At 41.7% G+C, this 72,089-nt stretch overlaps 1 protein-coding gene across 1 annotated transcript; it reads right to left on the reverse strand.

Moving 5' to 3' along the window:
* Positions 1 to 1,319: 1,319 nt before the first annotated feature.
* hpca (hippocalcin) lies at positions 1,320 to 35,749 on the reverse strand. The gene is made up of 5 exons (XM_044052797.1): positions 35,357 to 35,749; positions 8,939 to 9,122; positions 5,535 to 5,816; positions 3,507 to 3,612; positions 1,320 to 2,450 (listed from the first exon to the last, which is right to left on the reverse strand). The coding sequence occupies exons 2-5, from the start codon at positions 9,032 to 9,034 to the stop codon at positions 2,353 to 2,355; spliced, it is 582 nt and encodes a 193-aa protein (XP_043908732.1). The 5' UTR covers positions 9,035 to 9,122; positions 35,357 to 35,749; the 3' UTR covers positions 1,320 to 2,352.
* Positions 35,750 to 72,089: the final 36,340 nt, after the last annotated feature.

The raw sequence follows: 72,089 nt of genomic DNA on the forward strand, positions 1-72,089 counted from the left end.
TGAGGCAGGAAAGTGACTAATGATGTATGTCAGCTTGTTCTGGGACTTAAATGACGTGTTTTTGCATCAAGTCTGGGACGACGAACACTTCATTCTTCTCCTCCTGTTGCTGTTTATTCCACAGTGTGTGAAGTGAACTCTTCTTTATGGAAATAACCTGGATTGAATTCGTCTTGGTTTTCCCATTTTATTTTATTTTAATATATAAAGGAGGACAATCAGTGTTAGTTTTTCTAAGGAGTGGTGGACGTGTAACTCAGCTATGGCCTAAATTAAATGTGCTAATTGCTGTAAGTATTCAGAAACACTAACAGGGTTCCTGCAGATCCTTAAAAAGTCTTAAAAGGCATTGAATTCATAAATCTAGGTCCTAAATCCCTCCTTCAAAAGACTTAAACAGGAAGTAGCAGAACCAATCAAATGGTTTTCAGCCAGATACCAACAGCAGGAATTAGATATTCTAACTTTTGTGTTGGATCAAAAAGTCGTGTTTTATGTTGAAATTACCATTTGGGCGAAGTTGTACCGAACTAATTTAAAAAGTCTTAAATTGAACTTCAAGCTTGAAGCTGTAGGATCCCTGACTAATACAATCTAGCCGCGTATAAACAAGAGTGATTCCTTATGCAGAAGGATAATATCCAGTGCTATTACATCATTATTATTATTATTATTGTTAATATACTAACTCTTAAGCAGTTCTTTCAGGTTTGAGCTCATTTTAACGACTTATTCATAAACTTATCCTTGAGTATAATTAAAGTCTTAATCTATAACATAGCTATAGCAATGCCGAATACAAGTTAAGCAAAGCAAAGTATGAGATATACTTGAGAGGAGAATACACACAGTACTTGTATGAGCCTAAAGTGATTTTACTTTAACTGTGTTATTGAGTCACAGACTGAATTGTGTGTTTAATCTCCTGAAACAGAAGATGGCGACAGTGATCTCCTCCTCTGCTGCAGCAGCAGCAGCAGCAGCAGCAGCAGCAGCAGCAGTGTGACAGTGTTGCTGGCGCGGCTGCAGCCAGTGACTCTGCTTACATGTGCACGGCAGTTAAGCTTAGTTTGTCCTCTCTTTGAAACTGTCCAGTTACCACAATGATCCAAATCAAGGCGAGAATCTGGGTTCTTGAGTGTTGAGTGGAACGTGGGGGAGTGAATGGTTCTCTGTGAGCAGACTGATCCGCGAGGTTATAAAAGCATTCAGCTAGAGAGAGAGTGATGAACAAGCCCTTAGTGAATCTTCCTGTCTTTCAGAGGACAAGAGAGAGAGAGAGAGAGAGAGAGGGAGACGGGTGAGGGTTTGTTGGGGAGCGGGGCTGTGCGTTTTAACTGGTTTTGTGGATGTCGTCGTCGTCTGGTTCGTAGGAACATGCAGTATAGTGACGGGTGAGGACTCTTTAAGATTACTGCTCGTCTTTTGTTTTTCAAATACTTAGAAATGAGGAAACAGCACAACATGGTAATACTGTCAAAGTTCAGCCTCCAGCGTCCACATTCATGAGCCTAATGCACGGCCACACTTTTTAGAAACAAACCATAATGTGCTACTGGTGCCACGGATCGACAAGAACCTCATATTTATTCCTTCCTTTCTTCTGCTTCTCAAAAAGAGATCAACATGATCTCCTGCTCCTCCTCCTCCTCCTCCTCCTCCTCTCTGTGACTGTAAACTGTGACGTGGTCATCTCGGCAAACACTTGCATGTGTAAAAATCAACAAGGAAATCAATAAAATGGAGGAACATATTATGTACAAATGAAAAAAAAAAAAAAATACACAAATCTATAAAATGTGAGTAGATACTAAAGAAATAAATAAATAAATAAAATGTCGGGCCTTTCATGTCACACCAGGAAGCTACGCTACATAATACTGCCTGTGGAATGCCAGCGTGTGGTGCACCATCATACATCGTGGTATGATCCATTATACAGACACATATATTATGTACATGATATACAACGTGAATCAGACACGGAAAACAAAAAATAACAAATCACGAGCTCCCTGAAAACATGATGCTCCAGAGAGAGAGAGAGAGAGAGAGAGAGAGACACGGGATGGAGCGCTGGTCCATCCGTGAGCGTAGACTCATCCCTTCATCTTTCCCAAATATAAAAATCAAAGCAACAAACACAAAATGACGAGCGATGACTCTTCTTAAGCCCCTCCTCCATCCTCGCACACAACCACAACAACAACAACCGTAAAAAAAAGAAAGATGATAAGAGAGATGAGAACCATCATGCATCGACTTCAGTGACCGGTTTAAGAGCAACGGAGGAGGAGAGGAGGATGATGATGATGATGATGATGATGATGATGATGGGGAGGGGCGGGGAGTTCAGAATTGCGAGGCAGAGCTGGGGTCGCACTGGAGTAGCCGCACGATGGACGGGTCACTTTTGGCACCTTTGATAAACTCCTCCAGGGACAGTTTGCCTTCAGAGGAACAGACAGAGAGTAAGAACATGGTTTCAGTGGATGAACGACAAAAACTGACCAATGACCTGCTTTATTTAACTTACTTATGTCATGTCTCATCTGGACTTTTATTGTGAAAGTCACATCTTTAGCTGCAACTAACCATTATTTTCCCGTCATCGCTTGGTCCATAAAACCAAAAAGAAAATGTTATAAAAATGTCGATCAGTGTTCGTCAAACCTGGAAATGATGACGTCAAATGTCACTTTTGAATGTTTTGAATGATTTCTTTGTCTTCTGGAGCAAAGAAACGAAGAAAATATTCATGTTTAAGAAGCTGAAACTATCAGAAATCTTGTTTTAATCATGAGAAGAGCTTCCAACGATGAATCGATGATCAAAACAGTTGACGATTCATTTAGTAATCGACGAATAATCGAGTTGTGGGAATTCTCTGAATGCAAAGGAGAGGAATGACCTGTAACTTTTATTTAGTAGATAATTCTGCCATCTTTGTTAGTGAGGGAGCGGGTTTTTTACTGTAGTTTCCTATCAGCAGACCGTCTGCTGTCCCATAATAACTAAAGTCTACATCCTAAATGACTTCTCCTTGACCTCTTTCCTCGTGAACACAGTTGTTTGGACTCTTCAGAGTCGTCTGTCGTCTGATCTTCACTACGCCTGGATGTCGCTGTCTGAAGTGAGACGCTCATGCTCCCCAGAGGACGAACCTCTTACTTACTTCAGTGATCCCAGCTTTTCGTCTTCGTCTTAACGTCTTTTAAGTGGTTTCCACTGAGACTTTGATAGGGATATTTCTTGAGTTTGAGCGTGGCTCGGAGTCTCGTAAATAATGAAAAATGAAAGAAATCAATATTCACGGCCGCTCATTTAGTAAATATGGACGACGCGGAAAAGACTCAGAAGTCAGTTGTTTATATGTGAAAGATCTAAAATAAAAGATGAGAGAGAATTATTATTATATATATTAAGAATTATTTATATCTAAATTCTCCTCCTCGAACTCTCTGCTGCACATTCACTCGCCCACGTTGTCCAGTTCCTCCACTCACCGTCATTATTGAGGTCCATTTGCCTGAAGATCTTATCCGTCCTCTTCTCTGGCGTGGATTCGTCCTCTGGCATCTTCATCACAGACGACACCATCTTATAGATGGCCTGAGAGACGGAATCAGCGAGAGAGAGAGGGAGGGAGGGAGGGAGGGAGGGAGAGAGAAGAGGGAGATAAGTGAATTAAAGCCAGCAGGGACCCATTAAGGAGAATCAGTGGGAGAGGACTCAAACTGGGCCTGGACACACAGCTACAGTCAGCTGTGGCTGTAGCTTCCACGACGCTGATGTGCACGTGATTTAGTGACACTTGTCTCACACACACACACACACAGAGTCCGTCCCCTCTGCTCGTGAGACGGAGCTTACATCCTCCTGGAAATCTCTTACATTATAGAGCGCTGTCACATAGTGTGGAGGAGGGAAGATGCAGCCGACAGTCAGCCTCGACTTCCTCCGCTTTCAAGTAAAAACACATCAGCTTTATCGTTCTTGTCTTTCGGACAAGAACATTTCTATTACCTCACAAAAAAAAAAAAAAGGACGTGCACCTGGTCGGATCCATTACATGGAAATGAAAGTTACTTGTTTTTTTGGTCATGAAAATGCATTTTTATGAATGTCTTTCAACATTTCTCCATTCCTTTCTAACTCGTGAGGAAAAGCTAAAAGGGATAGTCCAGGTTTAACTTTTCTTACTCACATATTAACGACCATAACTCACGATGAAGCGCTAACAAAGACTCCCTCCGTAGATACCGAGGCGCCAGGCGTCTGGACCGGATCCACTATCAGACACAATCAGCGCTGATGGCTCATGTTCAGATGTCGTCTTATGATAAAATCTTTTAGCCATTAAACTAATAAAATCTGTGTTTCTCTCTCCATTAGACAGCATTTACCCACTAGAAACTGCCCACAGCTGCCTCCATCACTCATTTAATTTATAATGTGTTATTTTGAGACTTCAGTATTTGAATTATTTGGTTCTCAAAGACACAAACAATAGACCTTCAGCTTAAGACCCACACGTGTGCTCTGTGGACTCTGGTGCAGGAGCGTGAATGGTTCCAGACAGAAGAGGTTCATTTGGTGAGCACGTTCTTCAGATCTCGTTCTCAGGTGTCTAAAATATAGTTTCCACACTTTGAAATGACTAAAGAGACGAGATGTTCTTGATTACTTTGACGTTGGAGTAGGACGGCGTGTCTGGTCATTGTGCTGTAAAACAAACCCGTCCTCTGTCATCCAACGGTGCATAGCCTTAATGAGCTTGAGGATAATCCCAGTGTTCTGCACACCCAGGGATAAATTCTCGTTAAATTTAACTCACTAATCCACGAGAACCCTGAAGCGTGAACACATGCACCTAAACTCCGTTCCATCGCTACGTAATTAAACAAATGTATTCTAGGTTAATTAAGTTACCGAGTAGTTATCATGTGCACTCTTGTCGTTGTCCATTTAAAGTGTATAATATTAGCTCTTTCAGAATAAAAGCATAGCAGTGGATTTAAAGGTCCTCTGCCTCTCGCTAAACGACACCATGTGTGTTTGTAAAAGATTGAGGAATTTCCTGTTATTCTTAAAAAACAGGTGTGTTTAATATTCCCGATCCTCTTGTTTGTGAATTGAGTTTGAAGGAATTTAAATGTTATGGTTCACACAGTTGTGTCACTGGGTGACAGGAAGTGTTTGTTGTGTTTACGGCCGCGTGTGGAATCTTGTGGGTTTTTGGCTCCGGGAGTAGAAGCAGTGTAAAGTCAGGTTTTTCTGTCCTTCCTGTTTTACTCTGAAGTGTATGTGTCTATTCCCCCACTTCCTGTCAAGTTTCCCGCCCTTGTGATTACGTCTCCGCCCACATGGATGACACCTGTCTCCCTCTCCTCATGTGCTCCTCTGCCCTTCTGTTCCCTGTGTTAGATTTTCTGCTTGAATTCCTGGTTTCTGACCGCGTCTCTGACCGCGTCTCTGACCGCGCCTCTGACCGCGCCTCTGACCGCGTCTCTGTCCACGTCGCCCTTGCTCACCTGCACGATCTCCAGCATCTCGTCTCGGCTGATGTACCCGTTTCCGTCCAGGTCGTACATGCTGAACGCCCACTTCAGCTTCTGCTCCAGCTTCCCCCGCGATGTCACGCTCAGGGCGATGATGAACTCCCTGAAGTCTATCGTGCCGTCGCCGTTGGTGTCAAAGGTCCGGAAGACGTGCTCCGCGAACTTGGAGGCGTCGCCGTAGGGGAAGAAATTGGCGTAGATCTTCTTGAACTCCTCCACGTTCAGCGTTCCACTGGGACAATCCTTTAAGAAACCCTGAAGGAAAGGAGAAGAGATGACATGAAGCCAGGGCAAGTGTGAAAACATGTCCTTCATTGTTCCCGCTCTCTGGGACACGTGACATTCCTGTTATAAAGCAGCAGATAAAAACCCTTTCAAGCACAGTTTCACATTTCTGGAACACAACTTTCACCATCAAATGTTTCATTAATGTTCTCAAAAGATTTAAGAAGTGATTTGGACAGAGAAAAGCAGCTCTACGTTTTCAAGCTGTCACGTTTGACAAAGAAGAAAAAGGAGGTAAAAGTCCTGTTTGGCAGAAAGGTCGAGGACCTTTCTTATTTTTATAAAGGCCGTTAAGATAAAGGCAGCGAGGTCTGAAGCCTGGAGTCTCTCTCTCTCTCTCTCTCTCTCTGCTCATCACACGTTTTATTCATTACCAGATATTCAACTCCTGACTCAAAGCTCAGATCTTTACTTTGCCAATGAATGCAGTGAAATATCAAACTGGATGGTTTCCACAGATGTTTGTGGAATATACTGTGCAGTTTTTACGAGCTGTTAATCTGCCGAGCGCTCGGGTTCTCGGCTACGAGAGACTAAAAAGAAAAGATATCCATGATGTAGAAAAAAACAGTGGATTAAATGAGTGTCGTCGTTAGTGTGATGAGTGACATTCCTGCTCTTTATCTTATTTTTGTCATATTTGACTTCTTTGTTTCACATTCTTTTACTCACTTTTATTTGTTTCTCATTTTAGAAACCACCTGACTTTCTGTCCCTGCTCTGGCTTCAGTGAGTACATGGTGAGTACACGCCCCACATTTTTATTGCCCTTTAACCGGTGTCCAGTTAGCGTCCGATGTAGCCATTAGCCGCCTGTTAGTATAGCAAGTTTAAAGTTTGAGTTTTTTTTTATTGCGTTCAGAGCGAAACAAACAAACAGAAACATACATTTGGAGCGATGTTGAAAGTTGTCTGACCTCCTCGAACGTTTATTTCTGTGACTTGGCTTCATGTTTGCAATTTAAAGAGGAACAAAAACACTTTGAGACACAAATAATCGCGTCATCGTGAGTCCAAATGCTACAGACGCTAAGTACGCAAAGTGACGTCGTAGGTACGTCGACAATAAAAATAAAAACAGCCGGATCACATTTTGAATCTGGCGTCTAAATAGACACAGGCTACACGCTGAGGTTCCAGTATATATGCTGCCCTCTAGTGTTCAAAATAAATTGATTGACACCTGTGGGTGTGTGAGTTGTGGAAGAACAGTTTCAAGTGGATTCATAACGAAATATGTTTGTGTTTTCAGACGAGAGCTGGTGTTGCTCACTGAAAATGTCGGTAAATGAATCTGTTTTGTGAGAGATAATTCTGCTAAATGTGGGAGCGACGGCGGGTTTACACACACGTTCCTTCTTCTTCTAGCTGCTGTAAGTGCGTGAGAGTAGGAGGTCGAATGTGTGAAAGGTTTGTGAACCACTGCAGTACAATATCAGTGGCACTATTTCAGTCTTTTTACTATAGTTATAATCAATCAATCAACCACAACCTTTAAACCAGTGACTGGATTTGATTTTGTGGCTGAAATATCCATAATGTAACGTCATATTTAAAGAATAACAGTGACAGGCTTTAAAGTGCAGTAAATCTGCAGCACACTACGCCTCATACTAAATAAAGAGCTGCAATAAAAGGAGGAAAAAAAAAGAAGATTCCTTCACATTTACGGCCGCTGTCAGTGTGATGAGCGAGGCTTAAATCAGGGGTCAGCGAGGCGACGCTTGAACATGTACAGCTGATTCAGAACGGCTCACCCCAGCTGTTCCATAGGTCTAATCCATGCATTAAACCATAAAGCCATTACTGCGACACACATCTGTGCACACAAGAGGGTCAGCTGAACGCGGCACCTTTTTATCGTGCCGAGATCTAATTCAGTCTCCGGCAGTGGATTAATAATCTGTGGTAGCGGTGTGGTGCGATGCCGAGGACGGACGTGAGCGACTATTTACTGAGGAAACTCAAATTCAGTTTGTGTTATAAGATTTTTCTTATTTCTGTATTATAATTTCAGTCGTTGCGTTAATCTGTGTTGACTGGTGTGAATGTGTAACAAACACCAGGTGAACTGTCGGTGATTTTTATCATTTCCAGTATATAACGCTGGTTACGGTGCTACTGTCGCTAATTTGAATTACCCTGAGAACACAGAGCATTTCGGCTGCTTTTCTCCACGACGATGTTAAAACGTACAGGATTTACAGAGGCTACGAGAATAAATGCAATCTGGAGTTTAATCTTAAACACACCTGAGCAAAAACCACTCAAAATGTTTCAAATTTTCAAAATGCGTCACAGTTCAAAGTTCACTCTTCGGTCTGATTTTGTGACAATTATTGCTACTTTATATCACGACTAAAAATGTGATATTAAATGAATCATAACTTTGACTCAACAACACATAAGAAGAAGAAAAAAACCCAATTTTTTTAAAGCCTGAATATGTGACCTATAAACACACACACACACACAGGATGTAAAGAATCCTCTCGACAAATGAAATGAAAGGGTCTAGAAAATGATTACAATCCAGTCACAGTGTCGTCATACTTTCACACAGACACGTGGTTGAAACTTTATTAACATTATTTAACGTTGATTCCACAAAAAATGCTCCTTTCTTGCTCTTTCTAGTTTTCTACGATCAAATAAAGGATAAAAGTATTCGACTAAACCTAAACTAACCAACAATTACCTCCTAAAATGTGGAACTGTGCGCTGCAAACATGAACCAGACAGAAAAGAAAAATACTGTAAATCATATTGGAAACTAGCGATTACTACAATTAAACACATGAATTTAATTTAATTTCAGGCGCTTGGGGTCTGTCAAACAAAATAATAAGAGCAGTCAGATTTATTAATGACTAATACACGTGATAAAATGCAAAAAAAGACCAAAACACTGGCTATAATCTGTACTAATAGTACAGATTATTTCCTTCCTCACTCTGATTAATGGGGGATTTCTTAAGAGGTTATTGCAGAGTCAGTCAAGTGGAAAATGTCATTAACACGTGACTTTAGTGATTATAGTATATATCGTTTACCATAAAATGTTTAGAGTCTTCCATTGCATGTCCACGTACCTTGTACCACTCCTGCAGCTCGTGGTCGGAGAACTCCGTGTTTTCCCGGAGATCCTGCAGCATCTCTGGCCGCAGCTTGCTGTTCTGTTTCCCCATGATAACGGGACAGAGTTTCCACTCCTCGGTTTCCTTGACGACGACAGCGACAGCAACCGTAGCTCAGGCCGGTCCACTTTTTTCACACCTGTTGGTCAGAGGTAAAGAAACGGGAGAATCAGCCGCACGCAAGCAGAAGAGAAGCAGCAAACACGTAACACGATATACGAGAAAGTAGGGATTATCGCGCGACACTGAGGAAACATCAGCTGCAGAGGAACAGAGAAGAACTCACTGTCACAGTGTTACGTACAATAATTATGCAAATCTTTAAACTGCTGCATTTTTCTTTTGCAAAACATTAAAAGTGCACCCATGTGACATCTTCATCTTGGCATCAGTGATTCAACCATGCTAGAACCAAAACTAGAACATTTTCACATTTAAGAAGCGGAAAAATGACAGAAACTAGAAAATATTCACATTTGACAAGCTGAAAAATGACAGAAACTAGAAAATATTCACATTTGAGAAGCTGAAAAATGACAGAAACTAGAAAATATTCACATTTAAGAAGCAGAAAAATTACAAAACTAGAAAATATTCACATTTAAGAAGCTGAAAAATGACGAAACTAGAAAATATTCACATTTGAGAAGCTGAAAATGACAGAAACTAGAAAATATTCACATTTAAGAAGCTGAAAATGACAGAAACTAGAAAATATTCACATTTAAGAAGCTGAAAAATGACAGAAACTAGAAAATATTCACATTTAAGAAGCTGAAAAATGACAAAACTAGAAAATATTCACATTTTAAGCTGAAAATGACAAAACTAGAAAATATTCACATTTAGAAGCTGAAAATGAGAAACTAGAAAATATTCACATTTAAGAAGCTGAAAATGACAGAAACTAGAAAATATTCACATTTAAGAAGCTGAAAATGAGAAACTAGAAAATATTCACATTTAAGCTGAAAATGACAGAAACTAGAAAATATTCACATTTAAGCTGAAAAAATTGAAAAAAATATTCACATTTAATGAAAATGACAAAACTAGAAAATATTCACATTTAAGAAGCTGAAATAACTAAAACTAGAAAATATTCACATTTAAGAAGCTGAAAATGACGAAAGAAATATTCACATTTTTAAAATGAAAATGAGAAAATGACAAAACTAGAAAATATTCACATTTAAGCTGAAAAATGACAGAAACTAGAAAATATTCACATTTGAGAAGCTGAAAATGACAGAAACTAGAAAATATTCACATTTTGAAAATAGAAAATATTCACTAAGTGAAAAAAAATGAAACTAGAAAATATTCACATTTAAGCTGAAAAATGACAGAAACTAGAAAATATTACAAATTTCACATTTAAGAAGCTGACTAGAAAAATATTCACATTTAAGAAGCTGAAAAATGACGAAACTAGAAAATATTCACATTTAAGAAGCTGAAAAATGACAAAACTAGAAAATATTCACATTTAAGAAGCTGAAAAAATGACAAAACTAGAAAAATATTCACATTTAAGAAGCTGAAAATGACAAAACTAGAAAATATTTTAAGCTGAAAATGACAAAGCTGAAAAAAAAAATATTCACATTTAAGAAGCTGAAAAATGAAACAGAAAATATTCACATTTAAGAAGCTGAAAATGACAAAACTAGAAAAATATTCACATTTAAGCTGAAAAATGACAAAACTAGAAAATATTCACATTTAAGAAGCTGAAAATGACTAGAAAATATTCACATTTAAGCTGAAAATGACAAACTAGAAAATATTCACATTTAAGCTGAAAAATAAAAACTAGAAAATATTCACATTTAAGCTGAAAATTGACAACTAGAAAAATATTCACATTTAAAAGTTGAAAAATGAAACTAGAAAATATTCACATTTTTGAAACTAGAAAATATTCACATTTAAGCTGAAAATACAAAACTAGAAAATATTCACATTTAGCTGAAAAATGACTAGAAAATATTCACATTTAAGAAGCTGAAAAATGATGAAACTAGAAAATATTCACATTTAAGAAGCTGAAAAATGATGAAACTAGAAAATATTCACAGCACCTGCTCGTCTCATCTCATGATAAAGAAACAAAGGGAAATATTTAGCCGCTCTAATCACAGCCAGAAAACAAACATAAACACAAATCATATATATTCTCCTGCTTTTTGCAAAATCAAATGAAGTAAAACAAATAGTTGTTGGTTAGTTATTAACATCTTTAAAGTGATAATGAGATAATGAGTTCATTATCAGGGTAAATGTATATGATTTATTATTATTATTATTATTATTATTGTTATTATTATTGGTAATGTCCTAAAATAGAAGATTAACCTATTGGAAGCTTGTTGATATGCACAAACTAACATTTAACCACATCATTTCACTCCAAATGCCAAAGATCACAGAATTTGACAGATCTAAAAATCATTAATCCCATCATGTCTGGTAATTAATTATGATTCTACGGCTGATTAATGTTGACGCATCACTGTGAACATGTACGACCGAAAAACAAACTGTGCACTTTAGTGTTCCATCTTAAACTGCAGCACATGTCTAATTAGCCTCCGTGTGTGTGTGTGTGTGTGTATTTGAAATTACAGTATCACTGCAGCTCCAACACTTGTCTGACCTCTGACCTCAAAGCTCTCCTCACACATGCAGAGCAGTTACACTAACGTGTGTGTGTGTGTGTGTGTGTGTGTGGGTATTACTAATGTTGTGGGGACCTAAAACTGTTTACACAGTCACATCATGCGGACTTGTCTTCTTGACTTGTCGTCCCCACAACGTAAATGACTACATTTTAAGGTGAAGATATGTTTTAAGGTTAGGTTGAGGTTAGGGTCAGGGTCAGGGTCAGGGTTAGGATTAGGCCAGTAGTAATTGTGGTTAAGGTTAGAGTAAGTCTCCAGGAAATGAATGTAAGTCAATGCAATGTCCCCTCAAGTCATGAATGTCCAACGTGTGTGTGTGTGTGTGTGTGTGCTGCAGGTGTTTATTGCTTCACAGACACGAGCCCGTTCTCGTCTTAACTGCACTAATGAAATTAGACTCACATTAAATCTCCTCAGATTCTTGTTCACTGACAGTAACGAGAGAAGACACATTATCTGTTATCTGTGATTTTCTTCTTAGGGACTGATGAATGCCCCCACACACACACACACACACACACACACACCCAGACACACTGTGGACTAGGAAACTAAGTATAAACTATTATGACCAAAGTCTCATCTTTGCCCCAAATATAAAAGAAATTGTAATTTTCCTTCTGTTTCTTGGGCGTCTTATTGTGAAAATGTGACTTTATTTCTCAAAAACTCACCATAATTATGGACAAGTGATGGAGCGATACGTGATATTATCGCTCATCGTGATAAAAAAATAAATAAAAAATGAATCTTTCATGTTTCCCGACCCAAAGCAGAACCGCGATTATTCTGGTATATGTTTCACTGTTCGTCCTCAAATGTCCCCAAGTGTCCCAACACCCGCTGAATAAGTCCGTGTTTATCCACGTGTGCAACCTGCGAGCAGAGACGCCGCTTTAGCTGAGCAGCATGAAAAAGGAGCCACTGTCATATTTATGCATTAATGCACACCGCTCTCTTTTTCTACCGTTTTTAATTAATAACAGCTGCCAAAAACTGCCCAATTATCAGGTGGAAAACAAACCAAGTGTGTGTGTGTGTGTGTGTGTGTGTGTGTGTGTGAGTGAGTGAGTGAGTGAAAGAGAGGATGAGATTTAACCCGAGCGATAAACACACTTTTATACAGTAACTGATCTCTCACACACACACACACACACACACACACACACTTTAACGTCTCGTAAAAAGTGAATAAAAAGAAACGAGTCACAGAAACACTGAGCCGTTTATAAATGCTGAGCGACCGAGGCTTAATCCCATTGTTGGGGGATGAGAGCAGATTAGAGCAATTTGAGTTTGGTACATTTCTAAAAGGTTGGCGTGAACTGACCCCGCGACTGAAACGCTTCAGTGTTATTAAATAAATACACATGGAATTAGAGGAACACGGAAAACTAAAGGCGTGAAAATCAACATGGAACGTGTGTTTCAACCAGAGCAGAGACACATTTCTGGTTCATTCATCTCTATCAGTTCATTCTCTGCGTTCAAAATATTCCTTTCAACTTAAAAGACTTGAAGTTTGTCTATAACTGTAATATGCACCATTTGTAAAAACATAAAAACAATAATAATGTGCAGAGGAGGCTTCTTTGGCTTATTATAACAAGGTGGTTATCTTAACTGAAAAGCTGCTGTATCATCCTAACGACGCCAATTAAAGTGTGTTCTGTGTCGAACACCAAACACGTCTTTTATCTTTCCCATCACAGCTGATTTTCTTGTATTATATATATTATAACATATATATATAACATGGGTGACACATTATTGTGAATGACTGTATGCATTTACACCCTTTACTTTCCCTCCATGACTAAGTTTAAACGTACAGTAAATACAGAGACATATAAGAATGTGTCTGATCAAACTCTCTTTCATTTTCACCAACTCCACAAACACACCTGAGCAAAAAGCACGTCACAGGTCAAAGTTCACTCGGCTCCTTTTTTATGGACAAAAAAAAGACGAGGAAAAAAAAAACCGCTCTAATTCTGCGACTACTTTACATCACTGCGGAAAATGGGACATAAAATCAATCATAACTTTGACTCAAACACGTAAGCACACCCCCAGGACGTCCTTATAAGGACGTGTGTATTATTCCCACGACATTTAATGAAAAGCAACTTATTTTCTACGGTCACATGGTTCATTCATGGTTGTACATTCTGAAGTAAAAAAAAAAGATAGTTTCTCTCGTCTTTATTTGCTTTTATATTGAGGTCAATCAAAAGTTTCTATCATCGGTGCCCAAAACAAAGATGGGCGTTGTGTGTGTGTGTGTGTGTGTGTGTCACGTTACTTTAGATTAGGTTCCATTTTCAAAGTAACCCTCACACGTGTTTCCTGACACTTTTGACTAATGACTGATTTGTCACGGACCAAAGTTTTCCACATTCATTAAAAAAGGTGAAAGTAAGAAGGGGCACATAAGTGTGTGAGACGACGGAGACTCCAGGCCTCACTCTCTCACTCTCTCACTCTCTCACTCTCTCACCCTCTCACCTCGACACCATCTTTCATCACAAACACCTCTCGTCCTTGGCTTATTTTCACCTCTCTCTCTTTTTCATCGTCTCCGTGTCGTTACATCATTTGTCTCCGTGTCTCCGTCCTCACACACACACACACACACACGTGTGCGCGCGTGAGCGGCTTAGTCGCTGTGGAACAGATGTTCAGAGCTGTAATTGAGTGTTTGACTGGAGCTGGACAAAAACTCACCACTGGCACTGACCACTGGACAGAGACAAGATTATTGTCTTCTGCCTCAGAACGAAAGGATTAACTTTAAAGGGATATTTCAAAGGTTTTGAATATTTGAAATACTTATTCCAGGAAGTGAAAGACTTTTACTTCACAGGTCAGAGCTGGGACGAGAGAGAGGAGTGCGAGGGTCAGGGTGTGAGAACAGGGCTTGTGTTGTCTGTCTGTCTGTCTGTCTGTCACTTTACTCTCCCTGAGCTGTTTGTGGAACCTGTCGATGCTTTAACACCTTCTCCACACTGCTCGTAATTGTTTTTCCACTCCACACTGGTGTGTTGTGGGAGCGGTGGCTGCTCGCTCAAACTCGGGCGCTGAAGTCAAAGTGCGCGCAGCACGACTTTAACACCATGCCACGCGTTACAAAGACAAGAGAAAAAGTTTGAAATGTTTAAAGACGGAAACGTACTGTATATGGTTACGTATTTTAATTGTAATCCTACTAATAATCCCAATCCATTATCTCATTACGTCTTTGTCTTTCCTGTTTTGTATCCTAATTACGTAACGCCGTGACTGACCAGGCCTGAACATAACTGTGCTCGTGTGTGTGTGTGTGTGTGTGTGTGTGTGATATGAGACATAAATGCAACTAAATCAAGCTGATTTAAAATATGAGTGCGAGGCCGCGCGCGTTAATAACTGTAATAATAATTATTGTGAGTCGTCTGCTAAGTAGAGACTTGTACCATTGTTGCTTCAGCTGCTCGCAAACACGGACACATTAGAATGAATTTAGTTTATTTTAATCTGGGATTGAGTTAGAGTGACACACTGAAGTCCCTATGGAGTCGAGTGGCAGCTAAATGTGAAAATGCGGCGATCTTCTCTCCTTTAGGTCAGTTTTTATTTTTAAAATACCTTTTATAAAAAAGGTTCAATTATATGTCGAATAAAACATCCTTCATGGACGCGACATGAGTAGTAACTCCTTAGTAACGTTTTCACCCATGTCATCAGAGGCTTGGATTTGATTTCAGAAACTTTATTTAAACTTCAATAAGAGAACATTTCAAAATAAAAGCGTAATACTAACAAACCCAAATGAGTAAAACTGAACAAAAATGTTAAATAATGTAATGTTAAATATTAAGAACTCTTTATGGATAATTCTGAATGTATGTGTAACATTTGAGTTTGTCTTATGCAGACGCTGCCTGCAAACACGTTTCTTCAGAAGTAGAAAGAGAGTTTTTTTACATCCTTTCTGGGATGTCAGGGCCACCGTACTTCTTATAAAAAGGGAGGAGGGAGGAGGAGGAGGTCTGCACAGCGACAGCGACCATTAGATGTCAGTAATTCTTCCACAGTAGATCTTTACGCTGCCAGCAGTATTCGGTGCCAGCCTGTATAATTGGATTTTTTTTACGAGGCCATTTTATTACCCAGAATCCCCCTCTGAAGCTCTGCTACAGCACATCAGTGGACACGAGAAGTCATTTCCTTCTCTGAGTTGTTTTAGCGTCTCCTGAAGCAGATGTCAGTCCCACACCAGGCTTCACATGTGGAAAAGAGAAGAGCAGCCGTCTTTAACCCTTTAACGTTTGGGGCGAGCGCTCTTTGCGTTGCTGTAATCACGCGGCGGTTTGTGCTATCGCAAAAATGCCAACACTTTCTGAAAGCTGTGAACGTGCACTTCAGATTACATCGATTCCGGCAAATCAGCGTCAGACAGCAGCAAATGTGACAAATGCTTGAATATTCTATTGCAAATATGTTTTATACTGTTCACAATGGCTCGTTCATGAACTACAGTGCAGTTTTCTTGACTATAAACTGTTAATACACTTTTCTAACTTGCAGTAAATTGTAATGTATTGAAAGTTCTAAGTGTTCTTGGGCAAAATGGACAAAAGCAAAAAGGTAAATTGGATTTTAGAGAAACTGAGCCCTCGTCATTAGGGAAAGAAGAGAGAAAGTGGAGAGGAGAGCAAGAAGAGTGAGGTGCCAGAATAACTGACATCCTCCCTCCATTGATTTTTTTTTATTTCTATTTTCTTCACTTGAGTGTTTTCAGTCTCCCGTTGTGTTTTCTGAAAGCACAACAATCTCCGAGGCAGAAATACTTTACCTTCCTCCTCTCAGTCAATGTGTCTTTATCTCTCTCGCAATTTCCCATAATTTCCGCCAAACGTTCTGCGTTTTTCTTGCACGAGAACGTCCGTCGTGACAGACACTTATCTGTGTGACACACACGCGGGTAATAGCTCTGCATTGTTCCACAGCTCTCTCTCTCTGAGACTGCATGTGCTCTTTGGAAAATTCAATTTTTCTCACTCTTTCTTTGTTTTTCGGAGTTTTTCTTAAAAAAAGAACCCACAGATTTTGTTTAGTTTTCATTGATTCCCGGCCGCGTCACCTGTGGTCAGAGATTATGTTCATATCCACTCATCCATCGCCGATAATAATACAATAATAAATAAATAAATAAATCTGACAATAACAAATAGTCACATCGGCAACAATGAATCAGTTATTAACTGAATAAACAACCACTGAATCAATTCCCAAACAAACACAACATTCTCTCCTCAGCTGCTGCTGCTCTTATCTATTTATTTTATCTGTCTTTTTATATCATTTTCTTTATTTTTATCATTTATTGCTGTCATTTTATACAGTTTGTGTTTTGTATGTTTTCAGTATGTAAGCACTTAATATTTTGATCGTATCGTGTTGTAATGCTCCATTTTGTGAGAAACTTGAAGTCAGATATTTTAATATATATAAACAGACCTGTGATCACATGTGTTTTAGCCAATCATGTCCTGTACTTAATCATTTTCACTAGATGTATGAAGCTGAAAGAGAGGGACTGAGCCCCCTTATAACCCCCCCTCTGGTTCCGGCTCTGTGTTTTCAAAGTCCACGTTTAATTTGAGGTCACCTGATAAGTTTGGTACTGATCAGTAAATCAGTGGAATAAAAGAAGCAGGAAAGACATTAAACATATTATCTCGTTGGCCAAATACACTTGCATGGCGGGCCAGATGTGGCCCGCGGGCCATGAGTTTGACACCTGTGGTCTAAGGTAAAGACGTGTGGGTCCTAAAGGAACCGCAAATACGTGACTCTTCCTCTTCATGTGAGACTGGTGGGGCGGCGCCCTCTATAGACGGGGCCGCCACTGGTACCAGGTTCATTAGTCGTTTCTTTATTGTGGCCACGCCCTCTCTGGGAACATTAAATAACCGACGCAAGATAACTGAGTTAGTCAATGAAAAATATCAGTCACAAGGTCGTAAACCCGACAGTGATTCTTTAGTTCTCGTTGTATTCACTCAAATCTTCACAGTAGAAACTTTCAAGCATCAAACTGAGATGCTCAGTGACACTGTGACCCTTAAAGATCCTTCACCTGCTCCATTCTGTGCCCTTAACTGCCAGCAACGCTGCTGATCAATGCAAAACGAGTCCGAGTCTCAAACTCGCGTGTTTCCGGCTCAGCGATATCAAGGTTCAGAGGAGGAAGAGGAAGAGGAAGAGGAGAGACGAGCGTTCGTGAAGGACTTGAGACACTGAGGGGAAAACTACATTAATGGATCAGTTAAAAATAAAAACCAGGGCTGGTCCTCCGTGTGGAGCAGTCTCTCTTCTGTCTCTCCTGCTGCTGCTGCTGCTGCTGCTGCTGCTGCTGCTGCCGCTGCTGCTGCTGCTGCTGCTGCTGCACTCTCAGTTTCCAGAGCACGTCCACATTCTTAATAATAACTCTTTGTTAAAAAAAGAGCGCGCATGAGAGCGCTGTGTGATGCAGTGCAGTGCGCTGATGACTACGTGTGACGTGCAGCCACTGACGATAGAGAGCACGTGTTCAACATTAAAGGTCACAGAAAAGTGACGAATAAAAGAGAGACGTCCTCCAATCTTCAGACTTCAGTGATTGTTATTATAATTATTATTATTATTGTTATTATGTATTACACGGTGTGAATAATATGCATCTTCCTTCTGACAAACATTGCTACTATGATTTGAATAGATAAATGCAAGGAAAGTCTGTTAATCACATAAATGTCCAGTGTCAGGGCACGTGTCAGTGTTGACTTTAAATTTTAAAAAAGTGATCAGGTGTTTGGTTTATGGTCTGTTGGAAAGTCAGAAATCTTAAGCACTGAAAATAAGGACGACGTCACGCTTACAGTATCGCCTCAGCACGAGTGGAATGAAAAAAAAGTACCTGGTAGCAGGTACTATGCTAGTGGAAACGCCACTTTGCTGTGCCGTGCCGTGCCGTGCCGTGTCACGCCGAGGCGAGTTGAATCTAGCCGGTGGAAACATGTCCATAGAACTTTAACACACAACAGCAGCAGAACAGAACAGAACTCTCTTGAAGAACTTGACCTCCTTTTTTAACCTCATGTCCATGAAAGGGCAACACTGTTTCCATCTGGGTCAGACAAGGAATCTTCTTCCATTAACAAGTAGAAATAGCAATTACTGTATGTGACTGAAACTTAAAGGTCAGTGTCCTTTGCTCGGATCCCAATCTGATAAATAATAAGTAATAAAAAACTAAATTTGGGATTATTTCAGGACCCTTATGTAAAATCTGTTAATATAAATTGCGATAATCACCTTTTTTGGCACAAAAGTAAAGAGACTTGTTGATGCAATATTATACATACATATATATATGTATATGTATATATATGTATATATACATATACATATATATATGTATGTATGTATGTATATCCTATCATCTGAAACACACACTCCTCTCCCATTAATGATGTTTTCCACCAAAAACTCAGCTTTGGTCTTTAATTTTTAATCAGACAGAAAAAAAATAGACAAATATGTCGACATAAAGGGCAAAAATATAAATCAGTCAATTTCTATAATATATAGATGATATTTTTCCAGCCTCCTCACAGCATTTACTCATGAAATAAACTGGGAAACTTAACAGAATTGACTGTGCACTGTGGCAAACACAGAATAAGCAGCTCAGTCGTGTCCTACACTGTTTGTACGAGGTGTTATGTATATGTCGTTACAATAGACGCACTTCCTCGCGTTTACGCGTGAATTAATCACGGCGCAATAAAGCAAGGTGAGCGTTTGCACAAGAGAGCACGACGACGCAGCATTTCTGTGTAAACACGTTCAGCGTGGGCAGAAAAATCAAGCAGTTGGTTCAGAGCTGAAACTCTGAGCCCGCGAGACATACGGCTCGGGTCAGAGCTGCATCTGTCCGTACATGCACGGCAGGAGAGAAGAGAGAGAAGAGCGAGAGCGCCTCGAGACTGTAGCACGCCATGTGTCTGTGTGGGAAGGCTCAGGTTCAAGGAGGCGACGAGCGGAGCGTCTGCACAGTTGGTGCATCAAAGAGACTCAAGCTGTAACATTTGCTGTTCTCACCATATGTGAGGCTCCGAAAGAATATGGGTTCAAACGCCTTTCTTTGCTTGAGTTGAGTGAATTAAAGAGACAAGGAGGAACAAGGACGGATAAATAATAACCACACTTTCTTCAGTATCTGCTGCGCACGGCACCGCGACCTTTAGCGAGTGTGTAATTCTAGCACACTGCCTGAGCCGAGCATTATAATATATGAAAATCCATAGCGTCTGCCGCGCACTGACTCAACTGCAGACAGCAGTCTCAGCTGCTGACCGGTCGAATCGTGGCCTTGCACCCAGACGACCTATTATATCAGCAGCATCCTCACTCCCGCAGGAGGGATTCATCCTGCTCGCCCGAGAAATCCTCATTCGCCGGTTATAGGCTCGTCACGAATCTCCAACAAGGTGCACAGTATCTTAACAACACGCTGGTATGTTTAAAAAGCATCAGATCCATGAACTGTTTCAACCATTACAGAAACCCTTGCATTTTATATAGGATAATAAATCCAAAACTGATTAGAAACACAAGGCCACGAAAGTAAGAATCACTGCTGTTTTACGTAGTTCACTCACTTCAGTTCATATTTGTCCAAACCAATCTTCAGTTCTTCAGAAACTCTAAATATATCAAACCAATACATCGGCAATCAAATAGTTTTGTAGTTGATCAGGACTATAAACACGTCATGACTGATTCAGAACTGTCTTCTGTCTAAATTTTTCCCTTTCCTCTCTGTCGCCCATTTTTCCTTTCACCACAACCTGTCTAGGCAGATGGCTGCAAGTCTTTGAGTCTAAGTTCTGTCTGAGATTTCTTCATCTGAAAGGTTTTTTTTCTCTCTCCAGTGAGACCTGGTGTTTGCTCATTGTGTGAACTGCTCTCTATAATATTGTAAAGGTTTCCGCCTTACTGTGTGTGTATGACAGGACTTGCTGCAGCCCTGTTACACTACAAATCTTGGCCTCTTTCGACAAAGACATCCAAACTTTGGTGAAAGTTTGGTACGACGCTGTCTATGTCAGCTACAGTGCACTCATAGTTGTGCACCAGCAATTGGATTAGGGAAGAGAATCCGTATCAGTCCGATACCTTCTCAGAATCACTGGATCGTGAAATGTAAAACACGATCCAAAAATCCCTTATATTGCTGAGTCATGTTTGGGCTGTTTATTTCTTCTTTTAGGGGGGAAAACACATATTTGTTACACAGTTAGAGAATTGTGTCTTTGAAATGACTCGGCACAAATGTGTTGTGAACAGCTTCATACGTTCATAAATGGTCTAACTAATGATCAGTATCTAGTAACTAGTATCTAGTATCTAGTATCAGACGCAAAAAGTGGCATCTTCTCGTCCCTAAATTGGAGCTACTATGCTAAAAGCTACTGATTTTATCATAGTATTAGCTGATGATTAGCTGACTTGGACTCCTTGTTTAGCAAAAATCAAGTTATGCTGCATAGACACTGAGCGTGTTTCCGGGTGCTTTGTCAACGTGCTGAGTCAATATTTCAAGGCCAAAATAATGTTCCTGAGCTTCACACTGAAGTTCATGTCATTGTGACGTTGTAAAACAAATCTATAGCGCACACATGGATCCTCTTGGGGCTCACAAGTGCAGCTATTCCTGCCGCTGAGGTGAAGGAGAATCCTGATATACTTCTATCCTCAGCTGCAATCGATCTGCTGACACGCAACACCCGTCTTCCCTGTTCCCTCATTCAGCCTCTCCGTTTTCCTTTTTCCTCCATCCATCTGCCGCTTCATCTCACCCCCACCACGAACCATCTCCAATGTCACTTTGTCGTTTTTCTGCAGCCCTTGATGTTTCCTGATTGCCGCTGGCCTGCCTCGGCTCCCCTGGTATCATTGCTCTGGATCTTTTCCTTCCTGGCGGCTCTGTGGCGGCAGGACTGCAACAACCGGGCCCTCTGGCCTTTCTCCGTGTCACTAAACTCGCCAAAAGTGGGCTCACATGCATCACGCTGTGCTGGGATTCATGAGCGCTATCACAGTGTCCTGGTTTTGCTGCCAGGACAACAGCGGAGCAGACGGAACGGAGAGTCACCGGACATATTAGCCATAAGCTAGCTTCATATACAACCTTGTTGGAAGTAATGACATGAAACACAGAAATCTTCCTTTTGGCTCAATTCCATTTCATACAAACAAGAGCTACCACAAAACTGGACAAGACCATGTATCATGATGTCATTATGTCAGTCAGTCATCATCTACCGCTTTATCCTCCACCAGAGGGTCGCGGGGGGTGCTGTGCCAATCTCAGCTACATCGGGCGATAGGCGGGCTACACCCTGGACAGTTTGTAAGCAGATGTAAAATGGAAAAACAATGCTGTTGTAAACGACTCTTACACCTCTATTGTGTACTTTAGGCATTATCAACCCATTAATGGTGCGTACAAGAGACCGCAAAAACCTTTGATGTGGTAGGCTAATAATGATCTGGCACTTTTCCACTCTACAAATCTAGCATGGCACGGCTCACGTCTGCACTCTGTTAAATGTTAGAGATTGACGCACGTTTTCAGGATTGTTTTCGTCTTTTTCCCACTCTTATGGAGCCTGGATTTATTTAGATGTTATGGCTGTAGAATTGTCAAAGAAGGCTCAATGAGTGAGTTCTTTCTGCCCCTTTTTTTCAGAGATAACTTTCACTTTGCATATCTGGCATTATTATTCAACCGTTTAGGAATTACGTTACTGACGCAGCCGACGTCGCAAACGTGTGACGCGCTGGTGAATCTCGTCTGTGATTGGACGGTCGTTCTGCAGAAGTCCTGAGGTTCTACCGTAATGACACGTATATGAGCACAATGCTCTATTTCTCTGCTCTCTGGTATCCATCCATCTTTTATCGCTTTATCCTTCACTTGGCGGCTGCGCGACATAGGGTAAAAGCCGGGGTCACAGCCTAGACAGATTGCCATATATTGTTTTTATATATATGCATATATGTACATATAAAATATATATATGTATATATATGTACATATATATATTGTTTTTCTAGATATCACAAAACAGTCTCGGAGTTACGGTAATGAGAACAACGCTTGCCAAATGGTAACAGAAAGGATCTACAGTTCTGCATTGTTCACTTTGATTCTTGTGTCGGATGTCACGTGACTCGTCCAAGTGACGACACCCTCTGACCATCAGTGGCCGACAGTCTGTCGACGTCATATACTGTAGCTCATTTGGAACCTCGGCTTGTTTGGAAGAGACGAGCCGCACACGCCGCCAGTGTGAAGAGCCTGATTAACATTAACGTGTGTTCCAAAGTAAAAAAAAGGCACACACATACACTTCACCCTACCACTTTATCTCAACAAGCACAGGGCCACACTACACCCACGTGTGAACGCGCAAAAACAGAAGGGAAGGGCTAAGTGGTGGGAGCCAAGTGTGATGGGACTGAGCCACTGAACGAGAACAGCTCGGTTTGTTTGTTTGCTCTTGTGTGCACGGCAGGACGCCAAATTAAGCCTCTCTTCTTTCAACCTATTGACGGTATCACGTTGCCCACGACTAGAAGTGAGTTTGTCCCACATTCACAGAGCGCTTAAAGGGTTACACTGGTGCTTGTGTAAGCTGCACAAACAGGGACAGCCCCTGCTGGGAGAGGCCTCCAGGGTGAAGGGCTTTCGAGGCACCACAGTGTATTTTAGCTCGTGTCCCAGAGCAGCAGCACAAGACACAACGGACACACACCACACACACACACCCAATAATATATAGACACGCACGTCGTCAGAAGCAAGAGGGCAATTATTCTCACAGCATCAACTTTTTCTATTGCTGCAGGTAATTATTTACTTATTCAGGTCAAGGATAATAAGTCATAGCGATAAGAAAGTTAGCTGCAACATGAGCTTAATTAGGGCCCGAGCCACCAATGGCAGGGGCCGAAACGGCTCCTGGCATGAATTTGTGCAAGGAACCTATTGTTAATCCTTCAGATTATTATTCTTTGCGGTCATTTTTGAGCATTATTGAAAATGCAATATTGGCATATTCCCGGACCCATGCGTTGCTCAAGGGCTCTACATCGCCCTCTAAGGTGAAAATTAGAGGCAAAATTGAGTTCCACCGAATTTCCCGAAAGTTGGTGGGAAGATGTTATCGACCAAGACGAACAAAAAAGACGACTGTAACCATAGCCTCAACTCAACAGGAAGTTGGCCATTTTGAATTTTGGCGTCCATTTTGGCAATTTGCACAACCACGCCCACCACAACCCCAACCACTGCCGCCACCAACACCTCCTCCTCCTCCTCCCTCCTTGGCTGACGTTCCATCTCACATCCAACGCGCAGTGATCACACATCCTTGGAAATGTGACTCATATATCATAAAAATGACAAAATGAATGAATGTATAAAAATATTTACATTTAGGCAGCATGTGTTTACGAATGGCAGATTTGTCAGTGTGTGTGTGTGTGTGTGTGCGTGTTTGCCATATGGCTGCACTTTGGTGCTGCTGCTCTTTTGCACACTCACATTAAATCCTTTTATATTTACATAATCCAAAAAGTTGTCCTTGGAAAATCTACAAATCCCCCGATGCGTGTTCCTCCAGCAGAAGTGATGTGAAGTGAGTGGAATAACGAGGCAGTGGGAGGAGGCGGAGGAGGAGGCGGAGCTACTGTAGGAGCTCTTGCCTTAAAGTCATCACATTAATGTAAGGGGAAGGACATTGCTCTCTAATATACTTACATAAAGGAGATTTACTCTCAATCTCTCTCACCCTGCCGAGCGTATTCCGTGCAACTTCCCTCCGTCCTTGGAAGATTTGATCTTACATAGTTGATGACTCTTCAAAGTGAGGCTTTAATCAGGGCTCAATCCAGTCTGTTTATGATGAGAAATGCCAGGCACTGTAGAGGCATTTTAACAGTTCCACTGTTGAGCCATAATGACTGAATGTGTCTGGAATATAAGGGGCCATAAAGTCTCAAATAAGGGAGAGGCCTGCTGTGTATGCAGGGAGGTGAAGGAAAAAGCTAAATCTCATGAAAATGATGTAAAGTGATGAAAAATATGGTCAAAGATGTCCACTGTATATCTTTGGCCACTGACAAAGGAGTTCACGTATCTAAATTATCTATGTTTACATCTCAAGTTTCAGAAGGGCTACTCGATCATGGGAAAAAATTATAATCCTGATTATTTGGGTCAGAATTTAAATCACGATAATCTCAAACAGTCACTCATTGACTTGAATTTGACACAATTGGACATTTGTTGCATGTAAATCTGCATGAACCCTTTGAATTTACCTTAAAATAACATTAATACATTATTGTACATTGTACAATACTGCATGTTTTGTAATAATCAGAATTATAACATCATTTAAACATGTTAGTCCGACTAAAATCGAGAGCTAGTCTTAGCTGGAATATTTGTGATTCATAGTCTGATTACTCCTGCATATACGCACCAAAATGTCCTCCCTGGTCTTTGACCCGGAAGTGGGAGGAGACAACAGTAATGCAGTACTGTTGGTGGAAATAATACGACTTTTGCATCTTTCTTGAGACAACACGACAACCACGAGAGCCATGCATATTTTATTTCAGCGCATATTTGAATCTGGAAATTACAAAATGGAAATTGCATTATTTCAGTATGTTAGTATTTTTGTTGTTTTGAATGAAAAGGACATTTTGTAGAAGTATTATGACATATGACTTGACTGACTATAGTAAATGCACCTCACTGAGTTTATACGATATACTGATGAATTATTGCCCATATCATTGCTGCCTCACATTCACACTTAAATCACCCAAAAAAAGCAAACATGGTACGGCCCAACTCATCAGGAACTTCCCCTTCACGAGTGCTGCACGGTGGAGATATCCCACAGTGCCGTGCGGTGACTCATACAGTGTCACTCGCTCTGGGCTCAGATGGAAAAGATCGTACATGGAGACGACTCGTTGGTTGTCTTGTTTACAGACTCTCTCGAGCTCCTGTTCCCCTCCCCACACCCCCACCGTCCACAGCAGGCTCAGCTGTGAAGTTCACACATCAGTCTGCTGATACCTAGCAACCAATCACATTCTTGCTGTGTGTTTTTTTTTTTACTGTGGAGCTGTGGGTTGCTACTGCAGGAGGTGTGATTCTTTACTACATATAGGTGATAAGAAATTCTGTCACAGCATAATGAAATCGGCCGCTTTCTTTATTTAGCCGTGTTCTATATGGAGAAATAATTGTATGACATTAGTCGGGCTGCAGCGAATATTCACTTCGTTGATCGTTAATCGATGATTAAATTAACCTGGATAAATAAAGTTTTCAGATTTTTCAGCATCTTAAATATTTCCTCGTTTCTTTGCTCCACATTAACAAAGAAATCGTTAAAACTGAATCATTTTGGGTTTGTGGTCAAAAACAAGACATTTGACAACGTCATCATCAATGTTTTTCAACCTTTTTGTGACATTTTATGGACTAAAAATAAGAGACGGATCAATCGACAGGCGGAAACGTTCGTTTTCTAAAGAGGGAGTGGAAAAAAAACAACGCACAATAATAATGATCTTGCATTCGGAACTGTAGACCTTCAACTATATGTAGATCATATTCTATATTTTTTCTGGTTCTGGGGGCAAAAAATCCTGCAGAACAGCAGCTAATTATCTCTGGGGTTCCTCAGGAGTCCGTCGTGGTGCCTTTTGTTTTCTTTATACATGTTATCCTTGGGCCTATAATGTGACAAATTTAAGAGATGAATTCAAAATACAAAATGTCCAGTAATCATTGAAAATGTAGCCTGTAAGTGTTTGTCAGAGTCGTCACACAGGAGAGCAGAACTCATAAAGAACCCTTGTCCATCTCTCCATCCTCTCTGCACCAACATTATTAATCATTTAGTTCAGTATGATTTAGAGTTTTGTTTTTGTTGTTTCTTGTGATTCGTCTCCAGATGGAAAACCTATTTTCACGACTTTATTTCTGTTAGATTTTGGTTTTCTTCGGGGTGGAGAGAAGACAGAAGATCCTACACATCCTACTTTAAGAGCTCGTCTCTGCCTCGAGTACTGATTATGAGTTATGACTTTCAGGCAAATAATAACGACACTTGTTATTTATGTCATGGCCTGTTTATAACAAAAGCTCTGTTAAAAGCCCAGCAGAAACAGTAGAATCATGATAAACTATGCTTACAAAGCCACATCTCTGCATTTAAGATCAACACATCTGATTTGACTCTTTATTTTCTCCTTCTATATTTGCTTCCACGTCTCCGGGTTGTCCACTTTCCTCCCACAGTCCAAAAACATGCAGATTCGGAGATTAGGTGAATTGGAAACTCTGAATTGACCGTAGGCGTGAGAGTGTGAGAGCGGATGGTGGTTTGTCTCGATGTTGGCCGTGTGCTGTGTGGCCGCCTGTCGCCCCACTCAGCTGAGATTGGTGCAGCAACCCCCTGTGACCCTCATGTGGAGGATAAAGCGGTAGAAAATGGATGAATGGATGAATGGATGAATATACGGCATGTGGATTTCTCAATTGTTGGTCAAATGAAACAGGCCCACACAAACGAGTGACTTGTAAAGCAGTTGTTTTCAGTGTAACTGAATCATTAGAATCATTGCATTAAAAATATTTGTTCAGTACTTCCTGCACAGGTGCAGGGTTTGTCAGTGCTGTCGCTAAATACACCAGACTCCTCTGGTAAATATTGAGATTTTAGACATTTCCCTGGTTATTGTTGGAGATTAACTCACGTTTTTTAGGATTGTTAAGTCTTTTTGACTCATCTACAGTTCGGCATTGTTTGGCTTGATTCTTGTGTCGGACGTCTCTTCCTGTGACGGCGCTCTGACCAATCAGTGGCCGGCAGTCTGACGGCACCATGCATAGTATCACCATCGCTCGCTTGGAACTACTAAAAAGGTACTATCAGGTACTATGCGAGTGGAAACACAAATTAGCCGCGCCGAGTCGAGCTGGTGGAAACTACGGCTGACGCAATAATCGCTAATTCATTTGGTCCGAGCCCGAAAAGCAGCAAATGTAGGTGTACGTGATGACACTATCAGCAGGCAGCATTCATAAACCCTGTGAATGTGAAGGCGATGAGGCCCGATGACGAGAAAACACAGACATTATTACTGCCGTTAAAAATATCCATAAAAAAAAAAGCAGCAGCCTTAAAAGTTTTATGAGGAAGGAAATGAATGATGTTTGCGAGTCCAAGAGCCTCAGTCAGATACGACGCCCAGCAGCTCTAACAATAATTCATGAGCACGACGGCTCATTAGAGCGACGGCCATCGAATCAGTCCGTCAGTCACTATACTGACGCAGCCGTGCATTAAACTGAACAGGGAGTCACAACACGGGTGAAAATCTCTCCATCACTGTGTGTCAAACGGAAAAAAGAGGAAAATATAAGAGCAGGTCACATGTATGACGTGAGTATGACACGGCCAAAGAAATGAGTTTGCAGTCATTACAGCTGCTTGTAAATGCATCCGAGACAGCCGGGGCCAGATCAATGTTTCTATCTCTGATTGGCCCTCTGTTATTGCCCTCGGAGGCTTGATGTGAGATGTGGGTCGGGGGGGGGGGCAAACGCTGAGCTTAATTGATGCTGTCACCGTACGAAACAGGTTCTAATTTTTCACCATGAAACATTTTACGCCACTCGGCTCGCTGTGACAGCACGGCTCCACTCGCGTATGAAATGATAATGGTAATAATAATAATAATAATACAGACACAATATCCAGCCACACTGTTCATGTTTATGCTGCTGAGGCTGAGTCACATCTGGTGGTTATTCTTCCATTAAATTATTCACACTCTGCCCAGGAGCAGAAAGAGGTTTCCCCAATCGCCAGATAAACCCCCCGACAGAACCACGAGAACACAGAGTACTTTATTAAGCTTTACTCCGCAGCTTCTTTAGAGAGAAAAAGGGGAACTAATTAAACTGCTGTTTTATTTCTCATGTTGCTTTTTAAAAGTGTCTCCGAGGGAAAAAAAGATAAAAGATAAAGGCCACTTCAGGAGAAACATCTGATGATTGAGTGTAAAGACACGGACGGACAGAAGGAGTCTCTCGTGAGGTCAGAGGGGAGAGGAATGATAAATGGCGGCAGCGCGTGCTCGGACTGCAACAAGCAACTTGCGTCACACTTTGCTGCTTTTTCGCAAAAACCTTACTGCAGATAATTGCACAGAGATAAATCACGAACGAAGCATTCGCTACCACGATCGCCGCGAGACTGATCATCGCGCATAACACATAGATAACTGACGCTACGCATCAAAGCAGCTACATGGATGTTTTATTTATGCCACTGAATGTTACAGTGCCCACATCTCCACATTTCTTACTCTTACTATTCACTAAATCACATGACGCAAGCGGACGGCGGGCGACTTTATCGACACCCACTGCCCTGCACTGCACTGTGTTGACGTGACAACGTGTCAAGACTCATGTGACTTCAGGACTGGAGCGTGTGACACAATAATAATGAGCCACGACGTTCGGAACAGGAACATTTCTGCAGACCTAACTGGAAAAAGGTCACTAACATAGGGAACAGGAAGAGTAGAGTGGAAAATGTCACCTTTTCTTGCCTGAAGCAGATGGTGCTGCAGGTGACGGTCAGCTTTGTTGGAAAGTGTGTGTCACAGTTAAAAACTAGAGCGGTCACAACGTGCGGGACTCGCTATTTCGAGGCAGATTAAACACGACAAGTGTTAAAGTAACGACAATTATCATAATCATTATCATTCAAATATGTAAAAAAAGACCCCAAAAAGACTAATATTCTATATTTTGTTCATTAGTTTCATTTTGGTATCCATTTAATGAACATTCACTTCACAATCTCTGCTACAACTTCCAGAGTATGCCTTCCTCCTCGAGACTTTCATCTGCAACAGTGGTGATGACGACAATCCCATAATCCCTAACAGCCAAATAAGGAATGAGGTTTGATGCTGAAGTCACAACATTTCTACAAAATCCACCAGAAAAGAAAAGCAAAATAACAAAAATAGCTTGCAAACAACTCTTTACCCCACAATGGTGACGCACTAATGTTGTAAAAATGCTGCTTCCTGCTTCCTGTTGCCCAAATGTCACCAGCACACGTCCCTGATGTTCAACAACAGCCGTCTGCCAAAGGTTGCAGGTAAATTGTGAGACGGATGTGAATCGAGCGCTCAGTACGGTTTGAAAGACCAACAGAAGAGTCCAAAGAAAGGGTCCAGGTGTGGATCGCACGTGTTTGTACCAAACTGAAGCGAACTGTAACAGCGTTTGGTATCATCTGAATTAGTGTGTGCTTGTCTTGGGTTGGCAGAAGAGGAAGAGGAGGAGGAAGAGGAGGAGGGGGATAGCTGCAGAGAGGAAGAGGCTGCTTTGAGATATGATCTCAACAGAGGTATCGCAAAGTGTGCAGCGAGTGTGTGTCTCCTCCACCACACCTTATCAGCTGAGAGCTGTTGGCTCCTTTATGCTTACACACACACACACACACACACACACACACACACACACACACACACACACACACACACACACACACACACCGACTTCATTAGTAAAACCACATGCCAAGCTCTAGGAGTAATTGGCTGCCCTTTCAGCTTCCTAATGGCTAGAGGAGAGGAAAGGAAAGAAGAGGACGGGAGCAGCATCATTTAAGAAAAACGGTTACTTTGATGCTTGTTTTGTGTGCTTTCTATTCTCCCTCGCTCTCTCTTTTTTTCTTCTTTAATTATTTATCAAAAGACAACACAGCAGAGCAGCTCAGTCCAACGTGCACCAATAGTCCCCGTGTAAATTTACTCCGTGATGAGAATCAAAGTGATCACCAGTGACCAAGCATCCGCTCAAAAAACAAACCCGCTTGTTTCTAAGGTCACACTGTGCTTGGCTTGAAGCAATCCGCCTCCAGCAGAGCAGCTGCTCTGGCAGCCTTATCACCGGCATTATAAGACTGCACGTCTGACGGGCTGGACACGCCCCTCCCCAGTAGGATCAGGGCAGATTATAGGGCCAACGGCGCACATGGGAAATACAGACCTCGCGTCAAACCCATGCAGACCACGTCCCTCCCATTCCAACCCCCCTGTATATGAAAATACAGCCACACACATAGAGAGAACCACCATGAAGTTACTGCAGCTCTGTTTTGATCTTTATTGGTTTTTATGATAAACACATTATGCGAGCTATTTGCTCATGGCCACATGTGTCACTGTCTTCATTGCCTCCAAGATGAAATAGTGTAGATGAACGGCTGCTGTACTTCACTAAAGGAGGAACTCTTAAGCTGATTTGACTTCTGAAGGATGGATTTTGTGCCATGCTTTAAACGTAATGATGAAATGATAAGATGAAAGACAGACATTTGAATAAATCCGATAAAAGACGTTATGATAATCGTGCTCCACGCTGATCAACAGTGCTTCACACTTTCATCTATATAAGCGGGTATTTCAGTGGAATGAGATCCGTGCAAACAAACAGGCTGCGTTTGTATTTGAAAAATCGGAGGCGGAGTTTTGCAAAAACTGAATGCGTTTGAAACAGGTTCCCACGTTTGCCTAGTGATTCGTTTTATAATTTACTCTACTGACTGACAGATGTCGTCATAAGAAATCCCTACTGTTCATTTTCCCCACTGTCGTTGGGGCTGCAACGATTAATCGATTAATCGAGGAATCATTTTTCAGCTTCTTAAACGTGAATATTTTCTGGTTTCTTTGCTTCATTTGACAAAAAAAATCATGATTTCCAGATTTGGTAAACGCAGCATCGGCATTTTATTACATTTTATGGACAAAAGAATACTCTGCTTCCTGTGCTATGTGCATACCTGTGTTCATTAATGTGAAGGCAGATTACTTCTGAAATGCTATTTTAACACACAAAAAAAAATCCATTCCTTTAGATGTAATCCCATGAGTCTCTGACTGTGTGAACAGCGACGGTCTAACACAATCCAACTCCCTTTGCTGTGCAACTAAAAAAAGAAGCAGTGGACATTTTCTAAGCATTTGAACATCCAACTAAACTCTGTTGTGAACATCCACGCTTTATAGGAATCACTACCGTGACAGTCGTGGTGATCGTTCTGAATTTGCCATTAACAAAGAGAGTGCTCAAGACAAAACATAACACACCTCTTAGAAATGATAAACGGAACCATTTCCTCCCCATTACTGCATTATACCACCAGACCACAGAGACATTTTACACTAAGCATCTCTGTCTCTCGCTCCCTCAAAGCTCCTTTCTCCATAAAGCCATTTGAGTTGTCTGCTGAGAAAATACCACTCGCCTCCCACATCCATCATGGTGCCGCAAGACATGAAAACATTGGGCTCCAGCATTGGGGTGGGGTGGGGGGGGTGGGGGTTAGTGTTCTGCACCGAGGCATCGAGGATCGTGAAAATATCTCACTTGTGTCTCAGCGAGACAGAAAAAGAAGAAGCTCCTATGTGCTGAGCAGCTGTGTTTGTATCCCATGATCCACTACTGACCTACATTCCCGTGGCAAGACACAAGCCATAATTCAAAGAGACTTTCGGTCTGTGCACTCTTATGTATTCCATACATACTGTGCTAAAGGATCTCCAGTGGCGTCACGCGAGAGCAAGGTCACATATATGAGCAGCGGCAGATTGTTCCCTCGAGAGTGTGGAACAGAGCGAGAGCGACGCCGCTACACCAAAGGCAGACACGTGAAATGGCCATTGAAGTGAGTAAGAGATCATAATGAAACTGCAAATCACCTGCCACTTTGACACACACACACACACACACACACCTTGACTATGATAGTGTTTAATGCCTCAGGGTTAAAAGCTCCCACTGATGTGGAGACAAGTTACGACTGTGTGTGTGTGTGTGTGTGTAGAAGCCTGAATGAAAGAAAGTAGTGCTCCACCTCTCATTTATCTGCCTTATGTAACCACTAGACTAGCGTTAGCACATGAAGGCTGTAAAAGGAACATCAGCATGTCAAGTTAGGTCAAGTTAGCAACTGTGTTTAGCGATCGTTGACGTGACAGTTTGCTATTTCCGGTTTAACAGGAAGTTTATTTTGAAAGTCTGTATCTGTGCAACTTCAGAGCGGAAAAGTACGAAGAAGAATAAACGGGATAAACGGTGACATATTTCAGAGGAGGGTAAACATTGCAAGATCAAGAGATAACACATTTAACAGATAACAGTTAAAGGAATATTAGCATCAAGAGTGGCAACAAGGTAAATATTGTTTTGTGTCTTTTAATTAATGGCTAGCTCTGTTTGCCACAGAAATGCTAATGTTGTGTTTTTTCTGTCTAACTTTTGTCTAGCTCTTACGTTGTTGGTCTTTCAAGATCAATTCAACTTTTTGACCATCAGTAACGGCTCCCCCCTGTCTTTGACCAGATGCTAAAAGGCTAAACACTGCCTCCACCGACCAAAACATCACCACAAACGTTTTACGGACATCGTTCCCAAAAGGTCCCAATAACAGCCACCGCATCATCTCTGAGCAAAACTGAGCAGGGACCAATATCACCAATCTATACTGTCCCAGTCTGCGGTCCGTTGATTTGTCAACAGAAAACCAAGCGCGGTTCAGGTTGGTTTTCATATTACCTACTCAACTGTCTGTTTGAGGATTGTTAAGTCTTTTTAACTGATCTACAGTTCTACAGTGTTCGGCTTGATTCTTGTGTCGGACGTCTCTTCCTGTGACGGCACTCTGACCAATCAGTGGCCGGCAGTCTGGCGACGTCACGCATGGAATCACCTCAGCTCGCTTGGAACCTCGGTACTAAAAAAGCCTGGTAACAGTTACTATGCTGGTGGAAACCGTGCCGTTCTGAGTCGAGTCGAGTCGGTGGCAGCAGAAAAGCAGCTTTGCCACAAGGCAGAATATAAAATACTGGATGTCCTCCATTGTTTACTGTGCCAAGTTTGTCTACTTTGTGGGATTAGTTGGTGAGTAACAATATGTCGTGCTATGACAACCCTAATATCAACCCTCGTAACGCTCTCCAGAGGACGACAGGTGACTTTCTCTACAGATTTCAGTTCTTGGTGCCAAATGCCAATGCCTGACAGAAACCAGTTAAATCTGAGAGGATTATACTGGATTATACCAAGGAGCACAACAGCTGGGTGGCATTTTGGAAAGAAAGCGCACAGAGGCAAATGTGTCGTGTCAGTGGCACAAGGGAACGTCAGGACCTGAATGAGGCACGAGCGTGCGTGTCGCTTGTTATTTCAGGGGAAAAGAGGAGCAGAGGTCTCGAGCACATACAGTGACAGAAGATAATTAAAGATGGCACGGTGTACACCCCCCGAGGGCAGCTGAGCCCCTTGCCTCTTATTTTATTTATGTCGCCACGTCACTGCTGTCAATGGGCAGAGGGAAGCCTCGGCTCGGCGCATGCACCGTGTCTGTGTGATGAAATGATAATTCACTTGTTTTACATGATACAGGAGGTGCAGCTGGAGGAGCCCGTGGGCTCACGGAGCACAGACCGCTTTGCAAAGCATGTTGGTGCAGGGACGGCTTATCAACCTATTAGGAGGCAGAGAGATTGTCTAATGTGCAACACAAGACTCACCGAGAGCTTAACACGTTTGGGTCACTCAACTGATATTATAATCCTCTACTTCAATCCAATTTTATTTACACAGCCCAAATGTATTAGTGGGCCCTCACAATATAGCATCCTGTGTCCTTAGACCCTCAGTTTGGGTAAGGAAACCCCTCAAAAAACACCTTTGTATAGGGACAATTAGAGCTATAGAGGAAGAATCTGTGTGATATGATCACAAGAAAACCTGTTTTGACCACTTATATCACAATAATGAAGATTCCGTGGGCAAAAGTATCAGATTATTTAAAGTTAGATACATTAGAGCTATATGGCAGATATTGTGACTCATGATTGGTATCAGTGTCTTTCAACTTGGATACAGACCTCTTATAATGTGATAATTCTATAATAATTGTACAGTAGACTGATTTAATGTAAATGCAGCTCTACATGATGTAACTGATCTTTGTAAATGTGTTTCCGTTGTTATTCTATGACGTTGCTACATCACAAAAGTATTCCACAATATTAACATGTGAGATGGTGAATAACAGAGCGTGGATGTTCTTCAGTCCATCAGGTGAGAGCTGAGTTCACCTCACTATGAGCACGCACTAAACCTGCACTCACTCAGGTGCCATGCGCATCTCTGTCCCGCGTTGAGCTCATTCACAAACACTGTCAGGCCCGTGTTAGAGTGCTGTCACTCGGCTGACTCTTTTCTGTCCAACAACAGACATACAACCATCCGCATCTGCCTCAGTGCAGTCAAAGTGCTGGAAGTGCAGCACGGGAATGTTTCAGCTCGCTTTATTATCGCCACACCGCGGGGAGACGCACAGGTTCTGCGGGTAAACAAAAGCCGCTGACTGAGACGCTGGATGATATAACGTTACAGAGCGCATCAATAGTTTAGCTGCAAACATCTGCGGTATCTGTGAGTCGGTCTCTTCCTTACCCGATACAGCCGAGGCAGAGTCGGTGCAGCTGGGGATGGGGATGGAGAGAGAGCGGCAGAGAGGGGGGTGGAGGGACGTCCCTGCTCCGGTTCAGCGGGGCTGGTGCGCACGACAGCCGGGATGAAAGGCAGGTGATGCTGGTCTCGCTGTGGAGGCTCCTGTTTCCTGCTCCTTAACTGCTCACTCACTCATCTACACACACTCACTCTCTCACTCACTCACTCACTCACACACAGCGACTGAATGAAGTGGCTCGAGGCTACAGAAGCCGAGTCCCGCAAACCATGTCACTGCGCAGGCGACAGGCAGCAGTCAGTGATGTTGCTGCGGCGCAAATGAACCTGGTCCTGCTGCTGCTGCTGTTTCTGCTACTGCTGCTGCTGTTGTTCCTGCTGCTGCTGCTGTTTCTGCTGCTGCTGCTGCTGTTTCTGCTGCTGCTGTTCCTTTTCCTCCAGAGAGCGAGACCGGACAGCAGCAGAATACAGTGTGTGTTTCAGGAATGTGAGCTCGTGGAGTGGATTTAAATGGGGGGATGGTGTCGCTGGGATTACGTGGTAGGGGTTTAATTAGATAGCGCTGCGCCCATTGGCACCGACATTGCGCACAGCCCTCCTCCTATTTTCGTCCCCGCTCTGTTTCTCCCTGCCCCCTTTCTCCCTCTCCCTCTCTCTCTCCCTCTCTCTCTCTCTCTGTGTGTGTGCGTGTGTGTGGACGCTCATTCTGTTATAGCTCTTTAGGACTTTTTCTGTTTTTTCAGGACCAGAAGTCCTCATTGTACCCAAAAGAAAACCTAGTTCCAGTGACGCACAATCACAGGTAAAAGTTGGGATTAAGATGTGGATTGCGGTTAAATTAAAGATAGAATTAGCCTGGTTGCACTGGTAAGGCTTCAGATGAACTGTCCAAGTCACTGCAGTGTTGTAACAATAACAATAGCTGTAACACAAAGAGCCCACACTATACAGTAACAGTGTAGCCATCCACTGTGCTGAGACAGCAGCATATTGATTTGATTATGTTGTGTTAGAGTCGGAGAACTGGTTATTATGGAGAAAAAGAGTTTAAAGCAGTTTCATCATTCATCTGAAACTGGCACAGAAGTGTATGATGGTTAAATATGTACTTGGGTGAGATTTTGAATGTTTTTCTAATGTAAGAAATGTGAATAACCAGCGAACAATTTTATGTTCCCAACCTTCATACAAGAACATGCGTTCGAGAACATTCTCCAAAGGTTCCCAGAATGTTCCGCTAACGTCACTTTGTCACAACCTTCACACATTAACATGACATCATTCATTACATATTACTATTGTTTTAAACTGTGCACATTGCATACACTCAGGTGTGTGTGTGTGTGTGTGTGTTTGTGTAAAGGACAATGCACTGATAGACTTTTAAACTGTTCTTAACTTTCAACCTCACTATTTTTGATATGGAGCGACTCACGGACACATTTCACTGGATGGACTCAGCTCTGATTGGACAGACTGATTACCTCTCTCACACACACACACACACACGCACACACACACACCTGAGGTTTGCCATCAGAGCCAGACATCAGCCACACTTCATCACACCTCACAGAACTTCAGGAAGCTCAGGGAAAGTTTTCTTAAAGTAAAGGTTGGAGGATGACTCACTGTGAAGTCTCTCTCTGGACTCAGTGAGGAGACAGTTGGCCTCCATCCCCAGCACTTCTCAAACACTCAAGTCAAAAACAACACCCAACACCCAAAGGAGGCTTTGTCAGGGATTAGAGCAGTGAGTAATGTTGGAGACAATCATGTAGATTTCAGAGTGTTATTATCATCACGTCTCTTTGGGAGAACAACTTTGTCTGTGATCTCCATTTAGGCTGCGTACTGTCGTGTTACACGTGACTTCCTGTGCCGGAACATTCACATAACGTGATTACGCTGCATGACACTTGGGAAGTTGAACATGTCTTCACTCCAGAATACAGTTCAGCGACGACGCTTGGCGTGAAGGAAGCTTGCGGTTGACGCCTCCTCCGCGTATTTTTTTGAATCCAGCTGTTTTCTTTTCAAAATGTGTGTGCGTTGACATTCGCTTCCAAAAATGTGATCAAAACGTCATTGTTGGGTCTCACCGTTGGTGGAGTGGTGAGCACTTTGTGACCCGGTCGGAACAAGGGCCTTGTGTTTGTGGGTTTCCTCCCACAGTCCAAAAACATGCACATTTGATTAGATGGGTTGTGACCCTGTGATGGACTGGTGACCTGTCCATCGCCTTTCACCCTATGTCGGCTGGGATTGGCACCAGCGCCAACCTGTGACCCCATGTTGAGGATAAAGTGGTAGAAGATGAATGAACTGTCAACAGTTTGTGGTTTAATGTTGCACGAGGACAAAACAGGAGGCTGCTGAAAATAAGAAGTTAAAAGCAATGTGTCCAATTAAAAGGAATCATTAATCCATGTGTTCTTGCCAAGATCTGATGCATCGGCATATAAATAAAGAAGAGGAGAAAAGAGTCAAGTCCAAGTGGGCTTGAATAAATCAAGTGCAGTGTGACGTGGAATTCCATTTACTATGCAGAGCGTGGTTTTGAATGTCATGTACAAAGAGGAGGACTTATGGATGCAGGGCGGCAAACACAACCATGAAGCTACGTCATATCACTTTGGTAAAGTCTCCAAAAGGAACGATGGAGACTCAAAGTCAAATCAGAATTAAACTTACAGTGTGTAAAAGTCTGCAACATTCATTAGTTAAGTTGCAGGTTGCAGCTGAATATCTCTCACCTTGTGAATTTCACCCGACATTTTACACACTGGACTTTTGATTAACTCAGCAAACCGATGTTTTAGCATTAACACAGCTCATCAATAGTCATTCTAACACAGAGTGCTGCAGCTGTGGGTCAGTAATGCTTGTTGTTACCAAACCTAAAAAGCCTCACTACACCTCCCAAAATTGCCTCAACTAGAGGAGAAGAAACATGAGGATCTGCCTTGTTACACAGGAGAAGTGGAATTTATTGAAGTTGTTGAAGTCTCTTTCTCCCCAGCTCGACCTCTCTGACATGCTATTGGTGGAGATAATGTTGTTATAGTCTGTTATTGTCACTTCTTCAATCATGTGATCATTCTCTGCTGCTGCTCAGAGCAGACACACCTCCCTGTTTCTATGTTTCTATGTTTTTTGTGGCTGCTAATCATGCACTCGCTCTCTAATATTTTGATTATTAATGATGCATGATCATTAATAGTTATTCATTATTAAAATGTGTGTTAACTGGATTGCTGGAACAAACATCTCTTGTCATACCCTGAACATGACCACAGCCTCTGCAGTAGATGATGATCATCACATGTGCAGTATGTTGACGTGAAGTTTCACTGGTTTGGTTCTGTGGCCGTCAGAGTTTGTGTGTCTGCAGGAGGAGCAAGAAAACCCACAAACCTCAGGGGTGCACTGGCTGTGGAAGACTGGATTTATCCAGAAATGTTGTGGAGGGTTCCAACAGTGTGCTTACATGTGTGTGAGATCACGCATGCATGCACTCCTCAGCTGAGCTCAGAGGGATTAGGACGGATGATGGGAAGGAGTGTGGGAGACTGTCTGACCTGCAGGAATGAGGAGGAGTTAGTGTAGTATAGTTGTGTTACTGTGCGTCCAGAATAACTGGTGTTTCCTGTCCCCCACACCTTCACACCCTTCCTCTCCTCACCTCTCTGTTGTTTCCATCAGGGTGAGACAGGGTCAAGTATCTGACTCAGCTTTTACTTATTTCATTAGTTGTTCATAACTCACTCATGTGATTGAATTACACCCCCCTCCCTCCTCTCATCCCTTCCATTTTGTTAAGGATTCAATGATGTCGCTGCACTCTCTCTGGGTCTTGTGTAACCACGCAGCGGTCATGCTGCGCTGCCGTTCGCAGCGTCCTCCTCCTCCCCAGGCGGCGTGGTCACTGTGGGAACAGTGGCCCAGAAAACCGACCTTCATTTTCTAGTTCTCTAGAAAGACTTTCCTCGCCGCGTGTGCGGAGCTCGACTCCCTGAAGGAGAGTATCATTAGACCTGTTTGACCTTTGCTCAAGTAGAGTGGAATAAAGCATCAGGAGCTGCTTCTGAAAAGGTTCTACATTCATATTACATTCCTTCACTGCTCGCTGTCATCGCAGTGTCACTGCTAAAAGTCACACACGTGTTGAAATACAGAAAATCACACCACTAATAAAAGATAAAAAAAGATTAAATTTATAGATACATTTCTAACTTATAACATAACAAACTACATTTGGGCTGACACTCAAGCTTCTACTATACAGTAAATCATGTCGGACTTGGTCTGGCCCAATGGACTATACCATCTGTATTTAAACAGACTCCACCCTCGTGACACTGTTTGGCCAAACCAGGAAAGAGGAAGCAGCAGCAGCAGCAGCAGCAGCAGCTGCCACATGGGCAGACATGATGGTAACTGAAAGACTAAACTGTTAACCTGGTGACTGTGAAGCCGTTCATCTGTGTATTGATGTTTTTGTGGGAAAAAAGCACTTTCAGTGTTAGTGATCACGTCCATGATGACTCAGCTAAGTTAATCAGGACAGTGAGGGTGAACAAGCATGTTTACTCAAGGCCTTTGCACAAGAGATTCATTCCCAAACAGTGAAGTGGTTAAAAAAGAAGCTCTATTTAGCACCAGCTGACTGACTTTTTATTGGTGTGAAGAGTGAGACTTCGCTTCGCAGTCGAAATGCCAAGGCTTTGAAAGCGAGGAAGCTAAATGGTACTCGTCCATCATTAATTCCCTGAGTTACACCTGCACTTTCTCTTCTGTGACCTGTCAAAATGGCTGCCGTGCACTGATAAAGGGCCCACTGACAAAGGTGGCGCTACGCCGTCCTGAACCTGTCACGTGCTGTCGAGAATAACTTTTAAAACACTCGCCGTTCACGCGCTGAGACTTTGACTTGTGATTAACCCTCGCCAATGATTTATTTAAAGAACATAAATGAACGCTAGCTCCATATTTAATGAAGTGACTCTTGTTTTGAAACAGACTGATGATTGTGTCACTAATATTTTATTAGTCTTCATTTCATATCATGGGCAGTTCCTTTCAGGCGATGGATGATTCTGTCTGGAGGTGACCTTTCAGAGTTTGACTCTTTGGCCAAAGCACAAACACTAATTTATGAAAATCATTCACAGGTTATCCCGTGAGGTTGTGTGGGTGGAAGGAACTGTAAAAATGGATTCCTCTGTCACAGCAGCAGCAGCAGCAGCAGCAGCAGTCAGTGCCAGGTAAGCCAGTCATCCTCATAATGACCCTAGGAGAACTTGGAGGTCACATTTTTAGTTCACAAATCTCTTTAAAACTTCCAGCTTTCAGTAAACACTGACTAACTTATGTAGGAATAATCTTTTCATTGGTTTTCATCTGAAATGCCTTTGAAATGACTTTCCGCTCCTATTCCTGCTTCTTCTTTGATATTGTTTGATGAAAACTTGTGACAGAATCGGTTTCTCGGATATCTTGTAAGGCTATTTATTGCCTTCTCTCTGTAAAAGGTCTGTTTAATGGTTTTATTTTTCATTCTGCCCGGACTTTTATTGATTATCCTTTTGGGTATTTGTTGTTTTTGTGTACTACTGTATAGGGAAGCACGATACTGGACTTTTTGCCGATATCCCATATGGTGATATATCGGGAGTGCTTGGGCCGATAACTTATACAATACTGATATATTTTCACTTTAGATAAACAGCCTATTTATCCTACTGTTGTTGTCATTATAGTCATATTTACAGATCCGTGTGTGTTTGCCGATATTTGATAATACATTTTAAAGACAATATCTGCCGATATTGTGCCGATAACATCGTGCTACTGTACCTACAGTGTGTCCTAGTTATAGGGTTGTTGTGTTTTTTGTTATGTACTTTTATTTTTACTGTAGAATCACTGGTGAGTGTTTACTGTGAGTGCAGTATCATAACTCATTTCTGTGTTTGGCACAGATTCTGACTCTGAGCTCAGAACTGAACAGAAAAGTCTGCTTTTCCAGTCACTTCATTATTTTTTATTATGTTTTTTGTTTTTTTTTTGTCAAATAATAAAATGACATTTCCAAGAGAAAACATAAATTAATGATGAGCCCAAAGGCTTAATGAGTGGGTAGTTGAGAGCCATGGGAGGATTGTTATTGGCATCACTGAAGGAAGGATGTCTCAGACCTCATCACGGCCAAAAGCAAAAACAAAGAAAACTACCATGAACGTGAAAGTTTCTTTTTCTCTTACTGTGCCAAACACTGCTGAAGTCTGTTATTTTACTTTTTTTACTCCAGCAGGCACCACTTCCACTTTAAACCTTTGTTACCAAGCTGTCGTGCTCACAGTATAAGACAGGGTCCAGTTCATATAGACTGCTGTAATCGTTTTACTAGGAAATGGGTTCATGATTATATACCTGCCAGTTATTTACTACAAGACCTTGCACCCTTTCCCCTCTCTCTCTCTCAATGATCTGAATCATTTTCATACATTTCTTGGCACCAGCGCCGCTTGTTTAATGAAGGGTGCAAGTAAAACACAAAGGATTAATGGCACCAGCCCGTCAGCGTCAGAGCAGTTTCCACTGCTTCATTTGACCCCCAAGCTTCATGACATGTGAGGAAAATCAATCAATAGCACGTGATGTGTAACAGGATATTTGTCATTTAGCGGGGACACAGTGGCAGCAGCGAGGTCACGCTGGACCTCGCCTGTGTCCGCACGGAGTCTTGGTGGGACCAGGTCTGTGGTGGCTGTTGTCCTGCATAACTGTGCACAGCGTGAGAGAGTCCAGAAAGAGAGAGGTGAGGACTCAGCAAATAGCTGCATGAGTAGAAGAAGAGAACACACTGGCCTGAGCACCAGTGTGCGAGGAACCTATTGTTATTATTACTAGCACATAATCCGTTCAATATCGTGCCTGTTTTTACTGTATTTTTGTGCATCGCATGCATGTGAGATGTATGAATATGCACTGTCACAGTGTTGTGTGAGTGAGAGGGGGAGTGGCTACAGTAGAGCGGCGAAAGCCAATGTTTGCTTCTTTTACCGGCATATTTAACGATATCTTTTACATTACTGATCCAAACTTGGCACTGCACTTACTCGTGCGCAAGACACCTGTCAAATTTGAAATCAATCAGACCATCGGTATAACAGACACAGACGGACAGACAGACGTTCCTGCAATTTATAGATAGAGGGGTTAACGTGCATAAAAACTCTTGACATTTGCATTGGCAAATTGACATTGGCATAGGGCACAAATCTGTTCGTAGCCCCACGGCTCTATAGATTTTAACCAAACTTGGTAAACTGGTTGCTCTCATGATTCCAAACAAATTTCTAATGTGCATCTATTAGCTCCGCCCACCCAGAAGTCAGCTATATTGGAAAAACTAAAAAATGGCTAGTTTAGAGAGTTTAAAGTTGGGGCACTGCAAACACAAAGAGCCCATGGTAGTCAAATGGCTCTTGTTCATGCCCTTAGATTTATTTACTTTTTATTATTGAACCTTTATTTAACTAGGAAAATCCATCTTGAGATCAAGAAGCGCTTCTTTTTTTTTTAAGGGAGTCCTGGCAACGATGGGGAGCAGCAGATACACATTTATGGAGTTAAAACACGAGGAAAAAGACAAACAGATTTAAAATTTACAAGCAGATTATGAAAAGAAAGTGCATGTTGTGCCGCTCAAAGACCTTGCTGTATTATTAAATTGCATAACATCATTGTTCCTCATGTTGTATTAAAACACTGATTTGCATCAGTTGGTGACCATGCTTAAACTTTGGTGTTTGAAGCGTCTCGATTTTTAAAACTGCTACAGCTGATATGTGAGTTGTTTTATAACATTTATAGAGTTTATACAGTCAGTGGTATATATGTATTTATATACATATGTATGTATATATTGGTGAGCTCCGTGGCCTTGGATCAGTGATGTGACAATGGAGCAAAATCCTTGAAGATCGGCCTCAATGTTAGATTAACTTTGTAATGGAATATTTCTTTTCTTATCCACCCCTGCAATTAATGAAACGTCATTAGAGTGCAATCAAAAATGAAGGTAGTGTTTTGCAGCAGCAATTATTTACCACACATGTAATTCACTGAAAATGTAAAAGTATAGTATCTGTTACACGTAAAAGCTCATTTTCAAAGGATCATCCTGTAATGAGAAACTGGTGATTTTTTCAGGATGAAAGTGCTGGAGTTAATCCTGCAGAAGCTCGTATCACCTCTGTTCAGACTGGAGCGTTCCATATATCACAGAGAACGAGGGAACTCTCTCCTCTGTAATCCCGTGACAAACCGTCCCAGGAAGCTCTTCGCTCCACTTGTTTTCAATATGCAATCACTTCCTGCAGCAAGTCGTGACTGAGTGAAACACACAGAGAACAGTTGCTGTGAAATAAAACAAACAGAATAAACCCAAATCCCAGATGAAATGTTAGCGTGAGCGGGAGTGGTGGTGCATAACTCTTCTGGCTTCACTCTCACAGTCTTAAACACTGAAGTCCAGTTTTAATGCAGCTCTCACTAATGCTCCTCCTGCACACAGTAATGCTTCCACTTAATCTCCTTTGGCTGCGAGGAGAGGATGTTCCCACCTGTACGAGGACTCACTGACTGTGTCCAGGGCAGAGTGTTGTCACTGAACTGAGGACGATGGACTAGACTTCAGTTCCTTCTTTTTGCAATATTTATGCTCCTTTAAAAATATGAGATACAGAGGAAATGCTGATGCACTAAAATATAATAGCATGATTAAAGCACTGGAAATATATTCTTTATTATGTGAATCACCTCTTAAATGTCGTTGAATGTCAGAACAAGCACCTTGATTTTGAAATGATGTGAAATATTGATTTCCATCCCTACTTACTGTAGGAGCTGAGCTGGAAATAACAGGATCAAATAAGACAAAATGTATGCATGAATATGCATGGACACATTTAATTATCAGAAAACAACGCATGAAAACTGTGGTGTCAATACTAGAGGCTTTTATTGTGGGGGAAAAAACGAAGCTTAATGTGGTATCGGTGTTTGACTTCCTGTCCTGCTCATGCCAGCGGAAGCTGAGACATTGACAAAGTGGAGGTGTATCACTTCCTGTATCTTGACTTTCTCTTCTTCCGCTCCGGTCTCAAACTCGTGGCACACGGGCCACATGTGGCCCTTTGATCGTTTTTTATGTGTGTTTTGTTGATATATTCAGATTCTTTATGTCGTGGTATCAAAACAAACACCTTTATTTTGAAAAAATGTGAAATATTGTCACCCCACACACAGTTGGACTTTCCTTCACTTGACCGCCCCCTCCTGACCAAACTTTAAGCACATGTGGAAATTGTATATTTTTATACATATAATATATTGCGAGAGGCTTTACGAGACTAGAATATTTTTTGGATAAAAAGAAAACACTTGCTTGTTTATAGTATTCCAGTTTATATGTATATTGTATTGCTAGATTTTTAGCAATACACCGCCATAATACCAAAACCCTGGTCTTTGAAAAATGACATTACCACAAACTTGCACTCTTATTTTCTCCCAGATTACATTTATTTGTAATATATAATAATCTGATGTGTTTTATTTCCTTTTTACCCTTAAAGCTGCGATCAGTGTGATTTTTACTGAGAGATTGTAACGAAACCATGAGGAAAATCTCTTTTTTCCCCTCAAACCCTAATCCAGTTGCTTTTGTGCCTAAAACTAAGATGATTAGCACAGGTTACTAATAACCATGTAATCTAGACATGCACCATTAGGGTGTTTACCACTTTCAGCCCTGAGCTGCTTTAACATACCAAGTTACTGATTGTTGCTGCAAACTTTCCAGTGGACACAATTACCCATAGGACCCTGTGATGATATGACACTGTAGATGAGATGACTTGAGGTTATTTGACCTGAAGAAACTCAAAATATCTGTGGCGCTTTGTGCTGTTTTACAGATTATTATCCCTGGTGCTGGAAGAAGAAAAATGTTGTATTTTTCTTGTATTCCTCTGGCCAAGGAAACTTCTTTTCTAATAAGCAGCTGAACAGGAGAGTGCATTCTGCCCCCACAGCAGTGTGTGTGTGTGTGTGTGTGTGTGTGTGTGTGTGTGTGTGTGTGTGTGTGTGTGTGTGTGTGTGTGTGTGTGTGTGTGTGTGTGTGTGTGTGTGTGTGCGTGTGCACGCATCATAACCTAATCAAGAAATTGGCAGTCCAAGGTCTTGTTGACCAAGGTGAAAAGCTCGCGCTTCCCTTTGCTTTCCACTAATGGAGCAGCGGAGTATTGTCTTTGATGGCGAGATGAAGAATGTCCTCCTTTAGATGAAAGCGAGTGAGTGCAGATAGAGACTGCTGCAGGGTTTGTTTGTGTCGCCTATCGCTCCAATCAGGATGGCTTTTTTTTAATGATTTACTGTTGGTTTTGTTAGCGTCTTGACTTTAAAAGCTCTCTCGTACTTAAGATGAATCGCAGTGGTTTTCTTTCTTTCTTAGTTTTTAAATAAAGCACACCAATATTACTTCAGCATCCTAAAACGTCCAGTGCTTTTGAATTTAAAGCCGTTGCATCAAAAAGATTGACAGTAATTTGGTGCAAACCATTTTGTACTCTTCCTTTTTAATAACTGTGCTTTGTGTTGCTTTATATTCCAATCTTTCAATGTCACATGGTAACACATTCATGTAGACTGTACGTACTCACCTATAAAAACTTATTGTTAAGTTAAGTGTATAGTATAGAGCTGAAACAGTTACTCGATTCATCGGTTTGAAGCTTTTTCCATGATTGTTTCAGCTTCTTAAATGTGAATATTTTCTTCGTTTCTTTGCTCCATAAAACAAAGAAATCATCAAAGTGAGGCATTTTGGTTTGTGGACAAAAAGAAGACATTCGAGAACATCATCGTTTCCAGGTCTGACAAACACTGATCAAGACAAACGATTACTTGATGAATCGATGGAGGAATCGATTATGAAAATAATGATTATTTGCAGCTCTGCTGTCGTACCCGTGCTTAAAACGGCTGTTTTTCACTCTCAAGCTTATGCCAGCACCAGGCTCTGCTCGTCGGCTCTGCTCGTCAACATGCTGCTGTGACCTTAACCCAAGTTCCACGTCATTGAGTCTGAGAGAGGTGTGCACATACAAGCGCTGTATAAACGAGTGAGTGAATGTCAAAACTGTAGTCAAGCAGCTTTGAGTGTGACTCACACTCCTGTCACCTGTGATGCAGTACATTCACTGTAATGCATCACTCTTCTCAATCCGAGTTTTAAAGTCACACCCCCCCCGCGCACGTGCGCTAATCGATACAATCTTTCCACAGCGATCAGTGTTAATACTTGATCACCGCAGTCGCAGCCTTGGAGTGAATTGTTGACTCAGTTCAAGGATGCAAAATGCATCGATGTCCAATAACAGAGTGGCAAACACCTGAAGACCAGTGAGATGAGGCTGAGTTGACCTTTGTGGTCATTAGACAGATGAAGCCCACGGCACTGGGGAAGCTGGATACTCGTTAGCACAACAGCTCAAGGACAGAATTTCTCCTGCTAATTCAGCCATTTATGCATTTAAATATCTCAGTGTTTTGTGAAACGGAACAGTTCCGTCAGTCTTTAAATCCATAAATGTCCACATTTGCGTTCATATTAATGGACATTTTCATTTTGTTCACTTTCATTTTAAACAAGGGTCTTTCTGCATGGAGTTCACATGTTCTCCCCGTGTGTGAGTGGGTTTTGCAATATGGGCATTAGGTAAATTTGACACTCTAAATTGACCGTAGGTGTGACCCCGTCTGAGACTAAAGCAGTAGAAAGTAGATATATTGATGGATCAGTGCCCTTTCTGCTGCAGCTCCTCCCATAAAGCACAAACACACAGGGGAACGAAATGACACAATTATTCCCATAATCCCACACTGCTTCCCTGTGTTATCTGTCTCATGGTATTGTTTTGAATGAGAGACCACAGCCATCTTACATTGAGTTGGTCTTTTTTATTATTCTCTTTCTAACCTTCTTGACTCATCACAGTAGGCACAGGTGATGCAGGCAGAGAAAACAGAAAAATAAAAGTTAAATTAGTGATGTGGCCAGGGCCCCCTGGCATGTGGGGGGAGGGGGAGGGGGTTGTAATATTGATGAGTTGAGTGCAGTAGGAATGACTCATCTCGAGGTTGGAAAAGGCGAACACAGAGCATACAGTGAAAGTCATGGTTTTATTACTAAAATTCTCAAAATCATACGGTACAGCACCCAATGTTTTCCTTTCTTTCTAGCATGTCATTTGTGTCATTGTGTCACCACATGCAAATGGTCTCTTCCTCCCACAATGCTCTTTTACACGGTGTTAAAACACTTCATTCAACAACTCTCGCTTCATGGAAATGAAAAAGCGTTCGTAAGGACACGACCGCTGGGAGAATATTGACGCTTTTCCATCAGACAGTTCTAGCACGACTCGACTGACTCGGTCAGAGAGTGTCGTCACTGGAAGAGTCATGAGCTTGACGTCCGACACAAGAATCAAACCGGCCATTTTTAAGTGTTACAGCGAGCGTACATGGACACTGTCCACCTTGTGAGTGACGCAAAGCCACAGAGCGAGCAGCATTGTGAGCGATTTGATTGCCTCGCAGTTAGGGAACTGTATCCGTGTGTGTATATATACTATATATACACATATATCCTTAGCATTTATCTACCTGTCTAAGTGTGAGAGATAATTCATCTATATTAAATTATAGGTAGTTCAGATAATCGTGTGAGGACTTCTTCTTCACAAGGTTTTGTTTGTGAGATGAATGAAACCCGTGCTCTGTCGTTTCTACGTCTGAAGAAGGAATTGTGGGACGGGATTTGCTTCTTTCATGCTTCTTTCATTTCTTAAAGGAACGCTCGATGCTAAGGAAGACGAGGCGGGCAGTGAAGGTAATTTCACTCCGTTAGGAACAACAAAAAAACGATGATTGAGCACAGCGTACCTGTGGCGCCATCCAGGGATTGATTGTGATTGGTCAAAGAAGCCACGGTGTTTCTTTAATCTGTAGCAGAAGGAGAATAGATCATGCAGCCAAGCCAGCCAACAAGTTCAACAAAGATGACAGCGACACTGTAAACACTGGAGCACGACCTTGAATCCTTGCTCTGTTGTTGTACATGTTTTGACAACTCTTTGTCATCCAATCAATGGCCCGCAGTGTGTCTTACTCAGCCCCTGAGGTGCCGTACCGCTGTATCCCAGCAGAAGATGTGGGCTTGTTATTTTGGTATCTTTGACAGCTTGTTGTAATTGTAATGCAAATAATTGTGTTGTGTCGTGTGTAAAACTGAACCAAGCTGTGCCACATGGTTGAATCAGGGCTTTAGATTCAGATGTAATGGTACTAGCTTGAAAAATAGCAGGTACTTTCATTCATTCAATCATTCTCTATTGCTTTATCCTCCACATAACGGTTGCCACGGGAGCTACAGTCAATCCTTGCTGACATAGGGTCGTCAGTCCATCACAGGGCCAACATAAAGAGACAAACAACCAAACCACTCTGACACCTACTGGAATATTAGTGTATCCAATTAACTTAATCCCCAATCTGCGTGTTTTTGGGTTGGGGGAATGCCCAGAGAAACATGTAATCTCAAACCAGTGTCCGAACTGGTGACCTTCTTGCTGTGAGGCGAACATGCTTCCAGCTGCACCACTCTGTGGCCCCCAGGTAGTCTCCATCCATCCATTTTCTACTGCTTTATCCTCCACATGAGGGTCACGGGGGTGCTGTGCCAATCCCAGCTGACATAGGGCGACAGGCGGGGTCACACCCCGGACAGGTCACCAGTCCGTCGCAGACACACACACAGAGACAAACAATCATTCACACTCTCACACACACACCTATGGTCAATGTTAGGGTGTCCAATTTACCTCATCCCTATATTGCATGTTTTTGGACTGTGTGAGGAAGCCGGAGGACCTGGAGAAAACCCCCACACATGGGGGGGAACATGCAAACTCCATGCAGGAAGGCCCTTGCTCTGCAAAGAGTGCTAACCCTAGTAGTTTCAAACTTCATATTTTGTTTTACATTTGAACTATTTTAAGACTCGTAGATTTTTGAAAGTCCTCGCCATTACAGCCAAGAAAGAACCGGCATGGGTGTGGCTCAACAGGCAGAGAGGATTGTCCTCTCCTCTCACCAGAAGGTTGGTTGTTTGATCCCCGGCTCTTTCTGTCCACTCGCTGAAATCAATGTCTTTGGACAATGGCCCCGAACATGCTCCTGCTTACTGTGCGGGCAGTATGAACGGGTGGATGGAAAAACTGCCTTCAGTGGCCGTGAAGTTTGGACTGGACAAGACAAGACAGACCAATCACAGGTGGAAGCTTGGTTTTTATAAAGCTGTGTGACATCAGGGTAGCAGGTGTTTTTAAAGATGTAACCGAAGACTTGTGGCGAAAAGAAAGAACCCCTCGGCCGATCATTGTATTGAAAGTCTCTGTCCAGCTGCTGCACGCCCACTTTAACAGCCTTCACAGCCACCGATCAATATGCAAATGTTCTTAGACGATGACTAAGCGTGTGCAGAGCACGTTCTCCGACATTTTTGTTGACAGCGTCTCCAGTAAAAGCAGAGTTAATGAGTCACACTGGAAATCCGAATAGGTAAATCTATTGCACATGGTTGAAAATGATTACAGGTGATGTTGCAGGCTTGTTGTCATAGGTTAGTGGCCACAGAGAGGAGGCACATGGTCATTAGCTGCATCATCACCAGGCTACAGCTTCTCCCCGACTGTACCATGTGGTCACTTCTGCGCTATGACGTGTGCATTTCTCCCATTGTTGTCAAACCCGGCTATAAAATAAGTTCGTAAACCAAAGACACAAACGTGGATTCTGTCCAGTGTTTCTGTCCGAATTTGGGCATCCGTCCATCCATCTGTTTGTCCAGCGTCTCCTCTGAGGGTCATGAGTGGAGTGGGGCTGGAGTCAATCCCAGCCAGCAGTGGGCTTTTCCCCACGCTGACTTATCCACAATCATTTTTTAATGTGTGCTCGAGTGCGACCTACCACACTGGACTCTCAGCAGTACTCTGCACAGTGTGTCTCAGCGTGGTACTACTCGTTTATTTGAATCAAACATGCAGGTAGTGGCATAAAAAACACTGACTCAGCAGCTTCTTGTTGTGCCCCCAGAACCTGATAAGTGGAGTACATAAGCTTCCTTATACATTCAAAAAGGAACCTTGAATCGCTCCTTGAACCTGTCACAGTGAGTACCTAATCTGTGCCTCTGTATTCATATTCATTCCGCACACATTCAGCATTCTGCCTTCTCTCTGCAGCCTCCGGAGGCCTCTGCCGTAGATGCAGAAATATTGGATTTCCACCTCATTAGCATGCTACATTGAAGCAGCCGTTGTGTAGCGCGCTGCGGTGCGTGGACCGGATCAGAGCGGAATGGCGACGGCAGATAAACAGGGCGACAAATGTGATGGGGGTAATCAAGCCAAAGATTTCTTTTTCTGGTTTTCTGGAAAGACTTTTTATATGATATCATTATTATTATTTATGTATAGAAACTTCTTGTAACCTTCAAACCTTAGAACCTGAGGTGGAATTTCTTATAGAAACAAACCACGAGCAGGTCAACAGTGTTGGTTTGTGACCTGCTGTTTTTCACTGAGGGCAGAACCACATTTGTGACACTGTGGTTCTGGGGACGGGACCTTGTTCCCAGAAGGTAAACAGTGTCCGCCATCTTTGCTAATAGTTACGCAAACAATGTAACAAAGAGAAGAATGAAGATATTTCTCAACTCAGGAGGTTGGAAGCAACATTTTTCAAAAATACTTCCCCTATTCAGGTAATACAAAGCTAAATGCAAATCAGTGAAGTATTCCTTTAAATCACTAGTGTTTTGATGACCTGTTTCATGGAATTAGTTATATTTTATCATATGGAGGGGGAAAAAAGAAAATCGCCTTAATATGGGCCAACAAAACCAACAACACACGTCATACTTTTACTGTTTGATCTTATGCGAGGTATAGAGGCAGATTCATGTTTGTGGTGGTAGTAAGAACATGTTTAATTTATGCATGCCTTTCCAAAGTGATTTGGGCCTTGAGTGAGTCACACCGAGCTCACCTGTAGTACAACAAAGGAGCAGCATGCTGATGAGGTTCATTAAAAGAGCAACTCGACTCATTTTCAATAACATTCGTGACGGCTTGTTCTTTTTTGCCTCTTTTGTGCGTCAGTGTGATTGATCCTTGAGTGAATAATGAGTCCCTGAATTTAAAGGTGGGCGGTTCAAGAAATTCAAATTGGTGAGCATCTCAATTCATCTCTTCCTCTCATGATGTCTCACTCTGTCATTGTTTCCCCGTCTTATTTTTTAAGCCCATTTGATCCAAACTCAAACACATCAGGCTCATTATTGTGGATCAGATTAAGGGCGTTACATGTGTTAACGCGGTCAACTGTCCAGATTTGATGAATGTGTCTGATAATGCAACAAAGCATTTTAAAATAACTCCCATGCCAACACACTATTGTTGTTTTTAGGTGCGTGCATTAATCTTCCTCATGCTGTGAGGAGTGGAGTCAGCGACGGGTCAGCCAGCTGCATCTTACAATAGCAACTCATTAGCACTGTCTCTGTGTATGTAAACGCTTAGATCTGAAGCTGATGAACATTTTTGATGAGATGGTGTCAAAGCAAAGGAAATGTGTGGACTTGTGTTTGTAACCTTTTCTGACTGCACAGACCAGGACCAGAGATCCTCACGGAGACCAAAACCTTGTCCGATGAAGTGGTTATAAGCTGACCAGATGAATGTAAGTCAGTGCAGAGGAGGGGAGACAGAGACAGAAACAGAGAGAGACAGACAGACAGACAGAGAGAGAGAGAGAGTGCTTGTGCTGCAGAATGCCTTTCGTTTCAATCTGGAGTGTGTGGCGTATCCCTTTACACAGTCAGCCCAGCCTGAGCTCTGTGCGGTGGATGTGACACATCAATTATGGATAGGCAGTAATGCACACTTTGCCTGAGTGCGTTCCTGTGTGGCTTCATTAAAGAAGAAGACACTATTCTGTGCTGCTGCACTCACTGCAACATCAATTAATTACACTGGTGTTCCCCTTCATTTCTGCATACGTCTTTTCTTTTTTTTTTTTATGAAGTTTCAGAATCTTCCCTCAGTCGTGATGTGTGCTTTCAGGAACGTTTGTAGGGGAAAATGAGGGCGGAGCTGGACGACGGAGAGAGTGATCTAATCATTGATTCCCCTGCTAACTTTGCACTGAACGAAGGAAAGATGCGAGAAAGGAGTGAACACCTGCCTGACCTGCAGCTAATCTGATTACTGATCATATCTCCTGCTTCTCTTTCCACACGTCTATTTAACATGTGTAGCTTTCCTTTTTTCTTTTCTCTTTTGCATGTAGTAGGAGCTAAGTTGGAAAGTATTTGCATCAGAGAAAAGGTGATTGAGTGTCTAAAAGGTAGGAGTAGGAATTATTAATGTAAATCAAGTAATACCAGACAGAATAGCTAAATCTGTCACATAGTCAGAGGAGGCTTTGGACCAGTCACAGGGCTTCTGGTGCTGCAGTACCTATAAAACTGCTCTCTGCTGAGAGACCGCCTTGAGTCATCTGTTGCATATACAGTAAAAGCAAACCAATGCTCAGTGGGAGCTGCCTAACGCAGCTTTAAATCTTTTGTAACTGTCAAATCTGGCCAAGTGGAAAGGGAACTTGGCTTGTAACCGGAGGGTTGTCGATCCGAGTCCACCAAATCAAAAACCCAACCCCCATTGTTGCCCGCTGCTCCTAATTCTAGGAAGGTTTCCTTTGGAGGATGGATTAAGAAGGACTAATTTAGTCTTCTTTACATTGATGACACCCTGATTATTAATCCTTTTCTGTCCACAAACATTCAACTTTCAAAACAAAAACAAAAAACAACTCAGATTTTAGCATTTTGGATCCTCCTTTGACATGAGCAAAATCAAAACACACATTTTAAACCATAAAGAAAACACGTCAACGTCAGTCTTGATGCTAGCGCTATAATCCCAAAGTCAACATTTAGAAATAATAGAATTTACTCTCATTTATAAAACACTACTTTTTTGAAAAATGAATTGGTGCTTTCACCTCAACCTGTCTAGACAGATGCGGGAGCGAGAGTTTTTTCTCTCCACTGATGCCTAGAGTTTGCTCATTGTTGTGAATTGTGGTTACGATGTTCCCCTTAGATACATATTTGATTTTATTCACATGTGTTAAAATTTAAACATAACATAAAAACATACGTATGTTGTGGCTAAAGTCTGGGATGAATTCACGCAAATATGACGGTCTCTGATTCTTAGCTGCAATGAAAAGAAGGAAGATTCTGCTACAGTGTGTGTGTATGTGTGTGTGTGTGGAATATGTCCTTTTTGTAATAATGAGAGGAGGTAGATAGATATTGTAGCCTCTGTCCCTCATAACCGCCAGCCCAGACTCGCACTATTATAAACCACCTTCAGACTTTTTACCTCATCTTCCATGACACGATTCTCTCCCTAAACCATTTTGCTTTCCGTCCCCTCCCATTTATCTCTGTACCTTTTCAGACCCTTTCTAAATGCCCTATTAGAGGATAAATTAGCCATAATTAGATTTTTTTTCTCTTCTCCCCCTCTGTAGTAAACAGCTTCACCCGCCTACAGTTTCACATTAACAGTATTCTTCGAATAAATGACTTCTGAGAGAAGAGAAATGGGTAAAATTCTGATCATAGTCAGTGCTGTCGCTGGCCGACATGTTGATGGTGTCCGTAGACAACAGTATCTCTCGATGCATATGCTTAATATGGCCTCAGGTGAACTGAACTAACTCACACACACACTCACTTGCCATGGCTGATGATTGCAGCCCGGCTCCATTGTATTCAGTGTTGCTGTGCAGAAACCCATTTCACCCTTTGGCTGATGGCTATCTGCTCATTTGGTTCATTTAACATGTAATAAAAGGCTGCTTTCGACCGACACACACATGCACTAATAGGCACACACGTTTGCACAGCTATTCTTTTTAGGACCGATTTCCGTTCATTATTAATAATACAAATCTTAGCCCTAAACTTAACCACGGGTTTCTGTCTCTGGGAGGACGACTGGTCCTGGCAAGGTCAGTGTTTGTGCCAGAAATGATCATGCAAAGGATCATGCAAAAACCAGAGGACCTTTTGCCACAAGTCAACTCTAACCAGTTTCCTATGGCAACCGTTTTTTAGTTCAAGAAGATCCAACAACAGCCCCACGGGCCCTTGTAGCCATTAGTCGTGTTTCACTGATCACGACCGAGCTTCAGAGCCTTTTATCATGTGGACACCAGTAATGAAAGAAGCTCTTAAAATTGTTTCATTAAGCTGAGAAATCTCATCTCCAGGTTAAAGATAACACGTTAATATCTATATCTGCTCTGACAGACTTCTCGAGATCTCTGGATATTACTTGAGAATAATATCGTCGCACCTCTCTCAGGAATCTGTGAGGACATCGACCACTTTCCAACAGATGAGGCCCAGATTTTGAAGATGATACCAGCAGGGGAGACATTTTAATGAATTAATATGCATTGGCCCAATTAGCCTCTGCACTGCAGTCATTATCGCACACATTTATGTGCTAGCAAATCGGGACATCCCATCGCGCAGCTCTGCCCACCCTAAGGATTGCGGGGCCTATTTTTAAGCCAGAGGAGGTCAAATGTTTCTGATTGGCTCTCGCTGCACATTAATGAGCTGCAGTTTACCACCACAAAGACTGTGATGGTGCGACGGATGATTGGTCTGATACGTGGCTCCTCCGGGAAGGGATGCGGCGGCGGTGGCGGCGACGGGTTGTTAGAAAGCAAAGTGCTTTGTTTTGCATGTGGGATGATGATAATCTGTATGGTTTCTCCAACGTTGGTTCATTTTCGACTGTGCTTTTTTGTGTTGTGCCATAATCTGCATAATCTGACATGAAAGAACCCGCCCCCATGTGAGCCCACATGCATGTCATGTGACTGGAGTGCTTTCCACAGCAGGTGTTGTTTGTTATGACACCATTTTAACACCGGCTCTGAGGAAAGAAAGGCTCTGCATCCTCTGGCTACTGCTGACTCGTTGCAACTGGGACCAAACCATAAATCACCCTGGAAGTGCTCGGGACACAAAAGTTGTCTGCCGGCTCTTTAAAGTAAAAAATGAAAAAACTCTTCTGTCATTCACTTTCTTAATACGATGAATGATGAAATTACAAGGCCAAATTCCAGGAGTTAGCAGCTGCAGGCGCCTTAATCTCATACAACACATGTGAAATGTGCAGCGTTCAGGGAAATGATTCCACACGAGCTGGCAGTAACACGCCGTACATTGTAAAATCCTACCTTGGTTGTTGCAGTATGCCGTCTCAAGCCTCTCTTAACCAGCAGTAACCATGGAAACAGGTGTGTTCACTGCCACGAACGCTGCTATCAGGAGCTGGTCAGGTTAGGACAGAGAAAATGCTGCGCTGCTCATTCACAGTTTCTCTTCACCACAATCATCCTAGTTTTGAACAAAGGGTGGCACTAAAGAGGCTGAGCTGCTCAAACATGGTTGTGCTGATGCTGTGGATTATTCTCTGTGATTGGTTTTTAATGCAAGTCAGTCGGCACCATTTAACCAACAAAAATCATCCATTAATCAAACCATCAGAAGTGAGCAGACGTCTATTCTTAGCTTTAATTGGTCAAGCGTGCCGTCCAGTCACCTGTGACCGAGGAGTGTGATGTTAAAAATGTATGAGTCAGAGAATAGAGAGGCGAAGTAAACACAGGGAGAGAGAGTGAGCTGCGGTACGCTCGTATATACGGGAGTGATGAAGGGAAATGTCTGAGCACACATGACGGGGCAGACTCGGCGAGGCAACAAGCAGCAGACTGGCCGACTGGCTTCTGGCATCTCACACACTTTAATTAAAATAGATTGGACATGAAGAGAGAGCGGACAGGAGGACCGATTCCATGGTAACCAAGTTTGGATAGATTGAGATCGTAAATCTAATCCTCTCCTCTTTCACCCCAAATCGTTTTATAGTTACTCACTGTATGTATGTATGTATGTTTTGGTGATTGGAAACCTTCTTCCTGCCCCTTTTCAAACGTGTGCTATTCATCAACAGTAGTCATTAGTTGTTTTTTAAATTTAAAAATATTAAATAGTAAGGGTGAAACAATTACTCAATTATTCATCAACTATTTAGGTAATTGATTAATCGGTTTAAGTGATCGAATCCAGTTTCCCTGATTTTTTTCAGCTTCTTAAATGTGAATGTTGTCTGGTTTCTTTGCTCCATACAAGAAAGAAATCCTTCAAAGTGACTTGGAAACATCATTTCCAGGTCTGTGAATGATTTATCAATATTTTCCGTCATTTTCTGACATTTTATGGACCCAACGATTACTCCGAAATAACCGATTATGGAATGAATCGTTAGCTGCAGTCCTAAAATTCACTATAAATGTTACAATAGTTGAACATTTCAGGGACTAGAGCTACCACACACACGTCTCTTTTTTGTTCCTTTAATACCAGATCTGTTTCTGCACCCACCTCTCGTCCTGATAGACATCAATAAATAAAGTTTGGACGTTGGTTGCATCAGTATATCCTGCTATTGCAACTTTTTCCACTCTCCAACTACAACACCCCAACTTACTTGATATTTACTTCAAAACCCACCACAGGTTCAAACGTCGTTGATGACATCACTGGGGGCTCGAGCCAGGGGCGTTCTGTCACTATGATATCACATTTTGATTGGCTGACGACACACGTCAGTCAAAGTTAGAACCAAATAGGAAATGGCAGCTTCAACGAAAGGCCAGCAATACTACTCGAGCAGGTCCACGCAGCCATGATGCGTTTAATGACATCCAGGAAAATCCAGCTCAGCTTCACAAAAAATAACCATATTCTTTCTGGAAATATAATCATAACATACTGAAAAAGTCATTGAATTCAGACACGTTCAGACACACATTTATTTGATTATTAAAAATAATAATAATAATTTTTTAAAAAAATGCTTCTCTGCTGGCCCTGACAGCCCACCACTGGATGTCTCTTCTGGACATGTTGTGGACTTCGATAACGGAAAAGTGTTTCAGAAACACATTTGGGGGAAACATTAGATAAATATCCATGCCTGATACATTTCAGATGAGGATCACCAGTTACCTTTTTACCACAGATCTAGAGATTTTGTCTAAACTGCAATCAGTGTCCTTAAATCAAATGTCTACACGTTGACCCCTGCATATTTAATGTAATGTAACTCACAGCTCGGTGCCTCCTCTGCGTGTTGTTGCGTGCGTTCTGCTTGCAGACAGTGAAGTGGAGCTGATGCAGACCACTGTGGTGCCTGGCAGAGACTCTTCAGCCCCCCCACAGAGCCTCAGAGGGAGGCTGGCAGCAGTTCATCACTCACACAGGATGAGGGTGATTACTTGGCTACTGTATTCTGGGTCCTGGATCTAAATATAGCAGCGCTGGAGAAGGGCTGGGCTTGCTGGGAGGATGGTGATAAAGGCATGTGGTCATTATTGATTTGGCACTAGGGTTTTTTTTAACATGTATGGAGAGAACCTGGTGCTCATCACTGCGACATACTGTTCATTCATACAGTCCTGATTAGTAAAACGTACAGTGAGTCACTGAGAAGCTTCTATTAGGTCTAAAGTTTGATTCAAAATGAAAACACAACCTGGTCTTTACTCAGTGTTCAGCAAGTGCCATGACCATGTTATTGGCTGGAAGTTAACTACAATTTGAAATGCATCAACCATGGTTCATGGTCAAAAGTGTGCAACAAACCACCTCTAAGCAAAACTATGCTCTGGCATGCAGCTGACAGCGCCACTTCCTTCACTATGAGGGGCCATCGGGTGCATTTTTTCCCACATGAGTGAGATTTGCAGCAGGCTGTTCGTGTGATCTGTGGCGCTTGTCTGCAGCAGTAGACGCTGAGTGATCCCTGCTGTTTGCCAGGAAGGTTTCAAACGACACATCCACTCATCTTCTCCAAGGAACTGTCAGCGCTCCTGTGGGGAAGGGGGGTTTCTGCAAAGCGAGTCCAAAAACACGAGGCAGACTGAGGATTTGCAACCTTACGAGCTTCAGACGTCAATTCTCCCTTCACTTTCTTTCCCCTAGTGTGCTGTTTAGTAAGAGACAGATATTCCACAGTTTCAAGGCTCTTTTTAAAACTTTTTAGAACATCATATGGTTTGCGTTTCCACCGCACCTCAAAGTTCCAGAAAACGACACTCGGTTGTTTCGTGTTGCCCACAGGAAAGTCCTGCTGAACCTGCTTCTCAGCAAAGATGCGCAAAAGAGCCTGGACCTCGTCGTCTGTCCACTTGTCGCACGTCTTTTTCTTTTGCTCCATATTTTTAGAATGGCTGATAGTGAAATGAATAAGTTCTTCTTGTTTAAAGGTGGCTTACGGCCGTGCTTAAACAGCTGCAAAACATGTTCCACCAATCAGCATTCTTCAGCCCACAGCCACACCCCTCTGGAGTTCCTGGTTAATCTGAAAAGTCCCTGAAGTTTGGGGTCTGGGTAAATGAGAAAAGTTCACTTGCTTAGCAGACGTTTCCAGATTGACAACTGATATTATCCAGTGGAGGTTGGAAGAGGTAAAGCACTAGGTAGTCTTGTCAAAGCCATTGGTGGCATCAGGACTTGTATTAAGACTACACCTGATTTTAAACCATTAAACCAACGCTTTAACATCTCCCTGCAGGAGGGAAAAACCACCTGACCTCCCCTCGTCCGCCGCTCTGTCGCTCCTCTCAACCCGAGACTTGAGAAACTACAAATCAGTGCGCTGCACTTACCACATATCGAACTCCAGTCTGATCGATGTGCACGTGGGCTCTTGGTGCACACCACTGATTATCAACGTGAGCTCCAATGTGTGTGTGTGTGTGTGTGTGTGTGTGTGTGTGTGTGTGTGTGTGTGTGTGTGTGTGTGTGTGTGTCCAACCACCCAGGTGAAAGGCATGTTAATGAATGCAAGCCAAACATGAACATACCCAGCTCTTGTCTATATGTGTATATATATATATATATATATATGTATATATATATGTATATATATATATATATGTATATATATATGTACATACATGTGTGTATATATATGTATATACATATATATGTATATGTGTGTGTACATATATATATACATATATACATATATATATATATATATATATATATATATATATATATATATATATATATATATATATATATATATATATATATATATATACATATATATATACATGTGTATATATATATAAATATAATATATATCATATATATATAAATGTGTGCCCAAGAGTTTGGCACTTTTCTGGTTTGTATCACAAACACGTCTGACTATGAAAGTGATGAAGATGAACCGTGTCGAGAAACAGTTTATCTTTATGAACCAGCGTACACAGACGAGGAACTAGAGAGCGAGGGACAGTGGACTTGGTATAAAAGGTGTAAGAATTTAGTGGTGTTTGAGGTTATGAGGCAGTCACATGTACAATTTTGGCACTCAAGAATTACGAGGAATTACTAATAAGAGCAATTTCTTGGTGGGAATTCACTGCATCTAGAATATGAGATTGAGTATGGAGAAGAATAGAACATTCACTGCTCAACCAAAGTCCATCCCAACACTATAATCCAGAGAGATTGACACCAACACAGGTGCCAGCCAGTCCCTCTAATGAGCCACTCCCCAAGTTGGCACTCCAACAGGAAATGGGTCATTGGATCCATCACTATAGACAGCAACTCAAACATGTGGAACCTCCTGTGTCCGACAATTATAGGACGTGTTTTTTGAGTTGCAGGAAGAAACCGTCTCCTCACTGTGAACTGTGGCTCACACCCGCACACCTTTTCCAGCAACACACACACACACACACACGCGCTCGCTCTGCCAAGACCGCGCTGACCTCAATATGGTGGAGAGGGAGTGGGTTAGTGTGTGTGTACTTAGAGCCCAGGTGTGTGTTTGCTCCTTTTCTGGGTGCATTGTCATCCGTGTGTGACAGGCCATCAGTCATGATTATACGCCTGTGCTGGCGGCTGTGAGTGCCTGCTGCCAGGCGTCCCTCAGGGAAAGGAAGATGTGCAGTGATGAGTCGCGTCCACACAAGGTTGTGTGTGTGTGTACAACATGAGTGTGAATGAATGAATGAATAAATGTGAAAGGATAGTCAGTCACACTGGTTGTTGTTGTTGTTGTTGAGTGACAGCTGGCTGCACCGGTCCAACAACACACCGAGTCCAAAGTCGCCACCACAGCTTTAATAATTCATCTCTCTTTACTCTTCATCTCTTCTGTTAGGATTCTTTTAATTGCTCATTTACAACATCTCAGTGTTCTCCCATTTCCCTCTTCATATCTGTCAGCTTTGTGCTCCGTGCTGCTCCATGACTCATACCACTGACTGTGTGTGTGTGTTTGATTTATCTTTTACCTTTTCTGTGTAAAGAGTGAATGTCTTTGCAGTTTATATAAATGTTTCATTTTAAAACGCTGTTCAACTACTTTCATATATAAATAAAATCCAGCGAGGTTACTGCACAACACACAGGAAGTTATTAATTCCATGTAAAGACAGATGGAGGCAGTGGAGTATGACTGCGAACACCAACAGCATGAAATCTCTCAGAACTGAATTCCACTGCAAACGCCGTCATTCTGAGGTTTGATGGGATAAACGCTTCTCGTCCTCATGGTCTTAGCTTTGATGAAGGGCACAAACAAACAGGTTACATTGTTTCTGCTCACCATAAGTTATGCACTGCAGCTTTCAAATGACGACAGTGTCACAGCAGGGATGCAGCCTCAGGCCATGAAGGGAAGAACAACACAACTCAGACAGAATAGAGTCATGACATTTGAGACACTTGAGGAACATCATCATTTCCAGGTTTGGTAAACACTGATGTATGAATATGAACATTTTCTAATCTCTGAAATCACTGAATATAAACATTTTCTAATCTCTGAATATGAACATTTTCTAATCTCTGAGTGTGAACGTTTTCTAATCTCTGAATGTGAACGTTTTCTAATCTCTGAATGTGAACGTTTTCTAATCTCTAAATGTGAACGTTTTCTAATCTCTGAATGTGAACGTGAATGTGTTTTCTAATCTCTGAATGTGAACATTTTCTTATCTCTGAATGTGAACGTTTTCTAATCTCTGAATATGAACATTTTCTAATCGCTGAATGTGAACGTTTTCTAATCTCTGAATGTGAATGTTTTCTAATCTCTGAATGTGAACATTTTCTTATCGCTGAATGTGAACGTTTTCTAATCTCTGAATGTGAACGTTTTCTAATCATTGAATGTGAACGTTTTCTAATCTCTGAATGTGAATGTGACCAGGTTTGGTAAACACTGATCTGCATTTTTCAACATTTTCCTACATTTTATGGACAGAAGAATACTCGATTAATCAAGAAAATAATCTACAGAGTACTCGATTGTAAAAATAATCTTTAGTTGCAGCCCTGTTTGTTTCCTTACTCGTGGTAAATGACCTGCCTGTATTTAGGGCAGTGTTTCCTCAGAGACCCCTGTCCTGCTGGTTTTAGGTGCTTCTCTGCTTGCTGTCAGGCTTTTGCAGAGCTTGATGACGAGCTGAAGTAAGTCTGGTCATCTTTGTCTCACTCTGCACGAGGCTCAGGGATGAGAAAAGTCCAAAGTTCAAGAAATACTTTCTCAAAGAATTACAATTTAAAAGAATTTGGGTGTTTTTCTTATACAGTAACAATAACTGATGTGTGCACGTGTCCTGCAGCTGAAAATGGATGTGTCGTATTATTGCGCAGAACTTGAAATTGATTCTCTCTGACTCCTCCCTAATCAGACACACATTCAGTAATAAGAATAATAAGAATAATACTGGAGCATCACATGCACACGCACGCTCACACCCATTGATTTCTGTGGCTAATCTGTCCGGTCCATTAGTGGAGACATTATCTCTGTGATCAGTGATTATCGTAGCCATATACTGTACCAGAGTGGTGATGAAGCATGTTTACAGATCCACAGTATTTCTATCTGTGTCTGTATTTGACTGTGGATGCTGCACCACTAGAGCAAATAATAATAATAATAATAATAAGATAATCTTGTAGCACTACTGAATTCCCAAATTAGCCCAGACTCTGTGCCAGCGTTTGAGCTGACAACACCAGATGGTATATATCTCTTTTTTCACACTTAAAGGAGGTGTTAATTGTCTCCATACCATCATATTCACTTCACCAAAGAGACGCCGAGCCTCAAAAAACACAACTCGTCTCCACTGATGTGACTTCCAAAATCAGAATTTTTCACATCCTGACCCTGCAGCCTCAACGACAGCCGCGAGTTCAGTCGAGGAGCGTTAGCCTGTCCCCCATTAGCCGGGGCACTCCGTGGATGTCGTACTTAACCGGATTAGTTTGTGGCGTTGCTGTGGTAACGGCAGGAGATACTCTCAATACAATGGAAAGTGACATGTCTGAGTATAACAGTTGTAAGTGCTCCTGCTGCCTCAATTATGTCATTTAGCAAGTCGCAGAATGAACATCGTGTTCTGAGTCATAAAGATCCTGAAAGCATTTTTGATAACAAGCGTCTTTCAACTCGGATCCCGCCGTCCATAACGACATTTTCTCAATTCAAATTCCTGGAAAAAACATTTCTGTTTGAGTCATAATAAAAGTCCAATCTACTGTCGACATTGTACCTAATAACAGCGGCCTCGTATTTAAACTCCATGCACAGTTTGTACCAGTGAGATGCGACTGCTGCTGCTTTGTTTGTCTCATGTTTCACGGCTTCACCTCTGCCTCTTTTCAAACACGTGAATGCAATGTTCCAAGACGCAGAGGACACGTAAGTGGATGTGTGATGAGAGCCGGTAACTGGTGACAACTCCACTGTGTCCTAACCCTTCCTAAATTTTAGGAAAAATCCCTAATGAAAATGCAGCAAAACAGAGTGGTTTTTAATGTCTTTCCCCTTTTGCAATTGTTGCAACCAAAAGACGTGGCAGTGCGTCAGACAACGGAGAGGACAACTGCGCAGTCGACGCATACAATGGAGTGTGCAAGAATGGAAGGTTTCCATTTACATTGAAGCATTTAGCAGACGCTTTTATCCTTACAAAAGAGGAATAAGCTGCATAGAAGAAGTCTTGGAAAGAAAGATGAGCAGAAGGAGGTGGTGCAGGGGAGGGGGTAAGGACAGAAGAGTTACTTGAAGATAGACCGGTATCTGGTAGCTCTCGGTAGCTTCTTCCACCAGTGTGGAACGACACAGGAAAAGAGTCTGGATCGTCTTGTGCGAGGTGTTGGCACCGCCACACGACAATCCTTCGATGGACGGAGTAGTCGGGAGCAGAACCATGGAGCACTTGAAGATTATAGATGACATGACATCTGTTTACCTGGTTTGACTGAAACTAAAGCCGTATTTTGTCTTTATGATTCTTCTCAATCTCTGAAATTGGGACATTTCATTTACAAAGAGGGAAAAATATATGTATATAGTTTATATAGTTATATAGTTTACCAGAGTCTTTGAATGCATCTTGTTCACTGCTCTAATTAGCTAAACAATGCTGTCAACCCTATCGGTGGAGTGATGTGACGGGGTGATGGATCACTGTTTGAGATGGATGTTGTTTTTTCTGAGTAAAGTGAATATGTTCTCTTTAAATACTAATAATTGGCATGGAATGGAATGGAATGGTGGTTGAAAGGTTCAGCGTTCAAATCCAGGTTCACCTGGGACCTTAAGTCCGGAGCTTTGTTCAGGAGCGCTGACTTCCTCCAACAAGACATGCAGATCAGCGTTGGGTTAATTGGACACTCTAATGTTGGTGCTGTGACAGAATGGCTGGTGACCTGCCCATGATACTGCAAACCCCGCCTTTTTGTCTTGAAATGGCGGCTGTAATTGGCTTGAGCTCCACCCCTCATGACCCTCAGAATAAGTGATATTGTAATGAGCAGATCACACTAAGTACAGGTGTGTCTACTGAGTGTATGTATATATATATACATGCATATGTATATATATATATATATATATATATATATATATACATACACATTCATGTATATATACATCTCATTATATTTTTGATCTCGTTACAGTAGAAGGAGATGTATGACTCTGTGTCAGCGACTAGTGGACTAATGCCCCGGAGATCAGAACAGAAGCATTAGTACTGACCTTTTACAATTCCCTACACAACAATGAGAACAAACAGCACGACTAAAGGTGCCGCGCACATCTGTATTCTGTCTCACTCAGTTTAAACAATAGGCTCAGTTGTTCCGGGGAAACAATCAATCAAATAATCTATTGTCAGTCAATAGTGTTGTTTACAGGAAAACACCATACAGTAAGAAACATAATGATGTGAAGCCCGTGGCTGTTGTCACGTTTCCTAATCTCTAGCATTTAAAATGTCAAGTGTTACAAACAAACCGTAGCTTTAAATCATATAATCCAGGCGTCTCAATCTCAAACGACCTGGGGGCCAATGAGCATCTAGTCTGGGACTGTACAGTAGGTGTGGGAGCTTAAAATCATGACACAATGTTCATGATGATATTCATGGAATCGCAAAGTAAACGTCTTTACTTCGACACATGGTTATTTCACCAAATTTATGATACAAAATGAAATGGAATCATAAATTAACTAAATAATATATGTAATTAAAACACCAAACAAGCCGATGAATCTAATCAAATTATATTATTTTGATGAAAAAATATTGTTCTGTTGCAAGAGGCAGGTACACTGACTCATTTGTTTTAATTAGATAAGATATGGAGACAAACATGTTTTGCACCCACTTGTAAAGCATTAGCAGACAAACTAAATATCCAAATAACCAAATAAACCAAATAAAAAAAACCCAGATTGTGTGTCGGCAGCTCACTACTTTCTTTTAATGGACTTGTTTTTCCCGCTGTTGCCAGCTCCTCTGTGAGTCAGCAGCATAAACACAGAGAGCATCATTAATTAGAGGACATGCTTTTTCCTGCTTTGCATAATTGAAGCACAATTGGAGAAGAAGAAAAAAAATGAATTAACGTTTACAAAACAAATAGAAATTATACTATTTTCACTCCACGTTGACGAATAACACACACAAATCAATTAGAGCGACAGGATCAGGATGTGCTTTCAAAACATCTGCGTTAATCATGGATTCTTACTTCACAAAAAAAATAAGGTTATTACGCTAAAAAATTGTCAAATCAATTGATGCCAATTTATGATAAATGCTATGCGGAGGAGTAGCGGTTAGCACTGTTGCCTTGCAGCAAAAAGACCCGGGTTGGCAACCAGGTGCCTTTCTGTGTTGAGTTTGCATGTTGTGCACATTTTGTATTTAATATGAGTTAGTTTTTACAGCAGGTTTGCTAGTTTTTATTGTTTTTTTCTTTGTGAATGCTTAGTTTTAGTTTAGCTTTTAATAGTGTTAGTGTTGTGTGTAATATGGAGTATTTGCCTGGTGCAAGATACAAGAAGGGTCATAAGTATTGTATGTGTGTCATAAAAACCCAGCAAAAGATGCCATTTAAAGAAAAACAACCATCCCTGAATCCAAAATCAAAAGTCAAACAGCCTAAAGACACACATGAGACACATCTACTAACAACATAATGAATGAACTTGTTTAGTTAGTTTTAGTACATTTTATAAACACACAATTCAGTTAGTTATCCTTTATTTTGTATCTTAGTTTTTGTTATTTTGTTAGTTTCCGTTAACTATTACATTACATGTCATTTAGCAGACGTTTTTATCCAAAGCGACTTACAATGGAATTGAGTACAATCAGGCAGGGGTGGAGTCGAACTTGCGACCATTGCGACCGGTCTTAACCACTGAGCCACTCCACCCCCAACTATAACAACCTTGGTGTGGGTGAGAGTGAACTTGTCAGCCATAGGTTAAAAAAGGGCACTCAAAAAAAAGTATTGAGTATCTTCCAAATAGAATGTTTCCTATTGATGTGACTCGGTCTTTCAAGGCTGTGGTGACAAACGTCGGATTTGAAAATCACTGCATTTCTCTCACAGCCTCGAGTCGCATCAATAAAAAATCATCGTCACTTCAGCCCGGTAATGTGAACTTTGACTAAAGGTCAAACAACAACAGTGAAGGAGAGTGTGTACATGTGTCGGAGGACGGTTCAGTCTCAGGAAAGTCAGATGTGAGACACTTTGAATTATGAATTTAAACCATTAAATCCTTATCTGTAGTCAGAGTTTTTCTGACGTTTTCTCCCTCGATTCAATCTCTGTCAAACAAATTGTGCAAAATGTACAAAAATACAGAGGTGTAAAGAATACTGGAATATTAGACTCACTACTTTGATACAAGTACAAGTAAAAGTACTGGTCTTAAAATGCTCAAGTAGCTTGTTTAAAATGTAAAAGTTAGGTAACCTCAAAAACCTTAAACCTTAAAAACCTCAATTGTTTTTAATTAAAGTCAAACTGTGTCAAAGGTCATAACTGGCACTCACTCTGGGACCTTAATTAATGCCATTTCACCTGTCCTCATGATTCATTCACCTGTCCTCATGATTCATTCACCTGTCCTCACCATTCATTCACCTGTCATTCATTCACCTGTCATCATTCATTCACCTGTCCTCCTCATGTCTGTCCTCATCATTTCACTTACCTGTCCTCTCCTCACTTACCTATTCACCGGTCCTCCCTCACGCCTGTCCTCATCACTTACCTGTCCTCATCATTCACCTGTCCTCCTCACATCTGTCCTCATCATTCACTTGTCCTCATCATTCATTCACCTGTCCTCCTCATGTCTGTCCCTCATCATCCCCCCTCATCACTCACCTGTTCTCCCCATGTCTGTCCTCATCATTCACCTGTCCTCATCACTTACCTGTCCTCCTCACTTACCTATTCACCGTCCTCCCCACGCCTGTCCTCATCACTTACCTGTCCTCATCATTCACCTGTCCTCCCACATCTGTCCTCATCATTCACTTGTCCTCATCATTCATTCACCTGTCCTCCCTCATGTCTGTCCTCATCACCTCATCACTCACCTGTCCTCATCATTCACCCCCTCATCATTCACCTGTCCTCAAAATTCACCTGTCCTCATCACTCACCTGTCCTCATTATTCACCTGTCCTCCTCACATCTTTCCTCATTACTCACCTGTCCTCATCATTCATTCACCTGGCCTCCTCATGTCTGTCCTCATCACTCACCTGTCCTCCTCACGTCTGTCCTCATCATTCACCTGTCTGTCCTCATACTTAAGTAAAAGTAAAATTACAATTTTTAAAAAAGTAAAAGTCCACAAAAAAACCTCCTCAGTTACAGTAAACATGAGTAAATTCTTTACTTTCCACCTCTGCAAAAATATTTCATGTTATTTAATATAAATGTGGCTCTCTTATCCAGTCCATTTCAGACGGAGCTGGAGCTGGAGATGGTTGAGTGAGTCTTGGTTTATAATCCCTGCTCATGTGTTGTTCGAGGGCAAAATCAATCCGATGAAGCTCTGTCAAGTAAGACGTCTGTGGCAGCGGCTCGGTCACTATCTCCCTCTCAAACCACTTCTCCTTCCTCCAGTACTCCTCGCTCCACGCTCCTCACACGGTCATCCTGGCTATCTCTGAGGAGTCTGTCAGTGCTTAGCAACGTGTGTCGCCATGCAGTCAGTGAAATGCTCCTGACAGGATGTGCACAAGCACTTGATGTGACACTCGTGCTTCAGGTGTTTGTATGCAGTCCTACAGATGCCCAAACACTCACTCGCTCACTCTGAGGAGAAAGTTTCACACATTTTCACTTTCTACCACCTGTCTAACTTTGTATTCCATCCCTTCATTCATTCATTCATTCTTTTTCATCAGTGGATACATCCACCTTTATCCTCCCATTCTCACCTCCCATCCTCCACATTGGATAAGGCACGGTAGCCATGGAAACAGTCAAGTGCACTGGTAACAAAATAGATTTTGTAAAGGCCAAACCATGGATTACTTACCTGAGACACACACACACACACACACTAGAACTTTCCCATCTCTCATCTTATCTCTCTTGAGAAATACCCTTAATCTGTTTCTATGGATACCAACATGAGGGGATGAATCCCCCTCCCTCCAGAAGAGACTTTGAAGCAGGAATATGAATGAATGATGAAACTTTTCCCCCGTCACTCTTCACTATATTATAGTCAGTGAAGTGATGTTATATCACACTTCTACACGTCTTCAGCTGTTTCATATCATACATGATTGTTCTCCATTTCCAGGCAAAGCTGACTTAAAGTCTAAGGTTCAGGCGTCGTCGACGATTTTGTTTTAATGGAAAACTAAATGCAAACAGAAAAAAAAACCAAAGCATTATCCAACTGAACAATATGGAAGAGTATTTGGGCCACATGTAAACAAATAAATAAATAAATAAATAAAACAGCATGAATTTTGAGATTAAAGTCAGAATTCCAAGATTTTTTTAACTTTTATCCTCAGAATTTTGACTTTAATCTCAGTTATTCTTAATTGTTTCTCAGAATTCTTTTTTTTTTTCACATGGCCCAAAATACTCTTCCGTAGAACAAAGTGTTCTCTCAGATTAAATGTCAGTGTTTTTCTTAGATGCCTAAAATAAGTAAAATCATGAGTCACTCAAACACTCAAACATTTTTAATTGTTGAAGCCTTTGTTACTACAGTAAGAGGGTTTTGTCATAGAATCACGTCACTGCAATACACACACAGTAACTTATGATTTAAACATACTTTTAATCAGTTTGTTTTCTGTATGTATGTATATATATGTATGTATACATACATATATATACATATATACACATCCATATACATATATAAATATACATATATAGTATATATGTATATATATATATGGATATATACATATATATCCATGTATATATATATATATATATACATATATATATATATATATATATATATATAAATATACATACATATAAGCCAACAACAGCCACAATAACAGTTTAAATGCTTCCATTTATGAAAAGGAAAGTTCTGTCATTTTATGAACAGATGTTTGTGAATTACATGAATAATAGAACAGCTGGATGTTTTACACTATAGTTTCCAGCAATTATTACTCAGCGGGACAGTAATTTACTGCATCATTGCTGTTACAGTTAAGAAGTGTGGTAGTGTTAGTGCTCTGTGGTTATAGAAACACCGTGAATCACACTCACTAAATTCAATTTTTTCCAAAAATGATCAAGTCGTACGTCTTCCTTGCTCCGTTTTTCCCGAGTTCAGTTGTTTCAGTTCCACCGAATGAAGCAAATGACGCAAAAATGTCGCACCATTATGCGACCATCAACCATCTGCTTTCAAACAGCGACAGCGCGCACGGCTGAAGTTACATAGTGCTGTTTTAATAGCGTTTGTTGAAAGATGCCATAGAAACAAAGCCGAGTTCATTCCAGCTTTAGCTTCGGTTGTCACGGGGGAAAGTTAATTTGCCGTGTAGCTCAGTTCAGCGATCAATCCCCACACGTGTTCTTGCACCTACTGAAGTAGCAGGCCTATTGATTTCACGGAGGGAAAAGTGCACGTTACAATTGTGACGGAGAGTTCAACAAGTCAGCCCGACATCCGCGGGCAGATCTGCTCCAGTGCTTTCTTCATTTTGACACATTAATGAGGGAAGGGTCCGCCTGAAAGGTGCTCTCCGCTCACGCTGCTAATTAAAAAACTTTTTTCAGAGCAGAGTCTGTTTCAAAAGACACGAGAAGCAGCAAAGTGTTGAAACAAAAACGTGTGAAGTCTCTGTGAATCTGACCAGCGTCTCTGCCAAAGCAGTGACTCACACACTCATCTTTTCCCTCCACGCCGTGCTGCTTTAGCAGCGAGCAGAAGGAAAACAACAGACTGAGATTATTGAGATTGAGATTATTATTTGTCTCCGACGCTTCTCCACGCTTGTTTTTGAGGGGAGGTCAGGTCGGTGGAAAATGCCATAGTGGCATAGGGTACAAATCTGTTCGTAGCCCCAGGGCTCTATAGCTCTGTTTTGACGTGAGAGACGTGAGTGGCCAAAATTGTGTTAAATGCTAAATTGTTGATTTTTTTTCTATCGTGTCTTAGTCGCACATAGTTCAAACTTGATACACTGGTTGTTTTCATGATTCCAAACAAATTGCTAATGTGCTTCCATTGGCTCCGCCCACCCACAAGTCAAAAATGGCTGGTCTATGCATTGGAACAAACTCGTCCTAGCATGTTTGAGCTAGCCGCGTCAAACTCGGTCCAGGTTGACAAAATTAAAATGGCAGAAAAACAACTTCAAAATTCCACTTTTTGGAAGCTTTAACATAAACAGAACTACATGAAATGTCTCGCAGTAATCGGATATGACGAGTTGCGTGGGGCGAGGGCCCTATCATGATTGTCAGCCCTACGAGCGGTCCGAGTTAGGGCCCGATGAATGTGCCGGGGCTAACGGCAATAGGTAATAGGTTCCTGGCACAAAGTTATTATATTATATCTGTGGCTTTCCGGTCATTTTTGAGGAGGTTAACGTGCATAAAAACATGATAGGGCACAAACCCATTCGTCGCTCCAGGGCTCTACAGCGCCCCCAGAATAAGAAGAGTTTGTTGGTCTTACTCCAAAGTTTCTTGAGCATTTTTTGACGAGGATTGATTTTTCCTTTCATGTCTAAGTCGCACATAGTTGTTCCGATTCAAACCAAACTCAATACTAGTGGCTACTAGTTTAAACAAGCTCATCCTAGCACATTTGAGCTAGCCACGTCAAACTTGATCCACATGTTCTAGACAATTTAATGATTAAGTTATCAGAGGATTTTCTCTTCGTCAAAAAGGCGTGGCCTCAAAAAACGACAATAAAGTTGACAAATTTAAAATGGCAGGAAAACTACTTTTAAAATTCCACTTTTCGAAAGCTTTAACGTGAACAGAACTACAGGAAATGTCTCCTGAATTTTCTCCCGTCAGTCCTACGAGTGGTGCTAGTTTGTCTTGTTCCAGCTTCTCCTCTGTCGGTCACATCTGGCCGAAAGGCAGCTTATGTTTAAGCTCATGTGTGTGGTTACATAATGTCTCACATTTGTTCATCAGCTGCAGTCGGTGGAAACGCGTCCCGTATCTTGGGTCGCTTCCATTTTTTCCCCCCCTTGAGCACCTTTCAGCAGTGAACCGTCCTCTTTCACTATTCTCCAGTCATTATTATGGTCTGTTTATGGATGCAGCTGTGCATAGGCTTGGCAGAGCTGCCTCCATCACAGCTCTACAGTTTGCCAGGGTGTTACCAGTTTTTGGCGCTCACCTAAATTTCAATCACTTTGCATTCATCGGCAGCGTGGTGCCGTTAGCGCTGTGGCGGCGGTTAGATCAGCACTGGGTGTCGGTGATTTCTGGCTTTTATCACACACACTCTGCTGGGAATGATTGGTATATTATTAACTCATTCATCACGGACATATGAGACTGGGAGAGGAAGGAAGGACAGTGTGGGTAGTAATGTGATCT

This window comes from Solea senegalensis, linkage group LG20 (genome assembly GCF_019176455.1).
Source record: "Solea senegalensis isolate Sse05_10M linkage group LG20, IFAPA_SoseM_1, whole genome shotgun sequence".
Classification (NCBI taxonomy): domain Eukaryota; kingdom Metazoa; phylum Chordata; class Actinopteri; order Pleuronectiformes; family Soleidae; genus Solea; species Solea senegalensis.

Excerpts from the sequence above, each read along its gene's own strand:
- hpca (XM_044052797.1), bottom strand. The coding sequence starts at position 9,034 with ATGGGGAAACAGAACAGCAAGCTGCGGCCAGAGATGCTGCAGGATCTC. Across the intron at positions 5,817-8,938 it reads AGCTGCAGGAGTGGTACAAG|GGTTTCTTAAAGGATTGTCC; the intron begins GTACGTGGACAT and ends CCTTTCCTTCAG. Across the intron at positions 3,613-5,534 it reads AGATGCTGGAGATCGTGCAG|GCCATCTATAAGATGGTGTC; the intron begins GTGAGCAAGGGC and ends TCCGTCTCTCAG.